The sequence below is a fragment of the Dromaius novaehollandiae genome, chromosome Z (assembly GCF_036370855.1).
Source record: "Dromaius novaehollandiae isolate bDroNov1 chromosome Z, bDroNov1.hap1, whole genome shotgun sequence".
In the NCBI taxonomy this organism is placed as follows: domain Eukaryota; kingdom Metazoa; phylum Chordata; class Aves; order Casuariiformes; family Dromaiidae; genus Dromaius; species Dromaius novaehollandiae.
Window position 1 is genome coordinate 25504449 of NC_088132.1, and position 72089 is coordinate 25576537.

The 72089-nt window shown below is 39.1% G+C and overlaps 1 protein-coding gene and 1 long non-coding RNA gene across 2 annotated transcripts; both read left to right on the plus strand.

Annotated features, from left to right (window-relative positions):
- Positions 1–19780: 19780 nt before the first annotated feature.
- On the plus strand, positions 19781–37487 carry LOC135325106 (annexin A1-like). The gene is made up of 13 exons (XM_064502645.1): positions 19781–19938; positions 23486–23564; positions 25792–25885; positions 26676–26770; positions 28394–28507; positions 29135–29225; positions 30327–30406; positions 31296–31352; positions 32747–32840; positions 33397–33492; positions 34623–34681; positions 35587–35709; positions 37137–37487. Exons 2-13 carry the CDS (start codon positions 23499–23501, stop codon positions 37194–37196), a joined length of 1029 nt encoding a protein of 342 aa, XP_064358715.1. The 5' UTR covers positions 19781–19938; positions 23486–23498; the 3' UTR covers positions 37197–37487.
- Positions 37488–38897: 1410 nt separating this feature from the next.
- Positions 38898–52407, plus strand: LOC112981893 (uncharacterized). Its single transcript, XR_003258846.2, has 3 exons — positions 38898–39360; positions 39447–39548; positions 51529–52407. It is a non-coding gene; the product is annotated as an uncharacterized LOC112981893 (long non-coding RNA).
- The last annotated feature ends 19682 nt before the right edge of the window (positions 52408–72089 follow it).

Here is a 72089-nt window from a genome sequence, read left to right on the forward strand (position 1 = left end):
ATAGTGTTAACTGAGTAGGAGGATTTCATGACGGTTAAATGCAAATACAGTATTGTTTAATAGTACCGTGAACAAGTGAGAGAAAGAAGCAGCAGGAACACTGTGGGAAAAGAAAGATGGAGGCGCTAGCAAAATACTTGTAAATAAGTTTTAAGGTAAGAATAAAGATGAGAGCAGCTTTTGAGTAGAGTATTTACCGGTAAGAGGCTTGTATCTGTAAAGAGAAAGCTGTCACCTGTTTGATTCCTACTGCGGTCAAGATACAAACAGGGCTTTTTCACATTCGTTTTTAATGAAAAGGGTTACACTATAAAATATCTTAATCTATCATCAGTTTCACTTCTGTACCCTAAATAACAGCGATTTAGAAGGAAAGAACTAAACATAATAAGCTTTGATAAGTTCTCATTCTTGCAGTCAGGTTGCTACCAGTTTTGACCGAGGCTAAAAGCCTACTTTGCTTTATGGCTAGGCTAACCAGCCTGCAATCTAGTGGCAGCAATTCGAAGGAAAGCTTATCTCATGATCACAACTTAGTCTGAATGAGAGCACTCTCACAGTTCAAGGTGAGACCTGGCACACTTCTCTCAGGCTGCAAGATCAGCATGGCGAGATCTGTGCATTCCTTGGTGCTTGGAAAGAGCCTCACTTTCTAACCTAAATATAAAAATATACAGTGTTAGTGACAATGGGTTCTCCCTCAACCTTCCCTTTCTAAGTAGGGAATTACATCAAAGACATCTGCAAAGAAATATCCATGCTTGATCTTTTAGAGTGGGAGGTTTAATAGCGGATACTTCTGAAGAACAAGGAGAAAACACTTGATTCATCTGTATAGTACGGGTACACATAGTAATCAATAATAAAATATTGGAAGTAATTTGGAGCTTTACTTAACCTCTAATTGTTTCTATGTAGCATTTTAGATAATAGCATGACTAGCTTTGGGATTTTGGGTGAGGGGATTAGTTTATCCTACAAAACTACGTTTTGGTATCCTTTCCTTCCTTGAGATGTTATTTATTTCTGCGTACCATTATTTAAGATGCAAAATGAGAGGCCTATAATTTTAGAAATGGAGGCAAACTGATTCCTTGGTGTGCAACCTGAATAGATTTGTTTTCTATTTAAAAGGTTAATTTTCATGTCACCCTCACTCCCAACAGTGAATCTCAACACATTATTTCTTTTCAGGTTTAGGTCCCTGATAGTATTGTTTCCATTTCTAAGACTATTTTGGAACTTTACAGGGGGTAACAATTTTAGATAAAAGCTTTAATTTTCATGTAGAGTCCTAATTCCTCTGTCAGTGCAGGAACTTTCTGTACATCTTCCAAGGAAATGTAGCATGCAGCATTATTTTGTCACTCTTTCCCCTGAGTATTAGCTGGTGGTTGTCCTGTACATACATACAACTGCCAACTGCTTGTTGAGGAATGTAAAAGGTCCTCATGTTAATAATTCGCACACTGAAAAGTAAAGATGCAGCTTGTGCAGGCTGCATAGAAAACAAAATGCAGGAAAATATATGCATTTGCAGGAAAGGGTTACTTATCTTTTTCTGTTTCATTAAAAAAAAATAGAACTGATGATTAAAAAACGGTATGAGCATATAGTTATGCATACTGGTTTCCTTTGCGTTTATTTACTAGCCATCCATCTGCTAATTCAGTCTTTCTTGTATTGTCTACAGCTTGTCTGCTGCAGGAATCAAGCTTTTAGGCCCTTAAATCAATAAATCCTGGAAACTTTTTTTAAGTCAGCTTGCTTCCCTCCAGTCCTGAGATAACATGGAAATCTGAAGCAAGAGGTTAAGTTTCTTTGGATGGCGCCAGGGGACAGAACTTCTCTCCCCAAGAGCAGGAGAGGGTTAAAGCCTGTGAGGCCTAATAAAGCTTCATGGGGCCAGGCTTATCAACCCAGCCAGAACGAAAGGATAAACAGCTATTGGAAGGCAGGGAAATACCGGTCAGTCAGCTTTTTAGGGAACAGGTAGGGCATTTATAGCTGTTGTTTGAAAGTAATAAGTTGTCGTTAAAAGGAACAGGAAACATTCCAGAGAATTAATCATCTTCTTACAGAATGAAAGAAATAGGGAGACTTGTGATTCCAATTCATCTCTTATAAAGATATATGGTCAAGGGATGAGACAGGAGCTGTGCTAGCCTGTATCTTCGCGATGAGGAAACCAAACTAACTTCCCGTGAAGCATCAGTCTTCAGTGCTGCCCTGGGGACAGGGCTGCCACACGTCTCGCAGTGACTCTGCGAGGCTGTGTCTGAAATCGGCGTGCTCCGTGCGTCTCTTTTACACAGGTGCGAGCACATCTGAGTGCCGACTCTGGCATGGGAGGGGGTCTGCTGTCCTTAATGCAAGTTTTCAGTGCATAACCAGTTATCATAGCAAGGAGAGGGAACAACAACTCTCTGCAGCTACACCCCCAGCTGTGATGGTTCAGGGATCTGGACCACAGGCTATGCTGAGGAACCTGCTTGGTCTAGATGAAACCTTATTTTATATTAAAAACTGATGCCTGTGAAGCATAGAGTTTTTTTTCTTTTTCATTAAAAGTCATAATTTAAAATAGGAGCAGTCAGTCTTTGCATGCTCATTTTACAGCTAAGCCATTCCCCGCTGATATTTTGTGTGGAGAAAGAACTGCTTAAGAACGCACAGTGCGCTCCAGATGTAGCAGCCGCTGAAAACGGCTGTTTCCCTATCACGTGGTACTTCTGTGCTGTTTCATGCCAACTGCAATAAAATGTAGCACTCTAATGTCCAGGGGTTATGCAGCATATGTTCTGAGGTCTGCCTTGCAGCTTTATCACATGCCACACGTTTCTCTATTTTGACACTTTTTTTTTCTATAATTAATTCTTTCTGATGCATTGCACCAACATAAACTGCTCCATGGGAAGAGGTTATTTTCTTTTTGTAGGAGAGGCCAGTGGCAATTTTGAAAGAAGGACAGGAATACAAGTGCTGCTTGGAATACACAGTACTGCTTGAAGAAGGTAAACAGATGGAAGAGGATCACTCAGTCCGGGGGATGAAATTCCAAAATCTCTTAGTCTTAATTTTTTGCTTCCTGGTACCAGAGAAGTTATTCTTAAAAAAAATCAAGACACCAAAGTATGCCAACATGGAAAAGCATTGTATTATCATATCATTATGTTACATTATCATTATAATTAATACTATTATCATATTGCAATTTTAAGGAAACATTTTCCTGGTGAGGTAAAAATATTTGCATATTTGAATGTGCATTTTTAAGTGATCAAAACAGTAAAACAGAAAAATTTTATTGCACTGCACTCTCAATTTCCTCCTTCCTCATAACAAATCCCTCCCGAAAGCAGATAAGAGAAAAGAAGCAGCAGATGTGCCATGTTATATGTTGTTATATAAAGGGAATTTTTCAGAGGATCTCAGAGCAAAGGCAAATGGTTTGGCATGGCACTTGTTTTCTTTGCAAACATAAAATACTCAGCTTTTTTTTTCGCCAATAGCAACAATGCAATAATACTCAGCCATTAGAGAAAACATACAGGTTTAAGACTCCAAAGCGTGTTCTCAAATAAGAGCCACTGGTCCAAATGAAATACAAAATTGCAACCCTTTTCTTGTAGCAAAAATACATCTTGGGCAAGGCATGCATGTGCACATTAAATCTATTTTCTTTTATTATAAGGCCAAAATTTTAAACTTAGCAATGACTGGTATTCTGAGGAGGAGACCCGTATGGTCTGTATCCCTTCTCGCAACCAATTGCTTTTGTGAGATGGAAAAAGGGCTTGGTTTTGCAGTCAGCAAAGCCAGTGGAATAGCTCAGTTTTGCTGGCATTAGAAGTGATGTCAAACCTTCATCGACTTTAATGGGAATGTTATTAATCCAATCACTATCCTAAAGCAGTGTAACATAAATAGGAAGTTATTTGCTCAGACTGAATCTGATCACTTGCAGCTATGGACTGAGGGAAGACAAAGGGCTCTGTAAGGAAATTCACATATCTCCAGAAAAGGCTAATTTCTATTAAAGGTAGTTATTTTATGAAGTTCCTTTTTTTTCTGTACAATAAATATCGAAATTAAGGATTTAGTACAGGTTGGTCAAAATGTCCAGATAGAATAATTAATATGATTTTATTTGTCCATATTAGCATCATCTGTAAGATAAAATTGTTATTTTTGAAAAAAAAATCATTGTCACTACCAAATTAAATATTTCAGAGTGCATCTGTCTTTATTATTGTCTGTTTCATTTATTAGGAAGCTCTTTCCTTTCCAACCAGGAGAAATTAGTCTGTGACAAAAACTCTCATTCTCTGAGGGGAAGCTATTTCCACTGCTTGTTGAACTGTGTCTATATTTAGAGAGTTAAAGAATAGAGGTGGATGGAATCCAGCCTGTACATTTGCCTGCAGGTTTATCAGCGAGTTTACAGAACAGAAAAGGGCTGGAAGGAGTCTACCAATTCTGATATAATTATAAATTTACTAGAGCAACTTGCTCAAAATGGTATTACGCTCAGGATCTCGATGGCAGTGGGGGTTTCACAGGATTAGGCCTTGTGAAATGGGAGCCACATGCCCAGAAGTACTGCACGCCAGCTTTACCACTGGTAGAAGCTCTGCTATAAAAGCACGGATGCCTGGGTTAGATAGTGTGCACAGAGCTAGGGAGGTCTGCAGTTTCCTTGAGGTATGAGTATTTGTAATTCCAGCCAAAATGCACCCAGGTAGGCTTCATGTGGTTACAGACAATGTTTATCTTTTTGTATTTTTAATGATCACAAGCAATCACAAAGCACTGGCAAGCCACACATCATCTGGCATGGTTGCCCACAATAAACATCTGAGGAGCAGCCATGAGAACATGCCTCAGGCCTGTCGATGTCTTGCATTATTGAATTGTGCTTCAGACAAATTCACAGAAAGGTCTGTGCTGCGGGTGCTAAGGAAACCGGCTAAAGGCTCATGCCAGACTGCCTGAGCAGCACGGCACGGCTTGGAAACCTTTAAACTCTTCAATTTTCTGCAGTGTGGAAAGGGGTGCCACAAGGCTGGGCTGTTCTAAGTGTGTGCTAATGCACTGAAACATGACCTGAGGTTCAACTTCCTCATCTTCAGTGGAGCAAGAACGTAAGTGCTTGCCTTAACTATTTCAGTACTGGACATTTTGGAGTGTATCTCTCTCTGGTGCCAATATGAATTTCCATTCTAGGTCCATATTGAAGGCTATTCTGTCTATAATGTCCTGGTATCCTCATGAAAAGTTTTAATTTTGAAAAGGTGACATTCTCCTTGGAAAACTTCCAGTGGAATATCAGTTCCACTTTCATATTTTTTCTTCCTTATTTCACTGCAGATCAGCTATCAGGAGTAACGAGAATAACAAGAATCACAGCTCCAACAGTCTAATGTGATTGTATCTTAATGGGGGAAAACTCACAAGCAGAACAATAGCAAAAAATTCTTTCGTGCCTGAGTTTGGATCATTGGACCTTTTTACTTATATTTCCTATAGAATTTCAAGTTTAGCAGCCAATATCCTGAATAAATTCAATCTTCATTGACTTCAGCAGGAGTTGAATTAACTCGATTCTCTCCTGGCATCTCATCTCTGACATTTTTATGCAGTTGACCTTATTAAGTTTATGGTTTGACTTCACAGAGTTCCAAAAAGGAAAAGCCCCATGGAAATTTCTCTCTACCCCCAAACTGTAGCATGACTCTTCAACAGAGCTCCAATACTCTTTAACCTAATCTGATCCCTAACAGATCAGTCAGTCCTCTGCAGCTGAAATCTCTGAATCGTTAGGTCTCAGGCTAACTTCAGGGGAAGGTGAGGCCCGGTGTGTTATTTACGGTTGTAGGGCTACTGCAATGTTATTACCGATGTTCTCGTAGATGGCAGGTATATTCATGTTTTGCTCCAAAGCCACTTCGGGACCCGCCTAGGTTGCAGCAATTAGAGCATTGGGGAATACAGACTTAGTCACTGCAGCGGATCCTATTTCATCCAGCACCGTAACTGTCCACTTAAGTGGTGCTGTGACTGCTAACACGCAATGGTCTGCCCATGACGTACAAGGGTGGTGCCAGCACACTGAGCCAACTCGGCCGAGGGCTATTGTAATACAAGCTAAAGTGCTGGATATGACAACAGTAAGTTACCTCATTAGTCTTTCAACCTCACAGATACTTGGTTATCACAAATGCCAGTGTGCCAGTTAATGTAGCTGTAGGGTCATATCTGAAACTAGCAATTAGTATGACTAAGCTGTATTCTGCTTTTCCAAATGTGCTCTTCTGCTTCCGTCTCCCCCACAAACTGAAATATAGAGGGAAAGTGGTTGAGACCGGACCTTGGGCTTACAACTGGACAGAACAGATTAGCTTTATAAACAGCTAGACTAGATCAGTAACATTGAAAAAATCACAAATGTGGTCAGTCACACCACCTTCGGTCTGGGATGAGAGACCCCAAGCCTGCAGTCCCACCTGTGTGGCCTGTCAAAGGTTTCCAGCCAGGCCTAAGACAGACATCTCCTCAGCACATGTGATACCTGCGATTAGAGTAAACACACTATACCTGTGATTAGAGTAAACACTCTATTAAAAAAAAAAAAAAAAAAAAAAAGCCAAATCTCTATTATAATGGTAACTTTTTTTTTTTGATAATTTCTAACCATTTGGTGTGTGCCACTGTTTGCAAATAAAAGAAGCTAACATCACCTGTTTTGCTTTGGCTTTTAGCAGCAGGAGAAATGAAATTCCTCTTCTTCCAGAGCCAGGATCGTGATGATAGGGGGATATTTTCCTCAGAAGTGAAATATTGCTCTAAGCAAAAGCAAAAGCAAAAAAAAAAAAAAAAAAAAAAAAAAAAAAAAAAAGAAATAGAAAGAAACAGAAAAAAACCCTCACCAAACTGCATATTCTGAAAATTTTCTTTTCTTCTTTTTTAATGAGATAATATGCACAGAACAAATAGCAATGCATCTTTTTTTCAGAAAGATCATCATGCTCTCCTACTTATCACATCCTATAATAAAAAGAGCAAGGCAAACTCTGTAGTATTTAGACTAGTTTATTTAAGGAAAATCTCCACATAGAGAGATTAAAATCAGTCATTTGATTCTGATAGAGCGTAATCATGATCTCCAATGTCAAGAAAAAATCAGTGTTGCAACCTGAAACACAGCTTTTATATTCTTGGACCACTTTTTAATATATTGCCTCAATGTTTAGTTTAGAATGTAGGATGTTTTACCCATGATATTGTCAGCAGTGGCATTAATTCATTTAATACCTTCTAGATAAAGAAAAAGCACTGCAGAAATTATTAGGCATTAGTGACCGAGAGTTATCTCATTGGTTGCTCCTCCAGAGGCCCCTTGCACAGGGGTTATTATATGTTAATACATATTATTTTTTAATATTTTAATTTTAACGCTAATTGCTAAGTGTCATATAAGCTAAAGGCTAGCAGCTAAAACAACGCTACGGTCAGAGAGTCAGATGGAGCTTTCCTTGACTTCAGGTTATTGTCACAGACCATTAAGACCAGCACCTAATGGGGTTCTAACAGTTTCTGCAAATCATCAAATATGTAATTAATTCAAATTGCAATTCATGCAAGTGTGCTACATGGCTGGGAACTGTTGGAACACGAGGCACAGCTTAACCTACGGTGAGCTGCTCCTGACATCTGAAAAAGGATGCTGTAAAGGGTAGTCCAGGATTATATGGTATCTTTCCTTGATTCTGCAAATTCAATATTTAAATTGATAATGCACAGATCTAAATATTCATACATCTTGATATGTTAATAAAATAAACATCCTTCAGATTAATTTTTCTGTGCAATAAACTGGCATTTCAAGGCTATGCCAGAAAAAGACTTAAACCAATAATACCTTTGCATCTGTTTCTTGTTGGTTTTTTTATTATTTAAGATTATACTGATTGCATGTTAAAGCACAAAACGCTGTGATTTTCATCAAAATGACAAAATTGCAAAGTGACTTAGCATTCAAAGCAATTTCTCAAACCTATCCAGGGCAGGAATTTGCTGAAGTTTGTGATTTGTGGGGTGTGGTTGGGGTAAATAAACCTGGAGCTCGGTCTGGGCCCCACCCTAATTTTACCCACTCATCTTTAGGGAGGTAGCACTAGACCACAAAAAAGTTGCCTGCCGTGACAGAAGAATATATAATATATATAAAGTAGATGTTCTGATAACATTGTATAGAGGTCTGTCTGTGAGCAAGCTTTGTGCTAGCTCCTTGTTACAGGACCATTCCAGGGATGCACAGGCTCTCTGCTCTTGAATGTTATCCAGAACACAGGTGCACACACGAGCCTTCCTCATAAACACATCAAGAAGTTGCATGGGGTCTATCCTGCCCCCTGTGCTTGGATGCAGGATGGGGAAGGACAGGGAGAGAGGAGTTTCAGGGATCACTTTTAAGTATGGCTCAAAAGAGGAGCCATAGTGAGAGAGAACAAGGCAAGACTGCTCCCTTGGCTTGGACGGGTGGACAGACTGTCTCCCCCTTTTTACTTAAAAAATGAGGTGTGAAACTTGATGCAGATAAAAATCAGCAGAGGCTTCTTAAAATGTCCTGACCAAATGGGTGCTGATCATCAAGACCACATTGTTTCCATCACACGAAGAACTGGGAATTGTCATTTCTATTGATGATCAGGATCGCTCTGCAACTAGTCAAGTGCTGGAATGTAGCTGCAATATTCAGCATAGTTTGGTGGCTAGAAAGGGGCCGTTCAGGGCCTCTTCTCTTGTCTCTGGATGTAATAGTGGCTGCTATCCTATTACCTATGGATTGGATGGTCTTGCACACTAGTCTGGTCCTTGCTTCGAATTGAGCATTGCACCAGAGTAACAGCAGGTTGCTCTGTGATCCTTATGCCTGCAGTTATAGTATAGTTATAGGCAAGTCATTCTTTATGCAATGAATTCAGCCTTGGTATTGTTAAGCTGAAGATTTGTGCGTCACTAGGTATTCATTTTTGGAGAAGGGTATCTCTTATAACCCCATCTCATCTCTTGAAAGTAATTTAACAATAAATTTCTGATGATACTTTACATGTAGAAATTTGTTTGTATTGTCGCAAACTACTCCTCAGGTTAATCCAGACAAAAATACACTATGCAAAATGTTTTGCAGAAAACCCTCACCTTTTTCCACTTACTCACTCTAGTCAAACCGCATTTCTTCCCCTATCATTCTCAGCTTACACTGCCTTAAGCAACAGCCTTGCCCAATGGCATTGCCTAACAGATTTGACAATCAACAGTGTTGTTTAACTTGTTAGTCTTAACTTTCAGTTTATTGTGTGAGAAAAGGGCACACAAATAGGTCAATTGACTTGTCCTTTTAACACTAAAATCCTTTAATTATCCTATAAAAATACACTGTCATAAGGAAGAGGGTATATAGAGTAGACAACTAATAAATTGTTGATTTGGAACAAAACTTTGACATCAGCAGTTAATACTATGGCTTGTTATCCATGACAACTTGCATCACGGATAACATTTTCTTTCTTTTTTTTTCTTCTTGTCTTTTGGCAGTTATGAGTATTTTCCTCTTGGGAATCAAAGTGAAGGAATGTATTTCAGCCTATAAGCAGCAGTTACTGAAGCAAAGATGAGAATCTAGTCTTAGCTTTCCTTGGAAATTGATAATCTATTGTAGGTTTATCTGTAGACTTATCTATTTTATTCTTGTTGGTTAGAATTCATGTTTCCGTGTTCTCAGACTTTGCCCATTTATTAGTTAGCTGCCTAAGAATTCAAACAGAGTGCAACGCCTCACTAACAGAGCACTATTTGTCTCTAAATCAGCCATGGCAATCTTTCCTTTTAAATCTTCAGTGAAGTATTTAAATTCTAAGCATAATGCTTGAGAAGTATATTTGATACCCGAGAATAAAAATAATTATACTAATATGGGTAGGAAGGGTTCAAGTATATTCATTAATATTAGGTCAGAGCAGACTGTTCCCTCATGACTTACAGACCAGATCTGCTGGTTGCACAGAAAGAGCCACAAATTTTCCTTCTCCTTCCTCACCCAGGGGTTCAGCAGCCTGTTCCCTAAAGGTGGGGCAAGGCAGTCTTGCTGTTATTATAGGTTTGCATAGCCATACATTTATTCTTCAGTTACACACCCCTGAAAAGCACTCACAGAATCTGGCCTTCTCCTTCCACTTACGTATTCCCCTAAATCCATTTGCAATAAAAGCCCCAGACTGAAAAATGACTGACTACTGATTCTGGATACTTTCATTTTGGAGGCCCCTTAGTGACCTGAAATGTGGCCATTGAGGACGTGTGTCAAAAAAACTGACGGTCCAAAGTCACTAATCATGTTGAACACTTAGAGTAGTATCTTGTAAGAGTTGTGTTCTGTGAACCAAAAAATGATTTCAAGAGTACAGGTGGTATTTGATGTGAATTTTAATATGTCACACTTAGGATACACGTGATCCCTGTGGTATATTCTGTATGATAAAATTAGGATAGTAGATATTCTAAAAAAGAAAGGAAAATCTAGTAGGAGAAACTTTTAATAAAATTTGTCAATGGGCTTTTTTTTTTTCATTTTGTTGCTGCTTTATGTTTTCTTCTTTGAGGCACAATCCCCTGGTAAAAGTATTTGCCTTGCCAATGATTTTTTTAGTCAAACATGGAATTAAAATTTCAGGTAAGAAATAAGCAGCAGGAACAGGAAAATTTGAGCAAAGATCTAAGTTTACAAGAAAATATTCATAACAAAATGCATCACAGCAAACAAAGGACAACTATCTGTACCTAAAACATTTTTTTAATCAGATATTTGTCTAATCTCCTATTAAAGCTCCTTTTGGTTAGTGTGAGGTTTTTTACTTTATGTTCACCTGAAATGGTTTTCCCTCAAATTTAAACTCATTGCTTTTTGTCCTACAACCAAGTTACAGTTTTCTGAAGACTTCTGAATAAACTCTTTTGAGGAAGGGCTTAAAGGTTTTTGCGTTATTAGACTAACAAACCCACTTTTCAATCTTTCACTGGAAGGTACATTCATTAGCCTTAAGATCATTCCATTTTCTGTTTACTCTCTAACATGCTTCACGTATTTATTGAAATGACATGCCTAAAGTGAAAGACTGTAAATAAGCATTGCAATACAGTCACTTGCTGTGGCTGAAGGTGAAGCTTGCTGAGCTGTGGAAACACAATCCGGTTTTTCTAAAAATTCACAAAATACTTGTAAATCAAGGAGTGGCTTTACTTAGGAGAATTTCAATTATGCCACCATCCCCAATTTTTATGAAGACATGTACAGACTTCCCAAGTAGTCACTAGAATTAGAACATACATATTCCTAGGTTAGCAAAAAGCTTTTGAAAAATTATTAGGTGTATTCAAAACTATACTCGCCCACTTGTGGAAACAATATATATTCCATATTTTTGCTACATGCACAGCTTAGCTTTTTGGTATGCCTTTCATATCAGTGAGATCTTTTTTCCTTGACTTTTATTTATAGATAAGAAGCTGAAAAATAGATAATTATCTTTTCCAAACTCAGACTGTCAATACAGTATTTGCCTGGCTCCACCCTTCCACTCTCAACGACTGTGTTCTATAACATAACATAAACAAACACTTTGGGCTTTTTAAAATACACATTATGTCCTAAAAAGTTACCTTCATCCATTGCAATATTTCTGTTTCTCAGGGCCAGCGATTTCCACAGAGGTGAGAATTAAAGCCTGCTATTTTCTGTCAGCCTCCCACACTCTGTATATCAATATTTATCTTTAAAAATGCAAGAGCTTTGCTAGGCAACAAGATACCTGTAGATAGTAAAATGGGAGATAAGGATCAGGTTTCTTCTTCTACTGTTTCCTGTGGCTAGCAACTTCTGCTTTGTCAGGAAACTAAATCTTATTAGATGAAACTCAAAATTGTAGAAGGCTTAGCTATAATTGAAAAGAAAACAGGCATATGCTATATACCTGAAAGCACAAATGATCACAAGAGTACAAGTATTTCATTAAAATATTTACAAATGTCCACGCTTCCTTGTTTCAGCTGCAGGAATGTGAAATCTGACACTCTTGCTGCATTTCCAGTAGTGATGAAACTGGTGAAGATCTCAGGAGTGTTTCAGGCAGTTTCAGCCCCAATTTCACATAAACGGGGTTATTAAATGCTTCCAGATGTGAAGCTAGTATTCCACTGGAACACAGTCTGTCCTGTTTGGGAGGACTGCTTTGTACAAGTGCATTGTACAAAATCCCCTCTCTGCTTTATGCAGGTAAAAACATATTTATCACTGCCAGTAGCCTTATGCTGAGATTAGTCTCAGCTAATGAAGCCGGCAGGTTGTTTTGAACTATAGGGCAAACACTGTGTTCTCTTGGAATAACCCAGGCATGTGCCTTATGATATGCCTATATAATCCTCTCGTGATATGAACAAGCCAGTAGCAGGAACTGGGAGAAGCAAGTCCTAGTCAGCAATTGCAAAAGCAAATAGAGAATAAACTGTTCCCAAGCTGATGTCATCCAGCTTCCCCGGGTGGGACCAGCAGCTCTGGATTTCTCCTTTGCTGCCATTGTTCTGGACCTCACCTTATGTCAAAAAGGATTAAAAATAGGAGCTTGCCTGTAGAAGGTAGCCCAAAAGTGAGCCTTTTGGTATCACTAACCCCACAAGCAGTTTCGCCATCAGTTTATAGGCGACAGCTTTGCGGGGAATCTCCTTCCAACTAATACTAACTCTTTTGCCTCTTGCTGCAGGGAAAAATACAGGAGGAGAAAATCGAAGAAGGGCAAAGGAGAAAAGGCAACAGAAAAGTAAACCTTTGAACAGTTGAAAATGTTTCAAAAATTGCAAACTTATAAAAATGCAAACTTATATTTGACAAATCATGTTTCCAGATTTTTTTGATAGCAATAAAATGATATATGACATAGAATTAGCACTACAAATAATGCTAAACCCAGAAATTGTTAGGTTTATGTCAGGTTTCAACTTCCATTTTTCAACATTCACTGTCATGTTTTTTGTTTCACTTCATCATTTTAGCAGTGAATAATAGCCCCAGTCCTGAACTAGCTCCAGACTGTGCTAGCTCCTAAACAAAAATAATAAAACAGATTGACAGTGCCATACATATCTTAAGCCCACTCCTTTCAGTATTCTTTTCTGACTCATATGTTCTTGCTAATACTATGCTAAAAAGAGTATCTGCAAACCTTCTTTACATTTAAATCACCCTTCATAAAATGTCATTAATAATCAATGACAACATAGGCTTTTCTTTTTAAAACCACCACCATCTTGGGACTCAATATTTCACTCTTGCCTATGATGTTGTGTTAGTGATAATAATATTTTGTGTATAATTTTGAGAAGGTAAATTTCCAGGGCTGAGAACTGCTTCTTCCTCCATGTACATTGCCAATCACTATGATTCTTCAAACTTAGTAGCAGTTCCAGGGATAAATAATTTGAGAGGGTTGGTTTAGTTTAGAATTGGGCCACCTATGAAATATTACATCTGCATCTTTCCCCTTTGAGGAAATTCAGATGCAAATCAAGGTCTGAGTTATATACCTTTGGGCACTTCTATAATGGGACAAATTGCAACAAATACAAACATGCCTTGAAGTGTCTTCTCTTCCAAATAGAAGCAGGCCAAAGTCCTTTAAGGTTTCTCATGAATAGCTATGACTAAACTGTGTTGTCATCCATTGTGCTCCATGCAGTATTTTTCCCCGAGCAGCAATAGCTATGAAGCGATCCTCTCTAGAGTAAAACTGAAACATAACAACAGGAGATTTCTATTTTCTTAGCTGGAAACTCAACAAGCAATTGCCTTTCAACAATGTAGAATGTATGAATGTAGAAGTCTGGAACAAATATCCCTCATGCAAATTCTTTTGTTGAAGGTCAACAAAGGTCTTATATTTATGTTGAGGAGAAAACACATAAAAAGGAGGAGGCCTGGAAAAGTACATCTTCACATGAATTATATATATTTTTTTTATTTTTATTTTTTTTGTAGCTATACCCTTTTTCTGTGAAGGTTTGAGGGAAAGCCCCATAAAGACCTACCTTTGTCTGAGATGAAACTATTTTAATCTTCTCTAGAATATAATCAGTTTTGCAGTCACTGACTAATTGTGAAGATAGTTCTGTCTCCTCTGCACAGAACTAATTTTGGCAGGCCTATTACTCAGTGAAATAATAATACCCAAGATAACTTTTCCTAACGTTAACAGTCTCCTGTTAATAATAGTAACAGCTAGGATCATATATTTCCAGAGAAAATTGAATGTCTAGTTTTCTCAGTCTTCTCTGACTGTTCTTATCACACCCTGAATGTAGACAATAAGCAAAACATAATTTACTATTATTCATTGATCATGTCATTCCTGTTTCTCTAATGGTAGCAGGAGCCAAGCCAGGGCTGTGCCACTCCAAACAGGTCTCAGCCTGACTGAAGTGATTCTGAAGCTTCAGCATGTGATACTTGTTCCTCACTGTATTTAGGGAGTAAGATATGTTTTATTATTTTAACCTGGATGGTTACCATCAATGTAAGCAATTAGTGATACATGTTTCAACACAGAGAAACAATCAAAGCAGAACAATTTGCTTACAAGATGTTTGGAAATGTTTTATACGTTAATTTTCCTTAAAGGAAAGAAGAGAACCTAGAAATAGCAATAGAGCTGTGCAGCTAACTTGGAAGACAAAACCATTATGGTAACGCCAAGTAAGCTTTAAAATCCTAGATCGCTAAATTTAAGCTACATATTGCAGCATCATAGACTGTTCATCTGCTCATTAACTTTTTGCTAGTTAGTGTTGTCTTTAATTTCTCTGAGGTTACAACACTGTTTTTCAGCTAGGTTACCCCCCTGGTGAGATGTGGTGCACTATTCTCCTGTCTCCCTGGGCCCGGGGGAAGACATTGCCCAGCTACGCTCCTCCAAAGACCAGTTGTGGCAGGCCAGCAGCTTACCTTTTTTGTCCACAAAAGCAGGTTTTTCTCCATGAAGGCTCTAAGCTCTTCAGGGCAGTTGTTTATTGTTCTGTTGCTTAAAATGCCATTTGTGTTCCCTTTTTTTGAATGCCACTTCTGATGTGCCCCTCTGATTAGCATTGTAGGTACCCAGTGCAGGCCAGTAAAGGGCTCATGCTCTCACACTTCCTTCTCTCGTCCATTCGGTATTCAGTTCTTCCCACTGCACGTGTACTGAGTTGTGCCTCCCTCAGCGAAGTACTAGCTTCACCAAAACAAAAGTAGGAAACACAAGAGACCTGGGCCTGGAGTACATCTGCATAAACTATTGAGAGCTTCACCATCATATAGCTTTGTTTTGCTCTACTGCAATTCGGAAGAAGATTTGTGTAACCAGGGTTTCCAAGCCTTTTTTCCTAGAAGCTCCCTAGAAGGCTCAGATTTGTTTCCTATAAATTACTTTGGCACCCAGCCACAGCAGAGTCCAGGCTTCTGCCTGGAAGGCAGTCTGACAAGTCAAGAAAGCTTCTGGAAACGTTCCTCAATCTGCATCCCTAAAATGAGTTCCTGGGTCCACTGGAATCAGCAGCAATGATCCAGTTTGTTTAAACAGAATGGGATTTCTAGTTCCACAGGTGATGCTGAGATGTCATCGCTTCACATATAGCTAAGCTGCCCATTCCTACTACAGCATGGGCTAATATTTCTTTACTATGTATGGGACAGTTTACTAACATTTCATGTTTTCTGAAAAGCCAAGCTATGGTTTACAATGAGACTCAGAAAATCCGTTTATACTTCCAGAAATCTCTTCAGCTACAGAAAGGTATTTACTGCAGCTAAGTGAACAGTAAGTATTAGAGCTAGTTATGGACAGAAGGTACATGTTTGATTAAAGTATAGAATTCCTCTTGCCAGAGGATCAATGCCAATTCATTATTTCATGAGGCACTAACAAAATATTGGCTAATCCAAGATGAAAGAGGGAGATGAATGATAAATATTTTGTGCAGTGCTAAAACAAATACAGCTAGAATTCCAGCTAGAAATAGTCCTCAAAAATATTTATTAAATAATTTGAAATACTATCAATATACAAGTGCATGTTTTGCCTATTTTTCCCATACTTTCCCTCTTTGTAAATTGGCAGAGGCCAACAGCTGAAACTTGAACTAAATGAGATGCATTAATGCATCAATGAAAGCAAATCCTTTAACACAGAAGCTACAGTTTTAATTGCCTGTCTTACACATAACTTTTTTTTTTTTTTTTTTTTTTTGGTGCATGGAAGTAAAAAGGAAAATCTGGATTTGAAGCTCTGTACTACCCAGGCAAATAGTTAGTAAAGTTGTATATTTTCGTGATCACAGCCCAGCTATATATGGACCTATCTAGAATCACATAGATTAGATGCAAATGAACAGATACTGTAGCTGTTTTTTCTAAAACTGAAATTTAATCTGCTGTAATGTCAAAGGAAGCGATGAAGATCTGAGAAGGCACCATACTTTAGTAAGCAGAAAAGATTTTTTTCTGAATACCCTAACAGAGACATGCTTCCTAAACCAGGAATTTGTACCTTGCTAAATATGCAGTAGTGGAGGAAGTCTTGGATTTGCCCTAGAAAGTCTTGCTGGAAGCATTACTGTCTTTGTTAGTACTGGTATTACTCATACAGTGGTGACATCATGTGTGTCTGTATCATCTATATCACTGTGTCTGTTACTTGAAACCTGAGTATAGCTGGTTGCCCTGCAGGCTCTCGCTACCTCAGGAAATGGAGTAATGCATTTCTCCTCAGTTTCATGAGGTGTGTATAAAAGCTAGTGAGGATGAATGAAGTGACAGGGTGCAAAAGACAAGAGAGGCAGCTTCCAGCTAGTTCTGGCTTGGTATCAGCTGGCTCTAAATGGATGGCTGACCTGGTGGGAAACAGGCAGAGCTCTATTTTATGCCTCTCTTTATTATCCAACTCAGTTCACTCAGGTGCTCCTGCAGGGCTATGCTACTTCAGAACAATGCAGTGTGTTAGCATCAATCTTCACTTAACATTTATCTCATGGGTAATCTAGGGTGATTAGTACCATGCGCTTCCTCAGCTGAAGGTAGGTGGAAGGACCTATTCCCAAACACAGGGCCTCTTTAAGGTATCCCTACTAAAATGCAAACAGAAGGGCATTTCTAGGGTAGGGGAGGTATCAGCCTTTGAAATAGATGCAAGGGCTCCCATCTTTCTCCCGAACTCCAAGAAGTTCCTGGGTTACTTTGCTTTCACCAGTGCTCTGTAGGATAAATGGCTTGGGGAAACTCCATCTGCCCATTTGAGCTGTTATCACCAGCCTCAAGAGAAGTATTTGTAAGGGCAAATTTGGCAGTCTACCAAGAGGTGCTATTTTTCTCTTGCTCTATTTTTACTCTGAGTGAGTACTTTTCCATTTCTCACAGCAACAATTGCATCCTACACTAGGTGACTTGTATCAAAATACTGATACTAGCAGTATCTGAGGCATATGGTTTTGAATGTAAAAGTAAAAGAAAAAACTTCTCTTTCATTTATATTATGACAGTAGCTCCATGCTTTGCAACTTTTTAATAAACAATACCAGATCCTGAAGCTCTGCACAAGCTGTTACAACTTTGTGAAACAAACGATGGAATTACTGTTAAACAGTTAACAACGCTTAGGTTCCCAATTAAACTGCAATTTTAAAGTGGGAGAGTACTATACAAATAAGGCCCTCTGACGATGACTCACTCCGATTTCAGGAAGACATGAGTCAACATCTCCACCCATGAAAAGGGAGAAAAAGCAATTGCAAACAGCTCCTGAAAAGAATTGTAGCAAAATGGTTTCATGTCAGATCACTTTGAAAGTTGAAACACAGGCCTGAAAGATGAAATAAATAAAACAAGTAAATAAAATAAAGGTGGAAAAAATATAATGATGAAAACAGCATAATAATCCCACTGTTGAGAAAGCAAATTAAAAAAGAGTTGACCAGGAAGAATGTCTAAGTACTTCTAACATGCTGTTTCCTGCCCTTACAGGCCTGTAGTAAATGCTGTTGTATTATTTTCATTACTCAGAAAGCACCAGCAATTTATAAGGAAGCTCTGAGTCTGCATAACTTATCTTTCTAGGTTATTTCAGGACTTCAAAAGACTGAGCTGGGAACACCAGGATGCACACATGTTCCCAGCTTTTCATTGTAAATGGATTGTAATTAGCCATGTTCATTAATAGGCAAGGGAAACAGTGCCAGAAAAAGTGCAAACGAAGTTTTTGGCCAACACCGGAAACCACTAAAATAAGAATGTTAACCTCATACTGACATGGAGAAGGTCAGGAGTAATCCAATTTTCACACAGAATAATTAAACAAACAAAACCCAGTGCACCCTGACAGCTTGCTGACAACATCACTATTAACTGGCAGACCCCTTGAATTATTCAGCTGACTGAAAGCACCTGAAATACCTTTGCTAAATAACATGTGTAGTGTGCAGGAGAGAAGGAAAGCACTTCCAAGCAGGGGAAAGCAGTTGTCCTGGTGCAGTGGGGGCTCCCTGGGGTCGGAGGCTCCTGCTGGCACCCATCTCCCCACCCCAAGGAGTAGGGCACAGGGTATGGCTTTCTTGCTGTACCACATGCTCAGTTAAAGGGGGGGGGGGGGGGGGGGAAGAGGAAGCCTATTTCCAAAGTTGTAACAGCCCTTTTGTGAAGCAAATTGCACATAGAGGTGCTGCAATGAAAGCATGTGCAGGTGTCCCCTTGAACACTGCCCTGCAGCCTCTGCCCTCCCGCCTCATTTTAGTAATTGCTAAATGGGGGGCTGCAGGAGATGCGGTATTTCATGCAGGTTTATCAGAGGGAGATCAGCCCTGCTTCCTCTTTCTACAGCTGCCAGCATTGTGCAGCAGGTCTGTATCAGCAGCAAACAAGACTGATGCTGGGCAGATAGGCCAAGCCATTAGATGCAAATTGTTTGCTTCCCGTTCTGGGACCAGTATTTCTTCACTGGGCACCACGCGCTGTGCCCGCCCGAGATGCGTGTGCTTGGCGCTGTGCTGGACATGCTCTGGAAGGGGCACTTGGCTGGCATGACAAGGGAGCGCTCCCTGATCACCCCTTCTGCAAGGTGGGCTGGTGTCCTCTTGTCCTGCGCACCCTGCACACTTTGGGATTTAATCCAAATGGCTCAGCCTGTTTTTAATTATAGATCTATCTAATTCTTCTTCCTACTTCTGTTAAGCTTAGCAGGCTCCGAGCCTTTCTAAAAACATCAATGCCCTTTTGACATAGCATATGGAGACTCATTTTTGGAAGTGTCTCTCATTCCTGCTGTGAATTCATATGCAGAAGCAGAGATAATAGTTGCCAGAGCTCTATAAAGCCAAGAACCTGTGATAACTCTTTTTCACTCTATTTTTCTTTTAATTTTCAGTGGAGAATGAGATGTCTTAATATGTTCACTTTTAACTTGTATAAGAGGTGTCAAAATATCAAGGGAGTAATTAAACCTTAGCTTTTGTCTCATTAGCATTTTAATCCTATGACCCCAAAAGATTAATGGCAATTTACTGCAGCAAGGGCTCTGATCGCAGAGGGTGGTAACCACCAAGGCATGCTCATGAGTTGTCTTTTCCCTTCTGAAATCTGCTCCTGCTTCCTTCCAGTGCCTGGTTTTGCAATGACCTTTTTGTGCGTTTCTGTGTTTGGACACTACCCAAATTTGGCCTCTAGCAAAGAGCAGCCAGTTGCTGGGGCTGAGGAAACACTGGTTGCTAGGTGGGGCCTCCTGCATGGGGCTATAAAACCATCGCAAGCGCACAGCTCTCTTCTTCCAGGCTGTACCGTCCTGAAAAGTAACGTTTGTGAGGCAGAAGGTAGGTTTTTGTAGTTCTTTACTGCTCTCTGTAGATCTGACAAACTTTAAGAGTTGTGCACTATATTTTTTTCAAGTGACCTGGTGCAATTTTCTGCAGGCTGGATTTGTTGGCACCAGAAAAGATGGGTGTGGGCAGAAGAAATTCTTTCCATTTTAAAATATTTCATGTACATGGAAGGGCTCAGTTAATCACTCCTTTTATTTAATGCACATAAGGAATTGAAAAAATAGCTTAAATGATTGAAAGTAAACTTACTGGAGTTGACTGTTTCCTATGCTTTCTTTTTTCCCTTTGTAGTAGGCTGCTGTAAAATTCTGTTTGCAGCAAAACTGGAGTCACTGGGAAACATGTGCCTTATATGTGAACTTAAAATTTTTTACAAAGCAGTTGCTTTGACTTCAAAAACAGTTCCCTGCTTTGGGACAGTAGATCAGTCTTTCTTCCTGAGAATGATGAAAGTGAGTCAAAAGAACCTTTAGGGAACATAACAGCAAGAATCTCCTTTATAGCTGAGAACTTGTGCAAAGCCACAGAAGTAAGGGCTGTATAGTCTGAGGTTTGTTCTGCTAACACTTTCCACTGATTTTTCCAAGGGTGAGGCTGTTTTCCTCTCTGGTGTTTCATTTTTATCCACTGAACTTTCCTGCTGTAAAAGAAATCGTTGTGTGCCTGCAGCTACCTCCTGCTTTTCTGATAGGTTTTTATGATCGTAATTTTAATCAAGATTCTGGTAACTAGCATGGGACTGTAGTCAGAGATGATGTATCTGACGTGATTAAATGCTGATAGAGAAATGGTGAGGATGAACTTGATTTTCTTCAAACTCCTATAGCTGAGGAAATAGTGTACAAGTTTGAGTCTTTAAGTATTTTCAGTAAATATTTAGTATTTATTTTCTGAAAGCTTTTTAGAATTTAAACATGCCCAGTTCAAGGGGGCTTGTTACAGGGAGTAGCATCCAGACTGAACCAAACTTTGCAGTAACTCTTGCAAAGGAACAGTTATGACTTTCAGTCCAAATCTCCCTTCGGTTTGTCATTCCAGCTGCAATACTGATAATTCCGATTTGGAATGATAAAATGCATGATAATCATAGTATTTTTTCAAACTGAAAAACTTTAAATTCCTACTTCCTTTTAACTGGGATGTCTAAAGATTCCCATATGGGTAGTAGTACACACCTTCTGAACAATATTTTATTAAACAGAGTAACTTTGAAATAGCTATGTGGTGCAGAATAACCAGAAAGCAACATCACCGTCTTTGGTGGTGCCTTCTGTTTGCACCACTCTGTAGATTTTTTTTTTACCTCCCTGTTTTTTTTTCCTCCCATAGACTTTGAAGGAAAAATATGGTAGAAAGCCAGTAATTCTTTCTCTCCCCTCTTCATAATAAATTATTTTTCTTGTCTGAATTTACCTCTTTTAAATCTAGGGCTTGGTTACAGAAGCTGTTTGCATTCTGGAGTGGCAAGGGTCAAAGTATGGGGAAAGGCCTCTACCCTGCTAGGGGGCTGGCTCTTTCTCCCCAGATTCCTGCAATCTTTCTGTATTAGTCACAGTTTCTTACAAAGCAAGCAAACAACAATTTTACATCTAAGCTGGTCTCTTAACTTTCCAAGCCAGCATAAGCAAAGTCTTTAACCCTTCTCAAGAGCATTTGTCTACTTCAGCTTCATTTTAAATTATAATGTTACTTGTTTACTAGACAGAAGTAGATGGATCTACGTGCCAAGGTGTCTTTATTTAAAAAGCAGAAGAAATAAGAGTTTTGTTTTTAAGACACACAGTTCTTTCACTGTATCCCAAATTTGAATGGGCATAAAGGCTCGATGAACCCCGCTTAGTGTAGGTTAGCAGCCCTCTGCTCCCGTCATCCCCGTGAGCAGCGAAGTCCCCGGAGCTGGGTGAAGGTGTGGGTGGGGAGAGGCGGGAGGGCTGGGGTCGCCATCGGCTCTCCCTGGGGCCAGCCCTGCCAGCTTCCTTCCCCACGAGCCAACGTTACGCTGCCAACCCAAATGCAATTTTGGCTCCCCCTCTCCGCAGATCCGGTGCTGTGAAACGGGATCTTGCTTATGAACTTTGGGTTGTAACCAAGGGTATGGTCTGCGACGGCTTCCGGTGGCAGCAGGGACAGAGCTGAACTTTGTCCCTCGGCCGCGGGAAGGGCAGGGCGGCGGGAGCTTTCTGGGCGAGGGAGTGGAGCTGGGCCCTGCCTTGCGGAGGGGGGAAAGGTGGAGCTGGGATGGAGAGCTGGCTGTGGGAGGTAGCCGCCTCTTTGCTGGCACCCGGACCTGGAAACGTGCTTTACAGCTTTGCTACGGCCACGTTGCTTGGCCCTCGGAGTGAGTTGCTTTGGATGACTGGTCTTTTCCCAGGGCCACTCAGCACCGCATGGATCACAGGGCATAAATAAAGCAAGGGTGTTTGCAGCGTAGTCAGCGTCAGTTTTAATACTTCTGCATAAGGTCTGCATTATGTGATCTGCAACCCAGGACCTCCATTAGGCTGATATACACCTAGCTGCAAACAGCATTTGGTCTCGTTATGCTGGATATGCGAGGTACTCTTCAAAGACATCCCAGATTAACAGGCAGCATTATCTTTAGTTTATTGTTTATATGTGTGCTTAAAACCAAGCTTCTCCAAGAGTCTTCTAGGGAAAAATGTGTTTTGATGAAAAATCCTTTTCGAGCAGACAACAAATACTTATCTGATAAAACATATTTTTTTCCTCTCTATTCTCTCACTGTTTCTATTAGGAAACAGAATTTTCTCCACTCCAAGTCTGTTGCAAAGCAACCCATTCATCATTGAGTGCTTGGTTTCAAGTCACTTCCCCATTGCTCTTTTTCCCTATTCTGCATGACATCTTGTGGATAAGCTGGCCTGATTTGCTTTTTTAATGGTGAAGAGCAAAAATTATGTTTTCTTTCCTGCATGGATATTGCTCTACTTTTCAGTAGAAATTGGAGAATGTATATGAGAAATAGGGAATGATATAGGTGAAGCTCTCTTCTACTTATCTTTCTTAAAAAGGGGCTATTCAAAGAAATTAAATGAGAGTATATTTAAGAGGGGAATATCTTTTGTCTTAACCCAACACATGAGCTCAGAACTTAGTAAACGATCATATGTGAATACTTATTTATCACCAACTTTGAACAGAATCAAATATTCAGTAAGGTATATGGACCTTTGATGATGGAGAAAGACAATTAATTTGTTTCTTATAACTTTCCTTTGAAAGCTGATGCTACCACTTAGGTACTACCCTACTAAGTAAGTAAATGGTCCAACTAGTTTAGTGTTCTATTTCCAATCTAAAACTCGTGGAAATAGCTACGGGTGTGTGTATGAGCAGGCAATTGCAGAGCATTACATCATCTGCTAAATATCGTAATCAAAAGTTACCACTTTCCAATAGCACAAGCTGATTAATGCATGGGAGGTTAGCTTCTGTGTTTCATGGTTCAAGAGAAAAGACTTTGCAGTGGGAAAGCTTGAGGAAAAAATGTTTTGTAATTTGATGCATCTCTTCCCAGAGAGTCCATCAACATGGCTATGGTAGCAGAATTTCTGAAGCAGGCATGGTTCATGGACAATCAGGAGCAGGAATGTATTGTAAGTATTATAACCTTTTCAGAGCATCATGCTTATTTTCAAGTACTTTTAGAAGTGATTTAAAGGCATGGACCAACAAACATCTTTCATAGACTCAAAGGGGAGGAAAGATGATGGCAAAATTCTGCTGATTAGAATCAGAACAGGATTTTATTACGACATATAATCTAAAAAGACTCTGATAGCACTCTGGTATCAGATGAAAAAATACTTTTATGTGCACATTTCAGTGCCTAGTTATTAGTTTCTAGGCAGAGCCAGTTACTGTAATAGAAGTGCTGTTCCCACCAGCCAGTCACTGACTGACTCAAGTTAAAGTAGTAGTCTGCTGCACAGGAGTATGAATGTGTAAAAACATGTTCAGATGACGTACGTGGGGGAAGATGGAGATGCTTAGATTGAGGTACAGGAAGCCATGAGCTGGAGCCCAGGAATGCAAAGAAGGAACTAATGCTACCAGTATAAATAGTTTTCTCACCATATGGCATGCTTAGGGTGGGAAGAGTCACTGTATGTGATAAAACATCTCAAATGATCAGTGCTGATACTGATTGGAAGGGATTTCAAAGAAAGGCTGATGGTGATGAGAAATTACGAGTTAGTGCACTGGGAGGATCCAGAGTGTCTTTGTGATAAGGAAGCTGATTAGGATACTGAAATGTCTGTCAGCACGGGAAAAGCGGCACACTGTGAAGTCACAGGAGATTCTGAAAGCAACTTTCATCTTGAAAAAATAGATTAGAGGAGGGATTTTCAGTAAACAAACTTTTCTGCTGTCTTTCTTTATGGATTTCGTAATTTTTGTCCAGCAGCATTTTATGCATAATCCCTTGGCTCTACATCCCATCCCCCTTGCACTCCCAGGGTCCTGAGTCATTCTGGTTACAGCGGTTACAGGCAGTTTTTTATTTAGCTAGTAGATAAATTTGTGATGGAAACTAGCACACAAATACTGATTTGGCTAGCCTGGGATCCAGGCACTGAATGAGACCCATTCCTCTGTTGGCTTAAATGAGTCACAGTGATGTTGTGTGTTTTTTTTTTTTTTTTTTTTTTAAGTATGCAAGACACTTCAAGTATGCAGGCTCTCTGCTCTCTTCAATACAACTCCTAGTGAGAAAATTGTGGAGGGCATTGACTATGTAACTATTGGATATTACAAGTGTACAAAAAATCAGTACAGAATGCTGTATGTGAAACATGTATCCCTAAGACCTAACCATTTGTCTTGGTCTAATTAACTTTAGAGGCAAAGGATTAAAACAAAATTCTAATAGTGGGTTGTTGGATATGAGACAAAGAGTGCAGCTGATTTGAAGAAAATTTAGCTAAACTACTGTTGTGTTATAAAAGGTCTTACCACATTTCACACCAAGCAAGATTTTCTTTAAATATTTCATCCAAGAATCTCAGAGCACTTTTTAGCTGCTGTCAAAGACGGTAATGAGGAGAACATTGGTTAGATAGTTCTGCTGGGTTGTAGGCTCTACCGGTAACTTGTTTTGTCATGTTGACTTAGGTCAAGGCATGTAATCTGTCATGTAGTGGAAATCATCATCCCCCAGTTATCCCGAGGTTCCTTTAAACGTTGCCTGGGGACTGTCCAACACCTGAGGCTGGATTCACCAAAGGCAGCCAGTAGGCAATCTTTATGAAGAAAGTGTTGCTTATGTCTCATGTTTCAAAGAAGTTGGGTAACCAGTTCTCCATTGCTTCTTCCAAGGATCAGGCCTGAACTCTTCTCTGAGATCCAGATTGTGCATACAGGAGATGTTTGTAGTCTTAGTGGCTTCTCAGCTGACTCACATCTTAATGTGATGCACACTCAATTTGCGTAAGATGAACGGGGATATTAGTAGCACTTTACTGGCAGTGCTTGCAGGATTTAATTGTGGTTTTAGAGTCTTTAAAATTTGGACATAATTGCCTAAAGTGGCAGTTAGGAAGTAGTTTCCTGTGGAAGCTGACTTACTCTGAAAAATAAGCCCTCTGGGACTCAAAACAATATATGAGCTACTTTCTTTTTAATAGAAGAGATGTGAAAGGAGGTAAAACCAATACGTATATCATACTGGGACTGTTAAGCTATATGTAGTTGCTAAACTCAGAGTTTGTTTCTTCATAGTGGTATAATAGGCAATCCTGAATACAGGGTTTATTTAGGCATGTAAAACTACTTCTTTGCATAAATTTTCTTTGGAATGAGCATTTTTTTTTTCCTCTGCAGAAGAGTTCAAAAGGCGGCTCACCAGTCCATTCGTACCCTAACTTCAATCCATCAGCTGATGCTGCTGCTTTGGACAAAGCTATTACCGTAAAGGGTAAAAGGAGTTAAATATTTAACCCACCACATTCAGATTCTTCCTTAGGAAAATTTGAGAATAGCCCTGAATAAAATATCATACTCAGATGCAATGGCAAGCAGGAGAGGTGCAACTGCTTTTGAAAACCTAGCAAGGCATCAAAATTTTGCCACCTGGCAAAGAATCTGAACTCTTTGATAACCTGACATTATTTTACAATTTCAGACCTTAATACTGTAATAAGGTTCTTGCATTTGTTGAAGGATGTGTAGTAATAATTTAATTTCTAGAGAACCAAAAGAATATTATGACACATCAAGCTAATGCTTTTTGATTTGATTTCTGTAAAAAAAAAACCCCTGCAAGTAGTTGTGGATATGCTGATACTCTAGTAGGTGCTTCTATTACGCTTCTCTCTTAAAATCACACTGGGCACTTTGGCTGTGATTTGAGACCTTTTTCGATTTGACTTGCTGAGGTTAAATGAGTATGCCATCTAATGCTGTTTATTTTATTTAGTTATGCTGTAGTGTAGGTTCAGCCTTCAGAACACTTTAAGGCTTTCTTATATAAAATTGTGGCAAATACAGGTTTCTGTTCTATGGAAACCTATTTATCAGCTTTCTCCCTACATCACTAAGTTGGTAGATGATTGCAGTCTTTCCTTTGGTTAAACTTCAGTGTGTCAAACAATCAAAATGAAACACATTCCGGATAATATACAAATGATGATTTGGTTAAATAACACATTAGAGACTGTGATAACATTTGCAATTGCATTGCATGCATTATGTTTGGTTACTCATAGGTGTGGATGAAGCCACCATCATTGATATCTTGACTAAAAGATCAAATGCCCAGCGCCAGCAGATCAAAGATGCCTATCAGCAGCTGAAAGGAAAGGTAAAGTATTTCCAAGTCCACCTCAAATGTATACCTGAAATGTCAATGTTTTCCATGGATCTGGTGGTGCATACAGCTTTAGCTTCCCAGAACAAAAGGCTACAGCAATTAATTTCTGTAGTTTATGAAAACTGTGACAGGGGTGATAGTACCCTAAAAGTACATTTCCAGTTATGAGTCTTTGGACATGGTGGCTATTATCTTTTTTGGGAAAAAAAAATAATCCCACATTCTCAGCCTCCAGGTTTTTGAATGCTCTAAAGGTCCTTAAAGTCATTCGATCACTGGGAATACAGAAAGCTCACTACCACCTGGCAGGCAGTCTGCTGGGAGAAAGGGAGGGAGAGAGAAGGGGACTTTGCAGCATCTCTCTGCAGATACTTAGCTGTTGATAGAATACAGAATGAGACAGGAAAGATGCAGGACCATAGTCCTGTTTTACACCCACAGATGCACAGGGAGCAGTTTGCTTATTTGTTCTAGTGGCAAAACTGCTAGTTCCTGGACCTGAGGAGCTTGGAAATTACTGGATATTTCTAAAGAAGAGTTTAATTGCTCTGCACAAAGATCTCCGTAACAATTTTTTCCAGTTAAACTTGTAGCTCTAAATTGAAATTATAATTGTGCAGTTGGCATAGCAGAGTTACCAAGCCTTTGCTCATAGGACTCCCTGGAGTTCTTTGCTTTGTAACTCTAAGTGACTTCTAAGGGCCAGTTTAGGAAACAAGTCTAATAATCTCATTTTACCCTAGATTTCCTGTATTTCTGTTCAGAAAACCTCACTTGCGATTTAACAGCTCTTTTCTCCCACAGAGGAAGCTCCAGCCTTGCAATTATATTTTATCGAGGCCTAAATTAAAATATAACTTCAAAGGCACAGGGAGCCTAATGCTGTTAGATTATTAGATACCCTTGTGCCTGGCACACCATCAAAAGCAGAACAGAAATGACTATGGGTACAGTGCTTGCTTCTGAAGTAACCTCATTGGCTTAGGTACCCTGACAAAGTTATTATTGACCTTCTCACTCATTTAGTCACTGTCTACAAACACATTTGGTAGGGAAAAGAGCTGCAACTTCATCTAACAAAAAACAGTTTTGGGTGTTCACTGATTGCAGGCAGAATAAAACAGATTTTTCTTTTTCTTTCTTTTTTTTTTTTAAACTTAGATTTAGGTCAGATTGGAGTACAGTCCCAATCTCTTCTTAACTTTAGGACTCTTGGTTTTGGATAGGATGAGATTATGCACCAGTATTTTCACTACAATTTCCATATCCTTTAGGCAATAAACAGATGAACTAAAATATTCTCCAGATATGTGCATTTAAGCAACTCAATCACTATCATAACAGCAATGTAGTAGTACCTTCTCTTAAGAAACAAACTTCTAGTGCTGTAAATTGGTGAATGAAAACATGCTGAATATGTACTGGAAAAAACCCAACACTTTGAACAGAAAGATGACAATATAATTCTCACGTAGGTTTTTGCAATTCTGTCTAGTAGCTACAGGAATGATGTAGACTGATTTTTCAGATGTTAAACTCGTTTTTATATTGTAGCTGAACAGCAGCTTTTAACCATTTGCTAGCTTAGTATGTTTTTCATTCTTCCTTTCACAGAGTCTGGAAGAAGCCTTGAAAAAAGTTCTGAAAAGTCACCTGGAAGATGTTGTTGTGGCTTTGCTGAAAACTCCAGCTCAGTTTGATGCTGAAGAATTAAGGGCCTCTATGAAGGTTGGACAAAGATATTTTTAGAAAAACTTCCCTAAAGAAAAGTAAATAATTTTCAGGGCCTGTAAATGATACTGGACTTGCACTTGGAAGATTGCATGTTGTCTTCATTTTCCTCCCATTTTGTAAAATAAATCTGTACTGGTAATGCATGTTCTAAGAATGAGACATAGCAGTCTCTGCTGAATTTCAGAGTTGGAGGAGATTGACTGCAAATGCTGTTCTCTTACGAGAATGAACTCTTTGCCTTCTGAAAACTGGTTGCTACTGTGGTGGCAGAAAGCCATGGCATTTACTTAGGGGTTTTCTTAAAAGTAAAAGAAAACAAAAAGGGAATGGAGGGAGGTATTTTTCCTTCATAGATTACAAATTCCTATCTTCTATGTACACTGCTCAGTCATTTTAGCGCTTCTGTTGGGTACCAGTGATGTTCGATGTGATAAAAAATGAATTCCAGGGGAGTTGAAATAAGACTATTATATGAAAGCAGGAATGTTTTTCATTTTTCTGTCTTCCTGAATGTGGGATCTTCAGATCCTTCTGCCTCATTTTCATGTTCTTTCTGTTCTTCTACATTTTAATTTTACTGTATTAAATAACATTGTTAAAAATTCAACCATTTTTCAACAGGGGCTTGGAACTGATGAGGATACCTTAATTGAGATTATGGCCTCAAGAAGCAACAAAGAGATCAGAGAAGCCAGCAGATACTACAAAGAAGGTAATTCAGAGAAGGAAAAAGTATTAATGGTAGGCAGCATTGGGAGAAAATGGACAGGCTCTGCTCTGCCAGGTCACATTCTTTTTATCAATAACTTTTTTTTTAAGCAGCCATAACCAACAGATCCATGCAACTTTAATACCTGGCATTAAAAAATCTAGTGTGGGTCATGCAAGTCTTCTCACAACATTGTGGCAGACATATTACGCTCACAGCCTTACCCTCTCAATAGGAGAAACTGAGAAGACATTTTAGGTGGTAAGTAAAGCTGCAAGTAAGGTTGGGGGCAGGAGAGGCCATACTGACTTTTTCTGATCCAAAGAGATCGCACTACAAAAGGAAAAGTCTCATGATCCCAGCCAGAAGTGTTGATGTTTCATGGAACAGGATGTGCATTAAATATTTTCTAGAATGCAAGCAAAACCCAGCTGCTTTCTTCTCCCTAACTAAGCCCTGGCTGACCTCGTAGGCGCTCACTAGCCTTGAAAATATGCTTATTGGGTTACTAACACAGACCACATTAGTTGCAGGAACTAGAAGAGGAAATTCTTTGGAGAAGTAACTAAAACATAATCTGGCATCTCTCATTTATGTAGAGCTTAATATAGTCAGTTTGTGTTGTCTAATTAAATCTCATGTTTTTGGACATTATGGACTAATGCTTCCAAGACATGTCCATTCCATGTGTTTCAGTTAGAAACCCAAATTTATAGCTCAATTTTTCAGAAGTGTTTTGAGTCCCATTGGATATAGTTCAGTGCTATTTAGAATAGTCAGAAATAAGAATGAAAGACAAATGGGATGCAAAAAATTTCAAGCTTTTCTTGAAAAGACTTGTCTTGAAAAGACTGGCCTACCCCCAAGACCCTTCAGAATGACTGTTTCAGCAGATTGTGGGTCTAACCTCCAGTTTCACAGCACATCTCAGAAATGAGAGGTCATGATACAAAAAATACTCATTCTCTCAAAACTAAAGGAGAGAAAAAAGGAAAAGTGCAGTTCCAACAGGCATATTTAAGTAAGAAACTAGAAAAAGAAGGGAAAAATTATAGGGATGAGAACTTTAAAACAAACTGTGGATCCATTTTCATTTGATTTCAGTGCTGAAGAGAGATCTGACACAAGACATTATCTCTGACACATCTGGAGACTTTCAGAAGGCTTTGGTTACTCTAGCCAAGGTATGCTGTGTTTAAATGTTTGCACTGACATTACCAATACTAACAATTAATGTTGTGAAGTCTATGTTAAGGAAAGACATGTAATAAATAAGAACTTATTTATTAAGTAATTTATTTATTAAGTAATGTTTATTTCCTTGCATTATTTTTTACTTACACATGTTAGACCATATAAAATTGTTGTTAAAAAAAGTTAAGGAGATTTTATTCAAGAACATTAAAAAATTGTGGTATTTGTTACTATTTATCAAATCTGCTTTTAATTCTTTTTTTGTGGTAACTGTAAGCACTTGAAAAAATAATAGAAATAATGTCACATTGAGTGACTAGAAGTAGAAAAAAAGTGATGCTTATAAGTGGAGAAATAAACCTTTGATTAGCTGTTAAGATATATTTCTAGTAGTAAGTATAGTGGGATGGTAGGAGCAAACAAGTGGAAAAAGTGTTCTGTGAATTGATGCTCAAAAGCAGTTCCGTTTAAACGCTAGAGCTGCTATAAAAAGCCTCTTTGGAAATGCAATGAATATTGGATTCCCTGATTGTCGAGTACGTGTGTGAAGCTTGTATGTGCGTGCCAGATTGTTGATATGCTCATATGTGTAGTTCTGATCGGCAGTTTTGCTTTTAAACGACTTTGAAAGAAGCTCATTGTAGAAGTTCATCAGGGAGCAAGTTGTAGCTTCTGAGACCTGTAACTTGACACTGAATAACACTATGGGTTTTAATGAAATGCTTCAGCTTAATCATAGAATCGACAAAATAGTGCCTGTTAAATTTGTGCAGTATTAAAGCATGTACCAGAATAGCAGGCCAGAACTCTAGAACACTGGTTTTTGGTTAACTGAATGATAATGAGAAATGGTGAATTGTCATTTATTTATTTACTTAGGCTGACCGAAGTGAAGATCCTCATGTGAATGATGAGCTTGCTGACAACGATGCCAGGGTAAGATCATACTTGGGGCTCTGCAGTTTCTCTGTTCCCCTTACTTGCAATTACCAGCTGTGCCTGGCTGTGAATGTTCCCTTTCACCTACCTGCATCTGTTGCACTGCAGACTCTTAGAGAATTGTACATTATGTAGTATTTTTTTTTTTTCTGAGGGGATACCATTTTCCAAGGTTTGCATAGGCTTCACCAGCTAAAGGAAATCTTTAACCCTCAAAATACCTAGCTTCAGAAAGGTTTCTGCAAGGTATCTTCTAGTTCATGTAAAGGATGTAGATCATAGGAAGCAGAGGTTGGTAGTGGGAGAAGTTAGACACATTTTTTCTTATGTATAACATAGAAACAGTTCTCCAGTTGAGGGACAAAGTTGTACTCATAGGTGTGAAGAACCAGGTACTATACCTTGGCCAGTCTGAACTCTGCAGTATGTCAGCTGTAGCTATTGCTTTTCAGTGATGTACTTTTCAAGACTATCGGGGGCACATCACAGTAATGTTTTTAATGATTCTAAAATAAACAACTGTTTTTCCTGTTGTTGACATCTTGGTAAAACTTAGCAGTCTATCCTAAGTTTTCACTTTAAAATCTTGGATCACTTTTACAATTCAAATCTATGTTGGCTTTAAATCAATTTTTTAAAATCCAACCACAAAAATTGAACAATATTGTTCTTGTTCCTGCTACATAAGAGGTTTAGTTTTTGTCATCAGTCCTAGGTTTGAGAGACAGTAAATTAATGCCCTGTACAGGCACTAAAGTTCAATAAAGTTTCTGTTGGTCCAAAGGACTTCATTGCTGGTACTTATAGTGTTGTTAAGTCTTCTTTGCTTCAGTGTGGAGGTCTTTAATTATGACTTCTAGAGAGGTTTGAGGCAGTGGGGAAATGAAGGAGTTTGATTTGTTTTTTCTCACTTTTCATTAAAGTCACTCCTGGAAGGACGAGGAGTACTTGGTGCATAGGCTTCTCCTTCACATTTGTCCAGTTAATATCAGAGCTAATTTTGTTTGTCTGCAGAAAGGCTGCCAGTCCTACACACCCACACAGAGCATGGCATATCATGATGCATGAAAAATATCTTCACTCAAGGAAGTAATATACCCAAGAAAGCTGGATGGTGATTCTAAAAAAGTCTGAAAATATGATTTGTAGGTGTATGGTGCTCTCTAGGTACTATTATGCCATAAGTGAAGTATGAAGTATTACTTGATAGAGCTAGAGTTAGTCTGAAGCTGTGTAGAGTTTTGTATCTTGTTACAGGTTGTATCAAGGACTATAGTTCACTGCAGACAGGCAATTGCCTACCTTCAACTGGTAGCCTCAGAAGTACAGTATTTCTGTTTAGTTTTCCCTGTATTAACGTTAATTTTACTACCTTCTTTTCTTTATGACAGGCCTTATATGAAGCTGGAGAGAAAAGAAAGGGAACTGATGTTAATGTGTTTGTTACTGTTCTCACGGCAAGAAGCTACCCCCATCTTCGAAGGGGTAGGTTGGATGAAACTTTATGCCTAAGGAATTGTATTTTGAATGTGGCCTGCTCATTCAATGAGAGATTATATAGATTCCCAAGATGCAACTCCGACTGCTGCAAAGCTCTGTGTAGTTGGAAATGTGCTTGCTGATCTAAGGATACGGTTGGCAGCTTGGCTGTCCTCTCCATACCAGCGATGAGCAACATCACTTAAGTTGTTAACAAATCTATTCCTGCAAACTATCACAAGGCCGAGGATCCGGGTTCTTCACGCTAGAATCATGAATGCTCCCCAGACAGTTCGCCCTGTGTGGGGGGATACCACCTTATGACACAGGCTCCAGTGGAGTCACTGGACCGTCGCCCCTTCCGCTACCAATGAGAATATGAATCCCACCATCCTTCCACGGTCCCATTTCTCATGCTGATTCCAAGTGTACAGTAACACTGCTCTTAACATTCTGCTTGCTGAGGAGAATGAGAAATACGGACTACAACCAATCCTCTGTGGGCAGAGCCGCAGCAGTGAGGGCAGAAAGAGGTGGAGGCAAACTTTCTTCCTTTATTTAGTCTTTCAGAAGTACAGAAAATACAGCCAGCATGACATGAACAAGGTACTGGACTTGGAGCTGAAGGGTGATATTGAGAACTGCCTTACTGCCCTCGGTAAGTGGTTCTGCAGATAGTAACCCAGAATATATATTGACCATACACTTCTTGTATGCTCTGTCTAATAGGAAGCCATCCTGGTTTTATCCAGCTTCATTGAGAAGCTTGTTAGATAAAATCTAGTCTGGGAAAATCTGGTCTGAACACAGTGATTTAACTTAAAGTTAGTTAAAGTGGATGAATGAATAGCATTATCTCTCCTGACATGTAAAAGGTCTTACAAGGAGAACAGGCATGTCATGGGCAAAGGAAGACTTCTGCAGGACGTGACCATGTGAAAAAGACCTGCCAGAACAGGGACCGTTTGCATTGAATCTATAGTTTTGGACATGTCCCCAAGAAATTAAACCAAAACAAGTCTTTCTCTAAATCTTGTTTTTCAAAAACACTAATGATGCATGATGAATAAAAGTATGATAGTTTCCCTTCTGAGGTTTTGTTCAAGAAGATATTCTTGTAAAGGTTCATGATAAACCTATATACTAAGATCTTTAACATTACCGTTGCCCATGAACAATATAAATAATGATAAAGTGAGATACATGGTATTATTTAGGGGAAGGACAAGGGGCAGAGGGCAAGGATAATACCTTGATCTAGCCCAGTGACAGGTGATGTAGCCCTCCTCTGAGGTATTATGAACTTGGTCTGTTGCCTGAACACTGTTGACACCTGGAAGCATTGGTATTTATGTATGATGCTCTCCAGCTAAACTTCGGTAGGCATACTTTGGATACAAAAATGAGTCCTATAGGATCTCTTTTAATATAGGTAGATGAGAAGTAGTTAATATAATCTGGTTTACAAAATACCAGATCATAACCCCCAGCTCTGCTGTAGAGAAAACAAATGCTTTCACATTCTTATCCTTGCAGCATCTTTCTTAAGTTTGTGGCTGTGGAGTACAGTCCTGTCTTTACTGTAACAAGAGTATTGCTCTCTGAATGAACAGAGCGGGCAAAGGAACTGTCGCTTCTCTCATATTTTGAAGATAGGTAAAAAGAAGTAAAAAAATAGGAGGTGCTGGTAGGTGCACAGAGACTGCTTTTAAAGGGTTCTCTTTCCAGACTTTTTCTTACTTGTTGCATATGTGTCAGATGTAACCTTATCTCACTGTTCCATTACAGTGAAGTGTGCCACGAGCAAGCCAGCTTTCTTTGCTGAAAAACTCCACTTGGCAATGAAGGTAACCTAGACCAAGAACTTTTGTTTGTGGGCAAGGGGTGCTTTGTAAACTGAAAAATAACAACCTGGGAGAGAACTCTCCTGACTACTTTGTGTGAGAAAAAAGGACTACAGAAAGAAATTCAGTATATTTATCTTACTCTTCTTCTTTTCTTTGAAACCTCTGAGTCTTCCTCCATGGGAGTAGCTGTCTGTTTGCGATAGTGTATTCAGGAAGGCCTCTGCGCTTCCATGCATGTACCCGTTACTCTAGACAGTGACTGGAAGCTAATTGAAACTTTTCTTTTTTCTTTATGAAACCACAAAAGTATTAATGATAAATAAACAATGAATTAATTCCAGGACTGGGGTGGGGGAGACCTCAAATGAGCCTAGTCTTTGACTAGAGATTTGAGCTTCCTGTGACAAATTGGGAACACAAATTGAGTGATGCTGTCTGAGCTCATGAAACTGGAGCATCTTCCAATTCTAGTATGTACGAACTTATGTAACTTCACTGACTTGGTTAGAAGCAGGACATGAAAAACTGAACATATCATTATGAAACTGGAGTTCATTGCATTCTTAAAAAAACAAACAAAAAACCCCAAAAAACAAACAAAAAACCCTCAGTTAAGTCTAGGTTGTCTTTGGTGTCAGGCAAGCACAGTGAAGGACTTACTTTTTTCTGGAAGCAGATGTTGTAAAAGGAAATCCTAGGTCCGCAGTTGGTAGAGGTAACTTGTGATCAGTGAATTTGTGTTGGTTGGGTGCAGAAAGGGGGATATGAGAGGAGTAGAGATCGTAAAGGTATAGGGTCTGGACCCTGTACTCCCACAGATAGGGGTGATGGATTAACACATATGAAACCTTGATTTAAGAAGACATTTCAGTCATGTAAGTTGTCTCATTTTTTGCTTTTAACAGGGCTCTGGGACACGGCACAAAGCGCTCATCAGGATCATGGTTTCACGCTCTGAGGTGGACATGAATGAGATCAAAGGCTACTACAAGAGACTGTACGGCATCTCTCTCCGCCAAGCCATTATGGTAGGTTTCCTCTCAGGTGAACTATGAAGGAAAACAGCTGGATAATGCAGGAGGGCCAATAAGCAGCTTGTTACCTCTTCTCCTCCTCAGTCACCAGTTCATACTGAGTACCTCCTTGTAGCTATAATGTTCTCAGTGATCCATGTGATGGTAGAACTAATTCATTCTCTGGGGAGAATGTTTTCATCACAAAACCTATAGCAATTAGCTATTTGTGGTACATGTCTCAGGATGTTGTCTTACAGTAGGAGCCAAGTGTTGTTTGGAGACCATGCTGTGCCCTAATGCCTATGTTTGTATAGGCATAAGGTACATTGGCAGGAGGGTGGCGATCATTGCACCGACAGATCTGTGGGAGATATTTGGTGTCTCTGTCTCTCTGAAGTACTCATGAAAACATCTTTTTAATTTGACACTTATTTGTCCTGCTTTCCAGGTCACTTAAATAAATGAGTTATACCAACAAAAATAACTTCTAAAAGGGTATAGGCCACCCAATGTATTTTCTAGAAAATTTAAACCAGTGATATACAAATAGAAAGCTAAACTTGTAAAGCAGCTTTGTGGAAACTAGTAGACAACACTAAAGAAAAGTCTTGATTGAAGCAGAAACATGCTCCCTATGTGCGCTAAAGCACCCAAGCACCCTACTAATTTTTGGTAATGTTTGCTACTTTTCCAGTTAAGTAGCAAAGGTAATTCATATTCTTCCCTCATGACTGTAGGCAAGCTGTCATTTAGGACGCAATTACATCACCTCATCTTGGTCCAAAGTGATGACTGTGTCCAAATGGCTTGAAGCCTTACTTGGCTATACTATGTAGTTCTTAAGTCTCTGCAAGGTAGATTCAAATTTGAGCAAACATTCAGCTGAATAAGAGACTCTGTGATGAATCCAGTATCATTTGATGGTTCTTAACCTCTGTTTGAGATAATCTCTGATATAATGCGTATTTGTTAACCTGCTTGGGAAGGCGTTTGGACCAGATGATCTCTACAGGTCCCTTCCAACCCCACCTGTCTTTGATTCTGTATAGTGTTTTAATATGAATGAACTTTGGACATCACAGGTCAAGGGAGGCATTTTCATTTTACTGAAGGAGAGCTTAAGCTCCTGGACAGAAGTCTTCTGTGCTTCACTTCTTTATACAATAAGGCCTATCAGTTGTTTTTGTTGGCCTTGTCTACCTTGGCTCCAATCTGGAAATATATGTGTTTATTTCTATGTGGCATGAATAGTTCAACTTTAGTGAAGGTACTTAGTTCAAGGTCAGCCTGTGAATAACGTTTGTGTTATCAAGTGGTTAACTTATTTAGGTAAAGGATTGATGTTTAGCGTATGTTTACTGAATGCTTAGAGAAACTGTTTTCACTTGAGACCATTATCCTAACAGTTGTATTTCTTTTTTTACTTACTTTACTGACAGGATGAACTCAAAGGAGATTATGAAAACATCCTCGTGGCACTATGTGGAAGTGATAACTAACGATGCACTCCAGCCCTATTACTGATGATCTTTATCTTTGCCTCAGCTGTCTATAAATAAAATATGGGCTATACACATTGAGGTTTCTCTGGAGTGGTACTTAGTCCATATGTGTTATCTGGAAAACCCATAACCTGGAATGTATTTTTTTGACATCTTTATTCTGTATGGCATGAATTTCTCTTTTTAGCATTATTTATCCAAAGCCAAAGAATGCTCTCAAGTTTCTGTTTGCTTGATTAATCATGAAAATGCAAAGTTTTCATTTAAATAAAGCAACTGAACTTTTAACCTGTGTGAGACTTAATGTGTCCTTTGTCACTTTTCTGCATTTAATATTGTCGTCTGCATACAGTACATGAGAGAAACATCAGTGAATGATTTAAATAATCAACAAAGACTAACAACTTCATGCAGTATGGCTCAACCTTTCCATTTCATTTCAGCTAAGGTGCATGTAAACCAGATGTTAGAAACATAACTGAAGATGACTTGTTAATAAATACTATCTTTATGAAAAAACTAATGCTACCTCTGGCTTTTTTGTTGTTGTTTAAATTCCAGAATAAAGAGACTTGCTATGCTCTGCACATAGTTATAATATGAATTGAAAAATCTCTTTATAGACCATGTAAGACCTTATCTTTTTTCTGGTGAATTGCATGATTTTTTTTAATAGTATCTCCAAAGTGGAAAAAAACCTATTTTTGCTGCTACTGTTTTGGAGAGGGTTCATGTATGGGGTTACTGTTCCCATTGTGCCAGACTGTGTACAAATGAGCTAAATAAAGCCCCCAAGTGTACTGGTGGGATTCAGCATTTCTCGTCAGCTCTTTATGTGCAAATGTTGCTGGTCTTTATAATGGTGTCCAGCAGCTGCTCGTTTGAGCAATAGCATGCTAAACCATTGGGAAATCAGGGCTTACCATGGTTTATTTGTGTTAAAGTTTGCAGACCCTCTGCATTTCATATTGTCATGGCCAAGCATAATGGAACTATGTCTTTGGAAAAAGTGATGTCCTATTCTAGAAGAAACATGGGATTGTATCTTGGTCTTGCTGCAGCTGGGGGGAAAACTCTCCTTTGTCTTCCACAGGGCCAGGTTTTTATCTACCCCAACTATATACTGAAGAGCTATATGCCCAGGCTGCCATAGTTTACTCTGTTGATAATCCATATTGTCCTCATAGGGTAAGTGGAAGAGAGAGATTCAGGTCAAAGTAGATTTTGGGACAAATACATGATAACCATCAATTAAAAAGGAAAAACAAAACAACGAACATATGCACAAAGATTGTGTGCTGGGAGGTTTATTTGATCAAATGACAAGCTTCAGATAGAACAAAACAAATGAATACCCAGCATGTTTCGAGTGTGGCACTAGCAATAGAAAAAATTTCTCAAAAGCCAGATGGCTGGAGAACTCACTATCCAAATACTCCAGCCCATGATGAGTAGGAAAGTTTCGTTGTGACAGTCAGGTAAATGTTAATTGAAAAGAATGTCTCAAAATGAATACGGAATGAAAATAGCATCTTGGGTTTTTTCCAGAATCCTCTTGCTTCCTTTCTCACTAAACAGCAAAATGTATAGTGGGGGATGATTAATTGCAACTGTGGTTTCCTTTTTATCTCGTACCAATAATCACAAGTATTATGTGTGCATCGCTAACATCTTTGACATGGGTCACAGCCTATTAAAAGTGAAGAAACATTAATCAATGGATTTTGAGGTATCACCTATGTTGCTGGCTGACTCTTGGACAAGTGGAAAAACACAGCAGACCTGTACTCTTTGCATGAGCTATAACTAGTTAACTTGTAACAAGCACTGTATGAGCCTAATAGGGAAATACTTCTTGCTTCAACTTTGTAGTCATGGTGAAATCCAGTGTTGCTGTAGTTACATAAAGGGAAAGAATCTGGTTTCATCAACATAGGAAAGAACTGTATTTCAAATCCACCTTCCCTTCTGCCCCCCAGGAAAAAGCTATTGTAGATCTTTAAAAATGACTTCCAATTAAAGTTTTATGAATGTTAGGAAATTTGTATTTACTCGAAGTGGACTCTTTTCTGACTTTTTTTGCTGATTTCAAGAGGGACTCAGTAGCCTCATGTTCTCTTTGAGAGCCCTCCCTAACTATTTAACTTTGAAATGCAAACAAGTGAGTATCTGGATTTCTCATTTACAGTAAATGAGATGATATGAAGTATAACAGGCTAATAACAGGAATAAATGGTTGTTTTGCAGGACTGAGCAACAGAAGAAAATGACCACAGTACATTACTGCATTCCTAACGGCTCTCCTAATTTTAAGATGTCTTACTAGAATTTCATGTCTCCTTGCTAGAGGTAAGAGTAGCTCCATCTTGACTGTAATGTTTGTCTCTATTTCCGCTTATGACAATCACTGTTCCATTACAAATGTGCTTGCACACAAGAGGAGGGATTGCTGGAGGTCTGTGCAGAGGTGTGCCGATGGAGAGTCACAGGTTTACTGCCACCACAGTCCAGCCAAGTCCTCCTAGGCCTTCACTGCTGTCTGAGAAGCACATGGTGCTGTAAAGAGAGGGTATAACTTTCAGGTAAATGTATGTTCTAGTAAAGACTGATGATTTTCAACGTATTATTTTAAGAGCAAACAAGGTCTGCCCACATGGTCATTTCACAAGTGTTTTCAATGTTATGATGTGTTTATACCTCTCCTTATTTTCAAGGGAGATTTGCAGCCAACTATTATGGTCCAGAAACTTCTTGAAGTACTATGAAAAACAGGACTTAGGACCATCTGTTTCACCTCCAGAGAGCTCCCTGGTGGTGTGGGTGGAAGGGAAGGCTATTTCTAAACTTACAATTTATGGGTTTCAGTTGTAGCAACAGCTACTGGCTGGGTGGTTTCCTGGCACTAAGAAGGACAATCCTTGTCCAAAGGGGCTACGCTGCAGGATCAAGTGGAGAGAGAGAGAGACAGAGAGAAGTAAACAGACAAGCACAAATATGGCAGAGTTTTCTATTCAAATTAATAAGAGCATCAACAGAACAGTGTAAGTGAAGCTCGAAACATAAGCTACTCCAGTCAGAATATTTGTAAGAGCAGCTGAATTACTGCTGATGTCAAGCAAACAAAAGCCATTTGGAGCCTATTTGGTTTTATCTTCCTGCTTAGCAAAGGACAGAACTCACTGCAAGTGATTTTGAGATGTAAGTTTCTAAGGACTCACTTCAACGGGATGCTTTTTTCTGTGTTAAACTTTAGGCATGAGGTTAGTCTCCAGAAGTCTACCAAAGAGATGTATTTACACATTTTGTGCAGCTATTTCCCTAATCAATATTAGGAACTAAGGGCTAGTGCAAGGAAAAATGATAGAAAGAAAAAGATCTTTAAAATCTTTCTAAATTTCTCCCTCTCAAAAAAAAAAAAAAAAAAAAAAAAAGACAAACGAAAAATGAAAAATGCACCACACCAATGCAAATGTATTTAGGCTGTCAATAACTACACAGTATTGAGGATCTCAGGGTGGAGTCTTGCTCAGGCATTGTCAGCATACTGGAATTTTCACCACTATTTTAGTGAAATACAATATATGTATTTCACAATCCCTGTTCTGAGGTGGGGAACAGCCTATAAAACTAATGAAGCCTTTAATCAAGTTGGAACAGGTACAGAAAGAAAGCAGAGGCTGCCATGTTTTGGAGGCAATCAGATATGCTCTCCTGAAAGTACATATATTAGGATTGCAGTATGGTAGTTTATTTTTTATCAGCTAAGTCTGCTGAGGGAGTGATAGCCCAGCTATCTTCCATCTTGGAGGAAGAATTTGGGCCATCCAGCCACTTAAAACTTATGAAAGAGAGGTGAGGGAAGTCAAGAGAAAAGGAGAGTCAGGAAATACGTTACAACAAAGTCTGTAACGAAATTTATCTGAAGGCTTCCTTGCTTCTGTGTAGTTTCAAAGTGTGAGAGAAGGAGGACCAAGGAATGGGAAGAAAAACAAGAGGATTGAAAGGTGGGTTTTTTTTTCATCATTGTAGATTTCTAGCCTATAAGCATGAACGTACTCTGAAGACACAGCTTCAAAGCAACCATGTACATGAGGGAGGGAATCACCCTCCACCTGCAGTGATGCAGGGTGGTAAAAGTTTTGTTAAGGAATTGTGATTTTTGATCCGCTAGAAAACATTGGAAAGCCATTCTTTCGAATAGCACCAATTCTTTCATTATTGCTTGATAAATGGCTCTGGAAATGAAAAATACATCATATTTATGTTATTTCTACTTTCCATTTGGCCATATCCTGCACTGGAGGATATCCACCTGATAGGGACAGGTTCTCCTGTTTCCCAATACTGTGAATGTTCTCATGAGCCTTTTGGCTTTGCCCTGATGAAACAAATGATGGATATACAGGAGGCTACAAAAAGGCCGCTGGAGTTTCCAGATGGTGTTTCCTATCTTTTGAGCTCTGGTGCCACCTCGTGAGTAAGTTAAGAACAAGCACAAGGAAATGGCATATTACAACAGAAATTCAGCCTCAGTCAGACAGAGATCGTATTCATACATTACTTTCCAGGCAGTCTGAGTGAAAAGAACTGAAACAGTTGAGCTTATTATTGAAAATGGAACTTTACTTTTTTGGTATCTCTTTTTTAGAGTTCTAGTTTCAGAAGGAAAGAAGGGGGGAAAAGCAAGCTAGGACTAAGTAATGAATTCTTAATAGAAATACAGACAGAGGTTTCTCAGAGGACCGAGGCAGAGAGCTACTGTGGAAAACACAAAAAGTTGTGCGCCCAGTGTACATCAGTGTCATTCTACTTCTGTACTTGAAAAGTGCTCGCTTCTGTCAAACTCCAGTCTTGAAAGAGAGACTCACCAACCTGATGGTCTGTCTTTCTGTCTCGTGTGATATGAAGGAGTTTCTGAGCAGAGGGGATCAGGAGATTAATTTTCAGCACATTTGGGCAACAGCGGGAATAAGAGAGCCAGAGCAGGCTTCTAATAGTTACCATAACAGAAGGTGTTATGGCAGGGTGATGCAGCTAACCTGCTCTAACCAGCACGGCACATTTGCTGAGGTTAAGGAGAAGAGGGGCCAAGCTGGTTTTGGAAATGAAACTCATTCATTCCATCTTCATTCCAAAGGTGGCTTCAGCTAGATGTTTTCAGCTGGTTTTTTTTTGCCACCATTATATGCTTCTATTTTGGTAATATGATTGGAATAAGGTGCCCTCAAAAGTCTTTGAAAATCTGGGCTTTGATTTTGCAGTTTCTTGCCTCTCCATCTATTAGGGTAATTCCATACCAATGTAGATAGACTAAACACACTCACTGTAAGGAATTCAGATATTACAAAACTGGTTGTCACTCACCACAGCTAGGCAGGTGACCATCTCCATATTTAGTGTTATTTTCAATGCTATTCTTTACACGACGATGAATCAGGATGTTTCTCGATTTGTCTGAATAAATCGGGTCAGGAATTAGAGTTCCTTGGTTCTTTGATCATAGTATGCAGAGATTTTCATTGAATCGTTTGCTGTGATACTAATATAGGTTTCCCGAACAGTTGCAGTTATTTAGTAATGTGCATTTGTGTGACTCTATCAACAGTAACCTGCATCTTCAATTAAATTTGCTGTGTCTATTTCAAACTCCTCTTAGTCCTGCCTTCTTAACTACATTAAATGATTGTGGTTTGCTATCAAAAATGGCCATTTGACTTTTTCAAATTGTTGATGAATGTAAGAAGCAACATTAGAAACAAAAAGTTAGGACTTCTTATTGCTCCATTTTATCTGTTTTGAAAATCCAACACATTTCTTTCTCCATCTTTTACCATATTCTAATCTATGCTAGAACTTCACTTCTCAGCTACTGACAACTTTAATTTCTTATAAGCCTCATGAGAACCTATGCCAGACTTTAGCAAGTCCAACTGAATTGTAAACTTTCTTCTGCTATTTTACAGGTAAAATAAAGCTGGCTGGGTAACTAACTCACATTTTCTTTGTGGTCTCATCCTTGTTTGATGCTGCAGATGATTTTTTTTTTTTAAGGTTTTGGTATATATTTCAATTTGATTTTTAACTAAAATTTCAACTACTATGGAATATTCAACAAACAAATGCTTTTGATTTATGAATTGTCATTGTTTAATTTCCAGATTTCTTTATTCTGAAGGATAAATGGGTATGAATAAACACAATAAATTATTTGTTATTCTTACAAGCACTGTTCTGTTCTTCAGAAAATATTGGGGGGAATATAATTTTTGTGGCCTTATCTGAAATTATCAGTATGTGGCATTACCTGAAATGTATCAGGTTTGCTTCTATCTGATTGAGGGAAATGTCATTAACTTCTGGACTGCCTCAGAAACATCCTACTTGGCCATATAGCAAATGGGAAATCTTGTTAATCTATTGTACATTAACCAGACCTGGGAACAATGTTGTACTTATCTGCCTTTTTTTTTTTTTTTTTTTAATCAAATGCAGATATAAAGACATGTGGAAAATTACTGAAACTTACTAATCTCGCTCCATCAACTCTAAATCTTAGAATTTGGAATTTAGCATTTGAAATTAATTTCATCTATGCATGTTTTTAATGTCTTAGTAATAAGGAAAATACACAAATACAGTCTATGAAACACCAACACAACTCAAAACATACAAAGACAAGGAGACCTGAATCTCCAAGAAGTAGTTTGCACAAGATAAACTGAAACAAAATTGAAGTTGCTACACTGAAGTACCAGTGCTGTTAATTATGTAGGTCCACATATGAGAATATTTTTACCTTTTCCCCTAATGCAGAATACAAAATACTTTTTCTCCTATAGCCTATGTGGCTACTGGAGAAAATATCTGCATTGCCCATAACCACTAGATGTAGCTGTTGATACTTGTGGAAGAAGTTTTTTTTGTTTCCAGAAAGTAGGGGGTTTTGTTGGTGGTGGTGGTGGTTTTTTTGTTTTATTTTGGTTTTTTGTTTTTTTTTTTTTTTTAATAAATCTTCATGTTGTGGCTTTTACTTAAAATATTAGGGAGCCCCTCAGTCAGTCCCTGAATTTGCCAGTGCCTCTCCCATTAAATATGATGCCAAAAGGTAATGTACAAAATTTAAGCATGACACGAGTTCTTGTGAATTACTTATAAACTAGTGATGTTTCAAAATAAATTAGGATATAAGTTTCCAGCTATCAGCCTGACATTGTAACTACAGTGGTGTAGCCCAAGTTTCTCTTGCAGCATCAATGCATTTTACAAGGCTACGATATAGCAGTAATCCGATCAGCTGCAATTGCCACAATACCAGACGGATCCCTAAAAATAGAAGTCCTCTAGTAATCTGTCTAGATTACTGAACTCAGTGAGCACTTGGCGATAAATTAGGGAGTGCTTGCAATATTGAACAAAAAATATCATGAAGTTTTATTTTCAGAGACATCTAGAAATATTCCATATTCTGTTTTACCATTTTCTTGGGAAATGCACTTAAAGGAAAAACACATGATTTTGCTTTATTGCTTTTTAAGTTTTTTTTAGATAGCAGGGTTATGGTAAATTTCAAACCATACTGACAGTGTCACATTTTTTAATATTGTATTAGAATAGTTTAATTAAGAAAGTATAATGTAGAAATATGGCTATCTTTATCAACAGAAATGAGATGAAGTGTAACCATATATACTAGTTTTTGGTATCATTTTCCTCTGTAATGGTTAAGAGAACTATGTCTGCAAGCACATGTATTTGTGTTCACTGCTTTAGTAGTATATAAATCTAAAATGTGCATTTAGAAAGAGAGAGAGGGGCAGACAGGATAAATACGATGGTGGACAGTCATGCATCTTTTTTTTGTTTTCATGCATTTCCTTCATGCCCTGTGAATGAAAAAGACCTGAAGCCAGGGGTCTGATGCACTTTTTCATTTCTAGCAGATAAATGCAAACAAAAAATTAACATAACAAGGTGGCAGTTATATGGCAATGTTAATGACTGAATGTGGACTAGTACACTTATCAGTACATCTATGACTATTATGTTACTGAGAGAGATGTATGAAGATTTGGGTTTAGTTTACTGCTGTCAGTGGAAGTCTTTTGTTTGTTATTAACATGAACTGTGTTATACATGCAGACTACTGGTAGGAGAACGGCATCTACATCCAGACCTGAATGAAGATTAAATTCCCTGAAATTATAAATACTCTATCTCATAACACTCCCTTATACACTCATCCTTTGAGCCTGTCTCCTGTTCTCAGTTGCACTTGTGTGGCTTTATAGCTTTCAGTGGGATTGCTGTGGTATACCTGAGTCTGTACATGCATTTGCAGTTCCATACATGGTGGTCTGACTCCATACTGCCCAGCTGATCTGTACAGAAGCACTTATCATTTGTCCAGACCTCTAGCTTTCTAAGGGTGGTAAATTCTTCCAGGCGTGGGTGTGGTAGATCATCAGTATAAGCAATAGTTTAATGCTCAAAGTGATAGTGTTACGGGCATTTAAACAAAAACAGAACTCTGCTTCAGGATTTTTGCCATGAAGAACTCCAGAATTCAAAATAAAATTAATCCCAGAAACACCAAGTTAATCATAAATTGCATTGATTTCTTAGGCATCTTTCCCTGCTCAGCCAGGAGAAACTTGCTCCAGCCACCAAGCCAGGAGACATGCAGCAGCAGTTTTACTGCCTTTCTCAGGTTTGCCTGTTTTGTCTGGTCTCCTCCAAAGGTGGGATCTGTTGACCACTTGCTTGCCCCCAGTTTCATTCCTTGTCTCCTGCTCCCATATCCCCAGTTCCATGCAGCTGCTGACTTTGACTGGGTATTGCTCTAAATGTGCCGCTCCAAGGCTGTTTCACGAGACATGAAACATTTTGTTCTTGTCACCCTGATAGCCCCACAACTGGCACTTCCTTCACTTGCCTCAGTCCCTAGCTCCATTTTCTTGGTAGGCTACTCTCGATGTGACTGATTTTCCCATTTGTTGATCTACTGTTGAATTGTTTGCAGTCATGTTCATTTTGAGATCTTTTGAGAGTCATTTGAGATCCATTTTTCAGCATTATCAAATTTCCCTCTCTTCCATCAGAACATCCATTCTTCCGCCTGTCATTTTCTTGTACCTCCTTGCTTCTGCTCTATTCTGTTCTCTTCTTTCCCTCTGGTTCTTACCAAACTTAGCTGTGGCTTTTCCACACTTCCATACCCTAGGGATACAGAAGAAAAAGGCAAGGCCTGAAGCTATTGAAGCAGAAATCCAGGACAAATTCAGATCTTTTATCAACATCCTTTTCATCCATGGCAATGTTCATCCTCCTCTAGTTTCTAACATCATGCCTGTCCCAATTTACCTTTTCGTCCACCTATTGATATCTCTAGAACAATCACTGCTCTCTTGGAAATTATGTTGCTGTATGTGCTCAGTTTCTCAGCCTCTGTCCATAGTAGAGACCCATATCTTTTCCTCTAGCAATGTCTCTGAAGCCACTTTCACATGAAGAATCCTTGTCCCTACCTACTTTGCACAAAATAGAGGAACTTTGGTTTTCTCTCCTTTTCCCTTTCCCTTATATTCCTTCTTCCCTTTTACAATCTTTTTCATCTTATGAAAAACATTTCTGCATTTCACTCTTCTTCATCGACATCTTACTGTCATGCATCATCTTCTTGCCCTCTCTGTGTCTGTCAGCTTATCTTTCTCACATTGACTCCTGGATCTCTCTTTATTATCGGAGTGTTCTATCTTACTCTCCGAGGACTTCATCTTCCATGCTGATGACTGTCTTAAGGCCTTGCCCTCATAAATCTTTAGTCTCATCTCTTCAGTTGACTTGCAGCCCTGGCTTCACTCTCTCACTCAACCGAAAGGCCAGTCATTTGTTTTGCTTTTCACGCTGCACAGTTTTCTCTCTGATGTCCCTGTTACTTCTGCGACAGCCACCGGTGTTTCTCACCACTGCTTCTTTGCTCTCCTTTTCTGACGCTATCCACTAGGACTTTCATCAGCAGAGATGCACTTTTTTCTCCCCCTCCCACTTCCTTCCTCTGGTATGGTTTGATTCTTTTCCTCCTCACCTTGCTTTCCCATCTAGACTCCTTTTCTCCTGCCCTACTGCAAGTTCTGCAGTTGTACAGTAAAACCTTGTTTTCCCTTTTGCATCTGCTTTTATAATTTTTCCTCTGGAACTGTGAAGGGTCTGGTGACACATAACCAGCCAACTCTTTCCATTACTAGAGTCCTTCTCTTCTTCTCTCTGCTCCTCCAGTGTTAGTTATCAATGGGAGATTGTTCCTGCCTGATTACATATTTTATAATGAACACTGTACATGAGCCACACTTATGGAACAAATAAAATAGATGAGAGAGAGACAGGAATTATCTGTCATTAATGACTAGAATCCATCAGGTAGTCATTAATCCCTGAGAAAAACATTGTGCTTGGGTTTTTATTCTTCTATCACTGCAACTTGCCTTTCATATTTATTTCATTCTGTTTTTCTGGATCTGTATACTTCTTCTGCCCAGGCAGGTACAGGATGAATGAGCTGTCACATAATAAATCACTAGAGCTGACGTAAGATGTACTGCATTCTGAAAAGTAGTTCTGCATCTCTATTTGGAATTTCGCCTTTTTGTGAGGTACATTTGGCTGTACATTCAGGCTAAGCCCTTCAGCTGATGTTGAGTCATGCAAATCCAAATGGTTTTTTTGAAGGCAGGATTTCTAGCATTCTAAATTCCTTAAGTTATGTATAAAATTGGAGAAATCTCCAGATATTTCTACCTACAAATTTCAGAACAATTGTATTCAAGTGCAATCCTGGGCATGCGCATATGGGGCTAAGTGGAAAATTGTCCTTCAAATTATGGAATTTGCCAAACATGGATCTATTAGAGCTGTCTGGATCCATTCTGGGATGTACATATGCCACAAATATGCCTATTTTTTTCTTTTCAGATGAAGAAAGGAGCTGTTTCTGTAGGTTTTTACCAGTCAAAAATTCTCCTTATGCAAATTCTTAAAGGAAACAGTTAAACTAACAAAGCTACTATCCTGACGGTGAAAATCTGGCTCATTATACTGATATCTAATTAGTAATTGTGTGAAGTGGAGATTAAACACTGGTACTATAGGAGAAACAAGCATATCTGCATCAGAGACTTACCAAGAATGAAAAGCTTGTTCAAATCAAGTACACTTTCACTGCCTGTATACATATCTGTCTGGAATTTGTGGTATCTTTTTGTCGTATTTGTTGTGCTACAGGTGGAAAATATGAAACTGCATTGGGATATTACGGAAAGGTAAATCCTAGTTTGTTTGTTTTTTTAAGGAAATATAACTTAGCAGTATGTAGGAGCTATTTCTAATCCTCAATAGTTGTACATATTTTGGGGTAGACTTTTTTTATCTGCCTCACTTTTGCTTTTTGTAGTAAAAGTATAGGTATTTTGTATTCAGTTTGTATTTTTGTATAGAAAATCTAGGTCCCACAAGACAAGAGTTGTATTATAACACTAATACACAGGCTAAGGAAAGAACAGACAACACTATTTCAGAAATATCTGTCAAGCAAAAGTACTGAAACAGGGTAGGAAAGTAAGATTTTGCTCCTGTTTTCCATGCTACATCTACTTTGTGCTTCTTCAGTAACAGGTATCTGCTTCCCTTGAGCCATGAACTCTATGCTGCACCTCTCAGAGGTACAATGAAAAAATCTTACTCTATATGTTTGTTGTACAGAGGGTGATAAAAGCAAGCGCTCTGTGTACTTACCATTTTTGTATAATCAGCAGGAAGCCTTAAAATCTTAGGTGGCTGATTTGCACATTTTCATCAGATACTTGCAAATGCAATCAAAACAAACCACTACAGTTTAAAAGTTCAAGCAATGACTCAGTCACTTGATATAAAAAAAAAAGAAAAAAAAAGTCATTCATTTTATATTTAATGAACCTTAATTTAAACCAAGGCCATTCAAATGTCTCTTTTTTTTATTGAAGTATCTGCGTTGTGGAATCTAAAATGTATTGTCAGATATTATAAGCTGATTCTGAAACTGAATTACTTGCTGCCACACCAACATACTCACTTGGAAAAGAAATGCAAATACAGCGCATAACTAGCGTTCTTGATCTGTTTAAACTGTCCTCACTCCAACTAAATGTGCCTACATCCTTTTTTTTTGCTGCTATGTAGAGCTAGAACGAACTTGTCGATCCAGTTCAAAACAAGGTTTTGCTTTCCTGCCTGCCTTCTACCACCATCCCAACACAAGTGTTTTTTGCACAGGCAGAGGAAACTGTTTCATACACCTTAAAAAGGGGAACTCTATTTTGAATATGTAAAGAAGCTGTGAAACAACAGGGAATAGGGCTGGAGGTCTGCTCTGCCCCTTGCTTTTCTTCTCGTCTTTGGACCTATTCTTCTGGTCTCTGGACTGGAGTAGGTAGCCCCTTCATACCACTTGCAAGATGTGTTAGGATTCCTGGACGCATATAAATTGCTCACAGCCAATACTTTGGACTGCTGATGGAAACAACTATGATGCAGGTAGTGCAATATACTCTTTACAGCTGCCAGAGCTTAACAGAAGGGCAGCTGAATCCAGCATCAGAGCTTTCAATAGCCTTTTGAGGATATTGTAGAGAGTATTACAGTGATTTGGTCTAAAAGTTACATGTGCCTGACCCACTGTGGTGAGCCTGACCCCTTGTCAGATACAGATCAATATAAATGCTTTCAGTCACAAACACCAAATGGAAATATGAGGTCAGTTCAGGGTTCAAAAAGCAATCCCAAATTATGAAACTCGACTAACCCTTTCAATAACAGGGACAGGAACTATCCTTGTTACAGTCTCAGCTACACTGTTGCCACACACATCCCTTTTGGTTGGACTTAATAAGCCTCAGATAGGTGAAGTGCCTTTTAGACTTTGGAAATTTCTGAATGCCTCACCACAGAAAAAGGAAAAAAAAAAAAAAGATTTACTAAGAGCACAGGCTTGTCAATATTCAGTACAGACTCAGCTGCCCACACACATTTAGGATATGTAGATGACAATCACAAGAAGGCTGAGAGCTTTTAAATAAAATAAAAATGAATGTTTTTAATTATATGTGGATTGTTCACAGGTGAAGACCAATATATCTTATCAAAACTGAAACCACTGTGCTCTGTTAAATCAGTACTATCAAGAATAAATTTTTGCAGTACAGTTAATACTGTGTCTTTGTTGGAATAGGCAAGTCCAATAAGCTAACTGAAATATGAGCACAGCTACACTGTATCAGGATATCTCAATAATACATCTTAGGGTGCATTCATATACAGTATTTATTCCAATGACTGTACAGTACAAATTGCATTGCAGAAGTGGCCACAGGAAGAAGATATTTAGAAGGATGCGTCTGAAAGGGCAGGTTTGGTCGGAACTTCTCAGAGGTCTCAGTGCAAATGTCTAGCCAGCCCATCGACAGCCTTCCTAATAACTGTATTAAAGGCTCTCACTGTTTTAGTGATGAAGCTGTTTAGTGTGTTGCTTGCCTTGTGCTATAACAAAGTGTAGATTATTGCCTTCGTTTGACTGGAAATGTTTATGAAAGCGAGAGAACACACTCAGATCCAGAGAATATACAAGACTGACACTGCATGCTCTTCTTTACAGTGCCAGGGGCTGGCTGAGTTTGAAAGGCCAGTGCCACAGGTAAGTGTGGCTGGTGAGAAGAGGCCAAAATAGCTCTTGAGACATCTTTTACCTTCCTTTTTTGCTTCTTACCCTTTCAAATGCATCGCTTTTTCTTTTGATAGCTTTGGGGCATGTGCTAAAACCACTCCAGACTGCTGGGATACTCTGCAATGTGTTATTTCCAAGATAACGGCTGTGTTCTGACTCTTGTTTCTAGGTTCATGGAAAATCCTCCCTGAATCCTCTTTGGACATTCAGAAGGCCCAGCCTCTACTTTTGAATACGCTCTTTTTCTTGGGAAGCATCTTCTAGAAATCACCTAAGAGTTAAAGAGCTAATTTCTGTTGCACTCATACACTCTGGAGAGCAACAGCTGTCTTAACATTTTTTAAATGGAGCTGTATATTTTGCCGCTGAAGAAATATGACTATTCCCATAACTCATTCAGCAGGTGCTAATGAATAGGGAAGATGTTTCAAATTCATTTTCATTTAATTCTGTCCCTCTAGCTAAGAAGTTTAACTCTATGGTCTTTCTGCAAGAAAAGCAACAAATGAACAAAAACATGATACTGAATGTCATTACTTATGAAATGTATCTGATGAGATTTGATTTTTCTCTTTTCAGAAAAAAAATGACCTTATGAAGACAAGAACTGCCAGGAGGGATCTCTGCCTTTCTACAACTTTCCTGCACATTCTTAAAGACAGTTTTAAGACAAATGGATGCCAATAAAGCCCATAGGAAATTATAGCTAGCCCTCATGAGAAGGGTACACTGGTTTATCTGGCTGCTCTTCCAAATAGGCAATACTCCCCAACAAAGTAAGAGACAGGTGATAACATGTTTTGAAACACTCCTAAGCAGGTCCTTCTCAAGGTCAGACAGATCTTTTTTTGAATTTTGCATTGGGGTGAAAGAGATGACTTAATTGCTTGCAATAAATCTTCAAATATCATATGGTGACATTTTGGTGAACAAATACACGCTCCTGCAAGTTAAAGCAATACTTGATGGTCTAACATCCATTGAAAGGAAAAAAATACATACATAATTATACTGAATTCAAACTTTTCCCATCATGTCAAAATCCATCTGCTCTTTCAAGCCACCTGGTTGTTTCAAATCAAATGGTCAACCATAATGGCAATTAATTTGCAGCTGATAAGCATCAGAAAAATCTCCACTGCAATGTCTACAAAGAGAGAATGACTGACTTTGTCTTTAAAGCTGAAATTCCCACTTTCTCTGAGCTCACTGACATCAAGGGAATTTCATCTGCATAATTCTGCTGTTACCAAAAAAGCCTTAGACCCTATGCTCTATTCTGTGGGGGAGCTTTTAGTTTGGTTATTACCTTCCTAGTCTTCTTAAGGGAACACTGTGCTGCACTGTACGCGGTCATGTCTGTGGTGTTACATTCAAAGTGACAAAACTGAGGGTACTGATAAGCAAACAACATTCCTGAGTCTGCAGAAGCTGTTAATGGTATAATACAGCAGTCAGCATCATGTAAACCTGTCGCTACTGTATTGTTTTCAGATACAGCAACAGAAATGTTTGCAAACCAGGGGAGCAGCGGGTTGCAGTGAAACAATTAGGGTTTTTTTTGTGTGTGTGTGGGGGGGTTTTTAGGCACTTATGTAGGAAGTCCTTGTTAGCATTTTTTGAGTCACGGTTGTCCTTTTTCAGCTTGTAATTGCAGTGGCATAAAGTAAGCAAAAACAGTGGTAGTCAATCAACACCCACAAATCTATTTAAACACCCTGAACATCTTTAATCTATGCTCTTGACATTGGCAAAATGTTAGAAGTCTGCATCAAGTGACAAGAACAACAAAAATTCTCAACAACAAAGAATTACTTTGTTATTCTTTTGTATCAAATCAGGGTCCTGGCTGTAGTAAGAGATGGTCTAATCAGCAAGGAAAAAATGGTCTGAGGTCTGCTTCAGCGAATGACAACCTGGCAGAAAAGACATTTCAGCATCTTCCTACCATTTCATGCAGTTGATTGTAATGACTGTTGATTGTAATGGTAGTTTGAGCCATTTTATATTATGGGAAATGTCAAAATCTGTATTGTCCAAGGTCTCACAGGTTTACAAAAATACTACTTAGGAATTGCAGCTAATGCAATCTATAGCCTTCCTAAATACTAGATGGAAGCAGCCTCTTACTACACTTTTCCCCTCCTTTCTGCATCTCTCTCTCCTTCACTATAGTATTACAGCAATTATTTGCTTTGAACTATTTCATTTTGAGGACCATTGTGCTGGGTCCGGGATTGTCCCAGGGAGGGGTAATGCCTGTTATAACCCAAGAGCAGTGCCTCCTGATGTTAAGTAAATCCTATTTGACAGAGCTTATGCAAGAATCACACTCTTGACCTACAGATGACATATCATTATAAAAGGAGCATTTGAAAATTGCTGCTGCTTGTCTGGCTGCTTCCAGGATGCTGCTTTTTCAGCTGAAATTTTAAATGATTTTATAGTTAAGACAAAATACCACAAAGCAATCTAAACAAACAAACAAACCCAAACCTCAAGCCCTAGCTTAGTTCCATTTTCTCCCATACATCTCCCATCCTCTTTTTCTCAATTTGCAATATTCCCAGTCAAGCTTCCTCCATAAGATTTTTCTCATGCCATGTTTCTCCCTGTCACTACTGCTGGTTGTTCCTTTCTCTGTCGTTCTGTATCTTTTACCTTTGCTTGTCTCTAGTATGCAAGGTTACTGTTCAAACTCTACCAGCATTTCTTGAAGCTTGTTTTCCTGAGTGTGACTGTGCAACTAATTTGAGGGGTCAGGGATGGGGCCACAGCTGCAAATCAATCATACGTGTGTTCAGTTTGTGTCTGCCATGTGCTAAATAAGATGCAATTTGATGACACAGCTCGGACAAGCCAGCAGGGAGCCAATGCTGACCATGGGGATGGAGGAGGGTACCGTTGCTCCTTTATACTTTGGTTGCATCTTCCTCCCTTTTCTTTTGTATTGATGCTGATATGTGTTTGACTTCGCAGTCACTAGACCAGGGAGGGGGCCAAGCAGGCAGAAAACTAATCACTCTTTTTCACAGTTAGTTTTCTGCTGGTTTAACTTCCTGACTTGGCTGACTGCAAGGTCGGGTGAGGACCATTGCTGGCAGAGGAGGCTCAGCGGGAGCTGGGCAGTCCTCTCTACAGGGACTAACCCTGCATTTGACTTCACTGCCTTGTCCAGCAGCATCTGCAAGATCTTGTGAGGATACACACTCTGGGAAGGCACTTTGGTGTCCACCGCACCTGTGGCCCATACAAAAGCTCACTTCACTACTGAACCACAGGTTACTTACTATATTAGCCTTTTCAAATATATTTTTAATAAAAATAGTTGAAAAGTAGTCTAGCTTTGGGTAATAGCCCATAGAATTCCCAGTCAGCCCCTGAATGTGGCTTTTTCAGCTCTTTGAATATCTGTAGATGTGGCTTTGAAGTACATTTTTTAACTTTTGACCACTGCCTTAAACAGTTTGCCTTAGAAAAGGTTAAATGTATAACAATGTGAAGGGAAATATATTGAAATTAAAAATCCTTCAGCCATAAGGGATATATCCGATAGATATAAGCCAGGAGAAAAATGAAAATAATGAAGAAGTTTTGTCTACGAGCCCTAGAAAACTTGTATAACCCTGACTAAGGCTCCAAAGTGAACAGGAAGATGGAAAATGATATGTAAGAAGGCTTTTGTCTCTTAGATGTGTATCATTCATATATTTTTATGTGACTGGTTAAGGTTTAGTGGGGTTGCTGACCGCTTCTATTCTAGTTGCTTCTGCTTTTATTTAAGCAATTTGTAGTTGAGGAGAGTTGGTATGGCCACAGCATGGCTCTAATCAATAAAAAATGTGCAGCTGTTATTGCAAAAATCTGTTTGAAAAATAGGAAAACATGATTTCAATATAAGTTTGAAGATTAATCCTAGTTTGATTATGGTGGGGCTCAAAATGGACCTGGTTTTCATAGTTTGAAACTCTTCTCATATTTTCTTGAAAATGTTTTGAACATTCCCCCCTCCTATTTCTTTCTCTTCACAAAATTAGTCTGTGGAAAAAAATGTAGGTTCAAAGTTTCCTTTTTTAGTAATTTTTGGAATTTTTTTGACATTAGAATTGAAAAAAGAAAATTATAAAGTTCCATACTTTTCCACTGCATTTTTAGTGGGAAAGAGAGAAAGAGGAGAGAAATTCTTAAAAATGCAAAACCCAAAAGCAAAAAAAAAAAAAAAAAAAGGCAAAACCCAAAAGCAAAAAAAAACTTTTTTAAAGAAAAATTTAAAAATCTTAATTGCAAATGATGTTTTCCTTAAAAAAGGGGTTTGATGAAACCCTAATATGAATGTTTCTCAACAGAAGCATTTCTAACTGCTGTTAGTAATAAAGGGTTTAAACAGTGAACAGATTCCTAATCATGCAGTAACAGGCAAGGTATTGTTCATATTCCATCTTAAAGAGCAGTCATTAAATGTTTCCCTAATGGGTTCTTTTCTACAACAATTATTCCAAAAGATGCATATTCATACTGCTTATTTTGGGACAATTTAAAAAAAAGGCAGCTCATTGGCAGTAAAGCAAATCAACAGGACTAATAGAATGACATGTAACTTTAAGAATAAGAATATCTTAGCAGCATGAACTCATTCTAGTTGTTATTTTGATATTGAAAGGTTAAGTCTATTGTACTAATACCCACTGAAAAGAGGAGGGGTGTGAATCCAGAAAAAGGGATGTAAGAAGGAGGGAGTGAATTGTTCTGAAAGCAAGAGGTTGTAACTCTAAACTGCAGCTTGGTCTTTTCATTTTTGTTTCATTGTTTGAGACAGTGAATCACGGCATTCTTATCTACTCCCTCTCACCCATCAGCCTGTATAAGCTTTCCTGGTTTTCCTCCAGCTCCCAGAGCCAGCTTCTTGTCTGCAGGACAACGGAGGTCCTGCAGGTCTCCACGGAGGTCCTGAGAGGTCTGCCTGGATTTTTTTCTACAATTGTCCTTCTACAGCTATTACCTTTGTGATAAAGAGCCAGAGAGCTTTCTAGTGATGTACTTAGTCACCATTTATACTTATCCTTCTTGCATGTATAACTTTGGTGTAATTTTAAGAAGCCAGCTACTGCCTAATTTAAAATTAAAAAAATTCTAAAACCCAAAACCACTCCATGAAGGGACAGTGTGGAGGCTGCAAGAGAGCCTTTTCCTTCCCCTCCACTTCTCCTCCATCTGTGATGCCTGAAGACAACCCATGCTTTGCAGGGTGGGGTTCCACCTATAACAGCAACACATAGTCACAGCTGAAAGCTGAACCCCAAAACAAAATTCTGTCCAAGCCCAGAAGAAACTGGAAAAAAATGCAGATAACACAAAGCCCAAATAAATTTTGTATTATGCCTTCTCACTATTAGAAAAGCAGTTACTGCAAGAGACTCTTGTAAAGGGAATAATGCCAAATAATCTTTTTCAATGTTATTTTCTTTCAAAAAAGTATCTAAAAGAAAGAGGAAGTTCTTCCTTTCTTTTTCTTTTTTTCCTCCCTTTCTTTTGTGGTGGTATACATTTTGATCTGATCTGAAAGTAGTCAAGGGCAAGAACAGAAGAAAAAAGAACTTTTGATTTTAGGTCTACACCAAAGCTCAGTGACTAGGCTAGAAGACAACTCAGGAGCCTAAGAGGAAATCATAGAAAGAGAAAATTGGCCACAACCAACATGTAAAACCCCACACAGACTTCTGTAACATCAAGAAAAACTGAAATAGAATTTGATTCCACTCTGCTTCCTCCTGCTGCTCTGCCTGTTGAACTCAGCGTTACCGAGAAAACTGTCTGTACCAAAATTACAACACCTCCTCCACCCTCACCACTGGGGAAAAAAGAAGGGTTCAGAAGCATTCATGGCTCAGGCAGATTTATCACAGGTTTGTCTAAAACACATTTTGGTTAATGAGTGCAGGCAATTAAAAAGTGAAATCATTTAACTCCCTGAGACGATGGTTAATACCACATGCTGGGTAAGCAATCTCACTGTTATTGGGAGCCTAGGAGGACAGCATAGATCAGAGGTTCTGGATCATTTGGGTTTACAGTTCTCTACAGTTACCTGTTCAGTGCTCAGCTTACAGAAATCCCAGCTAGGAAATGGAGGACAGTCTTTCACAAGTCATTTTTTTCCTCAAGTATATGAAATACAGACATTTTTACGTGCCTCAGGATTTGTTGCTGGTCATTACACAGATGATTATCTTCACGGATTTTCATTTGGGCTTCAACCTTTTACAACAGTTGATAATGAAATCAGTGACAAGTCTACAACACCATTTACTTCTTAAGGCCCTTTGTTTTGACTACTTTACTTCAGTCACTCTAACTAACTGGATTTTCTTTTGGATTAGAAAAATAGAGTGAAGTTTATTCAGGTTTAGCTAATTTTGGCTAATTTTAAATTCTGCCCATTTGGGTAGCTGACCTAGTTAGCTATCGCTGAAAGCAGACCCCATGCTTGCTTGGCCCTTTCTCTGGCTGAGTACTTCTGCAGCTTCCCTCACGCTGACAGCTTGCCAGTACAGCCCGCACAGTGCTGAGAGCTACCCCATCAGCTACCCCAATGGGAAGAAAAGGGGTAGTTTTTCTTCCAGTTTCATCACTAGATGATGAGGCAGTGTCAGTAAAAGGGAAGCAAAGGAAACCCACAAAAGCAGTTACCTCATAGCGTGGCTTTGTTGCACTGTCCTCTAGGAGATGTTCTTTTCTTATATGGTGTAGGCGATTTTCCCAGATTCTTCTAGTACACCCATCTGAGTCTCACAGAAACACATCATAGTTGAGGCAGAGAGGGACCTCTAGAGATCGTCTAGTCCAACCCCCCTGCTCAAGCAGGGTCACCTTGAGCAGGCTGCTTAAGGCCAAGTCTGGTTGAGGATTGACTGTTCCCAAGGATGGAGACACCATAACCTCTCTGGGAAACCTATGTCAGTATTTGACCACCCTCACTGAATAAAAAAGCTTTTTTTAATGTTTAGTGGAATTTCTGTATTTTGGTTTGTGTGCATTGCCTCTTGTCCTGTCAGTGGGCACCACTGAGAAAAATCTGGCTCTGTCTTCTTTACTCCTCCCCCACAATCAGGTATTCATACGCATAGATAAGATCCCCCTGAGCCTTCTAAAGGCTAAACAATCCCAGCCCTCTCAGCCTCTCTCTGTATGAGAGATGCTCCAGTCCCTTCATCATTTCTGTTGCCCTTTGCTGGACTCACTCCAGTAGGCCCATATCTCTCTTGTAATGGGGAGTCCAGAACTGGATCCAGTACTCCAGATATGTCTCACCAGTGCTGAGCAGAGAGGGAGGATCACCTCCCTCAACGTGATGGCAATGCTCTGCCTAATGCAGCCCAGGGTGCTGCTGGCTGCCTTTGTCGCAAGAGTGCATTGTTGGTTCTTGTTCAACTTACTGTCCACCAGAATCCCTTCTCTGCAGAGCTGCTCTCCAGCCCACAATGGTGCATGGGATTACTCCTCCCAAAGTGCAGGACTTGACATTTCTCTTCTCTGAACTTCATGAGATTCCTGTAACCCATTTCTCTAGATTGCCAAGGTGCCTCTGACTGGCAGCACAACCGTCTGGTCTATCAGCGACTCCCCCAGTTTTAAATCACCTGTAAATTTGCTTAGAGTGCACTCTGTCCCATCATCCAGGTCATAAATGAAAATGTCGACCAGTATTAGCCCCAGTATTGACACGTGGGGGACACCACTGGCCTCCAGCTGGACTTTGTGCTGCTAATCACAACCCTCTGAGTCCAGCAGTTTAGCCAGCTTTCAGTCCACCTCATTATCCACTTATCTAGCCCATGCTTCATCAGTTTGTCCATGAGAATGTTATGGGAGACAGTGTTGAAAACCTTGCTGAAGTTGAGATGAACAATATCCACTTCTCACACCTCATGCACAGATCAAGTCATCTCACTGTAGAAGGTTGTTGGGTTGGTGAGGTGTGATTTCCCTTTCACAAATCAATGTTGATGGCTCCCAAACAACCTCTTGTCCTTAATGTGTTTGAAAATGGTTTCCAGGTTCCATCACTTTTCCAGGGTTCAAGGTAAGGCAGACTGGCCTGTTCCCCAGATTATCCTTCTTGTTCTTACTGAAGATAGAAATGACATTTGTTTTCTTTTAGCCCCCAGGAACCTTCCCAGTCACCATGACCTTATAAAGACTATCGAGGCTATGGGATTTGCCCTGGCTGTGAGGCCCTGCCCTGCCACCACCAGGACCAGTTTTGTGTCCAGTTCTGGGCTCCCAAGCACAAGAGAGACATGAAGCTACTGGAGTGAGTATGACGAAAGGCTGAGAGAGCTGGGACTGGAGAATGGTAGACTTAGGGGGAATCTTATCAATATGTATAAATATCTGAAGGGAGGGTGTAAAGAAGATGGGGTCTGACTCTTCTCTGCGGTGCCCAGCAATAGGATGAGAGGCAACGGGCACAAACTGAAACACAGGAAGGTCCATCTGAACATGAGGAAAAACTTCTTTACTGTGAGGGTAACAGAGCACTGGAACAAATTGCCCAGAGAGGTTGTATAGTCTCCATCCTTGGAGATATTCAAAAGCTGTATGGATAGGGTTCTGGGCAAGGTGCTCTAGGTGACCCTGCTTGAGCACGGAGTTGGACTAGATGATCTCCGGAGGTTCTTCTAACCTCAACCATTCTGTGATTGTGTGATTCTGTGTCTCTGCTGCTACCAGTCCCCAGCCCAGGGAGCCTCAGATCACAGGGCACTCTGGAAAGGAAGAAAGCATTGAGTCCCTCAGTCTTTCTCATGTCCTTTCCCACTGTATGAAGGAGGACTCATCTACTTCTTCCTGAATAGGCAGCCTGTAGTTGACATCCACCATAATGTCATCCACATAGATTTGCCCATTAATCCTAACCCATAAACTCTCAGTTGGCTCGTCACCTATACCCAGGCAGAGCTTCATGTATGCTGCTTTCGCACATGAAGGGCAACTCACCCTCATTGCCATCCTGGCCTGTCCTTCCTAAAGAGCCTGTATCCATCCACAGCAGAACTCCAGTTGTGTGAACTATTCCAGCAAGTATCTGTGATCCTAATGAGGTCTTGGCACTGGAACTGCATGCAGTTCCTCCAGTTTGTTTCCCATGCTGCATGAGTTAGTATACAGCCACTTCAGAAGGACACACACTTGTGCTCATTTCCCAGAAAAGGCATGAGAACTTTCCCCATCATGTAATCTTCTTGGCGGTCCCCTATTTGTGTGCATGCACCTGAGGTGGGCTCCCTTCAGCTCTTTTTTGTTGATTACAAGGTCTCTCTTGTCCACGTCACCCTTCACCCTCTGCTTGCCAATCCAGTCCACCACTTCATTGTGGGTCATCATCTCCCTTCCCTATTTAAAGCTGTCCTCACCAGGTTGGCTAGCCTGTTGGCAAAGATGCTTTTGCAGTACTTGGTGAGGTGGCTCATATCTCTTTCTAGCAGTTATCAATCTTCCAAAAGGTTCTAAACCCGTGTTGTTGACAACAGCTGCACAAACAGTTATGGATCTGCATGATCTGTCCACTCTTCCTCAAGCCCTTCCTTCTCACCAGCAGGATCAAGGAGACACCACCTGAACCTCCATGCCTCCCTCCCTCTGGGCCTCAACCTCAGAGTCAGGCAGTCACTCTTAATGGCTTCGGACCTCCCCAGCCATGTAGTTGCTGAACAGCAGGGGTAACAGTCTGGGGGCCAGAAAAGACTTGGCAGGCCTCCACGTGGTTCCAGATCTGAGCCCCCAGTAAGCAGCAAACGTGTCCAGGCAGTGGGTCAGGTTGGCAGACTGTAGCCTCTGTCCCCATAGCAGAGAGTCTCCCACTACTTCACCCGCTGCTTCCTCTTGGTGCTGCTGATTGGCTCTGGGCTCAGCTGTCTCAGATGCTTCATTGGGCAGAGTTTCCAGTCCCAGCTGCAAGCAGGGCAGGAGTAGCTGGAGTGTTGGATGTGTATGGCTTGGAGAAGATCCCTAGGAACTCCTAACAATTCCCACTTTGTATCATTGGAAGCCCTACTGACACCCCTTCAGTCCTTGACATTGCTCTCTTCTTCAAATTGAAAATTCCACTAAGGAATTTAGATTTGGTTTGTCTGATCAAAAATTATTTTTGTTAATTTCATTTTAAAATATTTTAGGTTTGTAAAAGTTTATGGATAGGATATAGTATCAGCTTGGGAAGTTTTAGTCTTAAAATGAAAAGACATGAGATGCTGTAACCAGATCCTGTATATATGAGACTACATTTATTCTTGGTCTGTGCTGGTATTCAATAGTGGGACTCCCTAGGGAGCACTAGAAATGGAGTTCTTATGCAGAAGGGTTGCAACAACTCTAGATAAGCATGAATTCCATTTCATAGTGGGGGTCTGCAGGTAGCCAGTATAAGACAGCTGAGTAGGTAAATCATTTTCTGTCCTCCAAAAGAGATTCAATTCCCTTTTCTCCCTTTTCCATGAGGATAAAAGCAACAATTGTCACTGAAGAAACAAAAAAGGAAATCCAGCTAATCGCTTCATTGATTCACATCCAGATCAGGAAACAGACTGTACCCAAGATAATGCATAATACCTGTAAAAACAGATTAAACAAGTTAATGTGTAAAAACCTGCAGCAGCATTAGATGCAGCATAATGTCCACCTGCCACTATGTCCCATGATGATTCTGCCCTAGGCCTTGAACCATCTTCATAACAGCAGAAGAACCTGATTACTAAACATGTAGTTATTCTAGAGGAACAGCGCATACTCTCTTTTCTTGAGAAAACAAGGCCTGAGAAACCTTTCTTGGCATTTTTTTGCTTGTTTTGAAACAATTAATACAAACACTTGGAATCACAGAATAATTTAGTTTGGAAGGGAATTCTGGAAGCGTCTGGTCCAAATCCTGCTCAAAGCAGATCCAGCTAGTTCAGGTTGCTCATGGCATATGTCCCATTGAACTGAGTGTTGAATATACCCGAGAATGGTTATTTCACAGCCTCTTTGGACAACCTGTCCCAGTGTCTGACAACCATCATGGTGAAAAAGTTTTTCCTAGTACCTAGTCAGATATTTGGAAAATGTTCCACCGTGTATGTGTCTGTTGCTTCTTTTCCCTTCCCCATACAGCTTCTGGCTCTGTCTCCGTATGCCCTCCCCATTGCTGCTGAAGACAGCAACAAGCTCTCCCCTTGGCCTTTTCTTCCAGAGGCTGAACAAACACAGTTCTTGGTCTTGGCACGTCCTCTGCTCCATCTGACTGCCCAGCTTGGTGGCCTCTGCTGGCCTCACTCCAGTATATTCACATTTGAACTCCTAAGGGGAGGCCACAACTAAATAAAGTCCTCCAAATAGTTTGTCAAGTGCCAACTAGATGAGTTCAAGAAGGCACTTTTCTTGGCTTGTTGGCTACACTCTTGCTACTACTTGAAGCAATGTGAAGATTTTTAAAGCTGTTGTTTGACAGCTTTTAAACATGCATCTTTTTTAACATATACTTCTCATTTTCTTTTGCTAAGCTTTTGGAAAGGCCAAAGTTCAGTAAAACCAGATATTTGCCCGTTAGAGATTGCTTCTCACTAGTCAGACTTAGTCAGTTCAGTCCTGTTGGTGTTTATTGTTTACTAGTGGCACAAATAAAGATATAGAGTAGAAGCGTAATACACTGAGATCTCAATAATGATGACTCAAATGTACTCTGAGATACACTTTTTTTAATGCTTCAGGAACCAGTACCTCTCTTTCAGCCGAGCACGTCTTGTACGATGAATAAAACTAAACCTGTGCTATGTAGCAGGACTCATTTTAATCAAAATGAAGTGAAGCATATTTTTAAAATTTTTTTCTACTGTTTTTCAATCATGCTACTCCTCAGTCAGATGTGATATGTTTATGCACCACACAGAATCTGCATGCTGGCCTTTGACCTCGCACACACCACTGAAGTTCAGAGTAACTTCAAGGAATACAGCAGTTTTGCTCGATACTTGCTACCATGTAATGAAGCCCGGGGTTGGATTTTTAGCACTAAAAAGGAGGTACGCACTAAAAAGGTGGTATATTCTTTTTTGTATCTCCGATGTACATTAATATTTTCTGCTTTCACAACAATGAGAAAACATGTTGTTTCCTCTTAAACAGTGAGACAGAACAGCATATAGAGAACTATTTAATCTTCCTTGAGATGGTATGAATTACTCCTGTCCAGTTTCACATGCATGATAATGTTTACTTGAAACCCTGTGCATTCAGTTTTACTTCCCCACTGCCTAAGATTGAGTTTCCTATTCATTTGTTAAGTTGCTTAAGTTTCACACTGCTAAAAGCAAATTTGGACATGGACCCAGCACAATTTGATATACCTGTCTGTCAACAACTGACCCCCTCACGGGGCTCTTCCATCAAAATTAAATAATTTAAATCTTGAATAGCTTTCTGGTGAAAGGCCTGCTTAGAGTTGGATTTTCCTCCCATTTCTCACAATAGTTCTAACTGTACCATTTGGAAATACATCTGTATTTCCAAATACAGCAAACAGTCAATCAGTCAAAACAAAGCATGCTCACTGTGAGAGTACAGATCGCCTGTACAGAACACTCTCCCCAGCATTTAAAATAGAAAGGGAGAGAGATACTTCAAGCATCCATTTTTCAGCTAATCATTTCCGGTTTAAATTATTTGAAGTATTATTGTGCCAGGCAGCTGCCACATGAAGCATCAGTGAGACCAAGATATTACTGGTGAGACTAAGATGATACTGGAGTTACTGGTCAGTAATGTTTTACCTCTTATCCCTCTATCAGTGAGGATGTGATCTTGGAACATAACATTTTCTGTAAAAAGATATATTATTTATTTATAGAGTTTTGAGTCTTAAATATCTGAGTTTAAAATTCATTCTACAGAATCTTCTATTTAATTAAGTGTTGGAAAGTAAATATTTGTCATATAACCATACTTGTTTGGCATCCTACAGTAGATTAAATGAAGTTGCTTTTGCTGCAATACAGAGGGCAAAGGCTGGGCATTGTAAAGGAGATTTAAATAGTCTGTGCTGCAGCAGTTGCAGCAGGACTGTCATTTTAAGCAGCTATAATGGCTGCTATTGACCATTTAGTTCTGAGAAAATAGGGCCTTGGCTGTCTGGGAAAAAGTGACTTTGTCCTTGCTCATCCTTCTGCTGAGAATTTGGCAGAAGGAGTAGTCCTTACATTTCTCTGATATCTTACCCCATGCTAAGGGATTCATGGGGAACCAATGAGATGAGTTTGAAATGAACAATTTCACTACAACTGCAGTCTTTACGAGAGAATCCCCTTCCACATTATTCATTTGTATTTTTGAGAAATGCTCCAGGTGTACTTGTCCTTTCATTTTTTCCCTGTAGAGTTTCGGATTTCCTCTGTTTCCAAGGTACCTGCTTTTCCTGCTATCCAGTGACTGTCTGTCACATTAAAGGTGTGATTATGATTTTCTTGGCAACTCTGGTTTGAGATAACCCTTCATTTACTGTGCAGATATAGAAAGCACACCCAAATTTTCAGTCATTGCAAGCAGGCTCTTCAAACATAGCTCTACTGTTCACATAACCAGTGTCCAAGCATCAAGACTCCAGAGCTTGTTTTGTCAGGTTTCCCAGTCCAGCAATATGTGTGGTCTTGAAACCTGAGGAATGTCTTTTTTTTTCTTTTTCTTTTTTTTTTTTTGTGTGAGGTTTCTGGTGGTACAACTCCTCAGAGACAAACGTTTTCAAATGGCATTTTTCAAAGCTTATGGTCAAATCCTTAACCAGAGCCTCTTCTATTTCAGCAAGGTGTTAGAATTACAGACTAAAATGTTATCAGAAGCACTGTCTTGGGGAGGGTGGGGAAGATATTCTTTGGATAAGAGAAGGCTGCGTCAGGTTGACAGGTTGATTCACCCAGTCCCTTAAGCAGCTGCTCTAGGAAATATGGTTGAGACTGTTGGATTTTGGCCTTGTTTTGAGATTTGCTTTTATTTGCCTTTTTCTGAACCTCCATATTCCTACTCCTACACTCAAGTTGTATTTACTTGCTCCCATTGCATCAAGTGTAAAAGCACTGCATCTCTGTCATCCAACAAGTTGAGTTCAAACTCACATTATACCTGCAAAGTTGAGACAGTGCAACAAAAATACCAGACATTTTACCATGAATCTTTTCTAATTCCACACTGGGAGGCGTACGACCCTCTCGACTTAGAAAGCATTACGGAGAACAATTTCACACACGAAATACAGAACATTATACCATAAATCTCTCAAGGCATTAAAAATGCTAATGCTTGCTTTCCTTTTTTTGTCCCCCTTTCTCTTCATAAAATGAATCCTCTTCCCTTTCACTTTTTCATTTTTATTAATGCAAAAATATTCTTGCACTTCTGAAATTTTTCAAATCTCCAAAAATAGTGGAAAAGCATTATGAGGCAACAGACCACCTGCATGACTATGTAGCTTTCTAAAATTAAAAAAATACACCTTAATAAAATTGTCTTTCTTTCTTTTTTTTTTTTTTTTTTTTTTTTTGCTATTTTGCTACTTTTACAAAGTTGAGAAAATGGTGCTTTTGTCAAACTCTCCCAATTCTTCTGTACTAAAAGACAGATTCCAGGATACCTCTGCTAGGTAACTGGACAAGATATTATCAAAGCCCTTTAAAAATTAACAGTACTTGCAGATAATTTATTTAGAAACAAGAGAAAAAGGTTATTGTTTTAAATGTGTTTGAAAATTAGCCAGTTCATAGGTTATTTTCCCCTTTTCCTTTGTTGCACTTAATCATTGGGAGCTATCTTCTGTTATAGCTGAGTTGTAATGAATTAGATTAAATAATAAAAGATGATTCAGAAAGTGTTAGGGATACTGTAGATGAGAGGATCAAGCACACCCCGTCTGCTCATTTTGTCTGGGAAGGTGAGGCTATAAATAGCCCTCTTCTGCCCTCCAGTACACACATTCAACTCCCATTTAAGTCAGCTGCATGGAAATCAATGGGAACCCTACGTGTATATATCAGAGTAGATGTTTTTGTCCCACCAAATTCTTTGTACTTAGTATAGCAAAATCCAGAGATTATAAGAAATCTAAAGTGTTCAGAATAATATAATCTACTAATCCATCTAATCCTGCTGTGTACATTGATTGTACTATCACACTCATAACACAAGTATATAATACTCATTGGGACACATTTAAAATAGACATATCTATAAATATGTACAGCTAATTTCACCTATATTGTATCTGTTATACTTCACAGCACAAAACAGAGTATGAGATATCTTTTAAAGTTCCCACTATTTCTCTCTGTTGTGATTATTCTTTGTATTCTGAAATGTTGCACTTGTATTAGAGAGTATTATTTCTCTCACTTGGCCTCTATTCTTAGTCCCTCAGACTTTGATGGGGAATTTTGCTTGCACAGTGACACAAGATTCAGCCTTATTTAGATATGTTAGAGTGCCTGGAAAATAACCCTGAGTATGAGACACAGCACTAGCAAACATATTAAAACATACTTGCTGTATTTTTGTCTACCTTCTTCATGTCAATCTTCAGAGCAGAGAAAGGTTTCATTTGAGGCTCCTTTTGGGAAAGAATGAGTTGTACCAGAATAGACTGGTGCCAAAAAGGTGGATTTTGGACAAACACATAATTTAAATTGGAATAGATCCCTAGGCAATTTGGGAATCTCTGTATTTTCCATTTTTGCACTCTGTTTGTGATCATGAATGATGTCTATGAATATACTGCTGACTCTATTTACTGCTAAAGCCACAGGCTGCTCTTGGCCTTCATTTGGCCTTTTTACCCCTTTTTACCCCTTTTCACCCCCTGACTGAGAGGCCTGCTGGCCAGGCTACCAATAGATGGTCCTTATACGGAGGTGATCCTCTCTCCAGACACAAGCATCTATCTAGACTGGTTACTGTCCCCAACCATGGAAAGAAGAATTATGCTCTTTCATGTCTTGATAAAGGCAATGAAAATGCCCATCAGTATATTCAAGTACCTGTTTCCTTGTACCTCCCCCTTCACTCCTCACCATTTATACTGTCAGTGATATTTTGCGGGAGGAAGTGTGTTTCCAGCTCAAGAAACCTCTAGAGTCTCTAGACTGTATTCTGAATCTGATAGGCAGAGTGATTTCAGGATGAATTTTAGAAGAGACATTTGGCAGAAGGTGCACTGTGCAAGATAAGGACACAGAAAAAAAAGAAAAAAAGATTTTGGCTCCAGAAACTTCAAATATCCAAGAAATCCAGTAACCAAGTTCTCTTACAGACATCTCGTGCAAGGCCAAATTCTGCCCTAGGAATAGCATTCAGGTAAATGTTCTGCAAAGGCATCTGAGCTGAGAAGAGAAAGTACCTACCGCTAAAATAATGGTTCTAGGGTTACTGCTATCTCAGTGCTTCTTGAGTTACATACACATGACTGGAGGTGACAACTGAAGGAAAACATTGAACAAAAAATCCAGATGAGCAACATATGATAAGGGATGGTGACTGTAGCTTCTGTAGCTGCTTGAAGAAGTCTAATAATGGAGAAAGAAGGAAAGCAGCTGTGAAGAAGGCTTCCTTTTCTGTGGGCTGCTTCCAATTTTGCATGCTGTTGGACAAGGGGAGAATCACTCAGGAACTTTTCTATAGCAGAGATCTTTCCCTGTGTTAGTCTGGATGGAGCAGCATTACTATCTATTGTTATAAAGCTAGCAAGTGTAATATATTCAAGGTGCACAAAATAAATATAGGCATGGCAGGGTTTATAGGAGCAAGGAATATTTTTACTCAGATCTGCTTATTTAGTGAGAAATAACTGATCACAAGTTTTTGTGCCCAAAATTTTGCCTGTTTTTTTTTTCCAACTTTATTGGTGGATATGAAAGATTTTACATTTCCTTATGGGTCTTACATCACTTGTATGAGAACTGAAACACTGCTGCTGAAAGGAAAACTACAAATGTTCACTGTAACCAACTTAACTCCTTTGGTTTGGACTGAAGCACCTCCTTTTTCATGTAACAGCCAAATCTTCAGGACAGTGCCAGCTCAGTGTTTCTCTTAGGGTGGAAGACCAGGACATTTGTGTGTATGACATGCTATACCTAAATGCTGCACAAAACAGTGAAGAATTCAGAAATAATACTTAGCCTGTTAGAAAAGACAGCCCATATTTATTCCTTTCTTCACAGTCTTATTTATGGTACACTGGGACTTTTGAGTGAAGGAATGGCAAACAGTTAATAAAACATTTGATGGGTATTAATTACTTTCCACTTAATTACCTGCCATGTGGATCTTGTTGAGCTATTGATTACTGGCAAACATACATCCCACTGGGGATAGTGTGATTTAACTTCATCCAAGGAGTCAATTAGCCCAAGTAACACTGGGAGAGCTGGTGCTCTGCCTCAGTAGCAGGGGTTTCTTGCCAAGAATGGTAGATAAGCCATTTATTTGTTCATTAAAACACAGTACTACTGTCAACAGGAGGCACTTACCAGGTGTTATTGAGATTGGTAAAATGTCACTCTGTTTCATCAAAGATTAGCTGCAGCTTATAGCTGCGAAGTGGGCAGAAAGACCCTCTGGTTTGAGAGCACAGGTGAATGGATGAGGTCGAGATGTTAAACCCTGTTTGTGCAGCTATGAGAACTTCAGTTACAAATTTTTGTCAGCTCTGTCATGTGCAAAATGTCTTTCAGAGCATGATTTATTTGGATAGTGTAGGACAACATTCATTCCCTGAACTATGGCATGTGGTATTCAGTTAGTATCACCAGGAGTGAAACACCTGATAGGAACTCCAACTCCCCAGAGCTAAATAATTCTCTGTTCTTCAGTGAGGATGATTTTCCTGGGTGACAAGAATGACCTGTTGTCTTCCCTTGAAATAATCTGAGAATGAAAAGATCTTTTTTATTTTTTCCTTTCCTGTCTTGAGATTTAAATTGTAGAAACAACAAACTGCTATTCTTATTGATTGTTTCCCTAGTAAGTAACTAAAGAAATAATAAACCCTCCTGGCTGGAAACCGAAGTCCTACTAAAAAAAAAAAAAAAAAAAAAAAAAAAAAAAAGCTAAAGAGAATATATGTAGAGAGTCAAGCTTATTTAAGGACTTCTTAGACCTTATATAGATTTGTCTAAATAAAAAAAAGCTTGGATACTGTAAGCAGAAGATGTCCAGAAAAAATCCTTTTATTTTAAATTTGAAAGCTTGATTAAAATTCACTTCAGAGATGTGATGTGATTTATCTATGCTATGCTTCATGTTACCTTAAAAATATTACGTTCATTTCCCTTTTACAGTTCCTTTTATAAAAGAGCAGAAACAAACTTTTAAATAGCAATTCAATGATTTTTAAATAACACTTAAATAACTTTCAAATAACAGTTCAAGTAAAACTGGAAAAATGTTAGAGGTGTGCTTGGAATTCACCTTCACAAACTCAGTTTTTCATGTGTGTTCTATAAGAGAGGGTCACCTGTTTTGAAATGATAACAATACTATTGTTGCAATGTAAAGAAACTAGGTAGCTACTACAGATTTTTGACTTGCCACCTAAACTGAATTTTATTTTAAGGCTGGAGCAAGAAAAAATTGAAAAATAATTTAAAAAAAAAACCTTAACAACTTTTCCAATGGTTTTGGTTCCTTAAAACGTAAGTACATTTTATGAAGACATACCACACTGTTAAACAACCTGGTTCATTAAAATTATACTTAAATTGCAATTGTGGAAAATAGCTTTATCATAATAGAAAGAGAGGGGGAAATGTATGAATGCCATTGAAATTACCACTTAGATCTGAGTTTCCACATTCTAACCTTATGAATCAAAACCCAAAAGTTTTTTTTTAAGTTTGTTTCCCAAGTTATGTTTATAGAACTTTGCAGTACAGTGTTAGGGTTCTATAAAACTAGCTATAACTAATTTCATTCCAGGAAAATGTATGTTGGATGCTGTGACACAGGGTTTTTAACAGCAGCCTTCTCGGTGTAAAAATGTGATCTGTACAAATCTGATTATTTTTTCCCACAAATGCTCTTTTTCCTTCAAAAATAATGTAATGGATATATGGCCTATGTGCAAAATGGCCTACTTGGTATTTAAGGTTTTGTGCAAAATGGCCTACTTGGTATTTATGGTTTTCTTTAATTCCAAAATGAATCAGCAACTTAAAAGAATGAAAAAATGAGTAAAAAATTCTCCTTCAACATCTAATTAGCGAGTCACAAGACTTTGGCAATATTACAAAAAAATTCAGATACGGTGACTTTCAGGATCAAGACCATCTGCCCAGGTCTAGATGTCTAAGTGGGCATCTTGACACCAAAAGCCTCTGACCAGCTCAAAGATTAGTTTATGATTCGTGAGTATTTGTTAAGAGCTTGTATAAAAACAGTGATTAATTCTATTGTTACTCTATTTACACAAGTACTTTATCTTTCAGAACTTTGCTAATAATATGTTATGGCACTGAAGGGTGTTCTTGTAAAATACCTTATTGTAACGCATTGATGTATAACTTTGTTTATGTCAGTAGTAAAATTTTGGATTGTTACCAGAGGGAGAGGAGGATCAGGCTCCAAATCATTGCTAACGAGAAACATGCTTTACGACACTATTCAACGGTTACAATTGTAATTGGCCTTTGGAGTGTCTGCACACCTACTGTGTGTGCACAGGTATATATTTTTATGCATGCACATCTCATTTTGTGTTTAAAATAATTGGAGTACATTAGGATGACTTAACTTTACACATGACTGTAATGCAATTAGTTGTGGATGATATACTATAAAGATAATGTGACTGTTTGATGCAGGCTAAATGACAAAGGCTCATTTATTGCAAGAAATTCCAGCTCAAAAAAAGCTTATTTTAGAATATCTGTTTGGGCTGTGCTTTCTGCTCCAGTGCACCTACATATATGGGGGGTGGGGGGGTGGTGAGGGTTAGAATATAGGCATTTTAAAAAAAAACAGCTGAAATTTTTTGTTGTTTTCTCATTTTCCACTACATATTTTTAATTCATTCATAGCCTTGACTCCAGCAAATCACACAAAGCACAACTCAGAATAAATATATGACCAATAAAATATCAGATTAATTGCTATAAACATCTCTGGCATATTCAAAGCATGAGGGCAAGGGAGGAAGTACTTAAAATTCTCTTTTTTATGTAACTTTTGTGGAATAGGTGTCACTGTATCGCGCCACAAAGCTCTGGCAAAGTGTACAAGAACATAGGTGAGCAGCAGGAGATGGGGCAGAAATTACTGTAAAACATTCTTGTCTCTCCCCGTATCAGGTTTCTGTGGTGGTAAATTAGCATGCTAAAATGTAAGCAATTGACCCATTTTAGATGGCAGTGGAGTTTGTGTGTATACTGTGGAGGAATTATTTAGTGGAGTGTTGTGCTTTAATGTGGTTAATGGTAGTACAAAAGGGGAAAGGGACCTTGTTTTTCTGCTTATGCTGTAAACAAGGTTTCAGGGGAAATTCTTTGAAGTACTGAGATCTAAGCTGGCCGGTTTTGAATCCCCCCTGAGGTACTACAGAGGAACAGTAGGTATCTGATAATGTTTGCACTTTGAGTAAATCTTTCTGGGCATCAAACACAGTGTTGACAAACAAGATAAAAAGTGGATTATTTAAAAGTGGTGCTTAAGATAAATAGGATATTCATATGATTTGTGGTGCTGAAGTTTTTACTGTCTCTCTCCAGACTTGGAAAAAAAAATGCAAGACAGTTAAGGGCGAGTTTTTCAAAGGAGCTCTGCTCTGCTCGTATGCTGACACCAAAGTCCACGTCTGTGTTTTCAAAGAAACTGGGAGCCAGGCCACAGCGAAACCTGGAGGGTATATCGCTGACATCACGGGGGCAGTGATTTCATCCCGAGTGTGCTGCTCTTTCGGGGAAAACTGCGTATGAGAAGCACAGTGACACCACCTGACTCTAGAGTTTTTCCACAGATGTGGTCTAAATGCTGAATTTTCTGCCAAAAACCCTGACGCCCGCATTTGCTGGGTTGGATCTGTCTGCCTGCTTAAACTCGCAGAGAAATATGTGAGCTACAGTGCTGCTCTACAA

Coding starts and splice junctions, on each gene's coding strand:
- LOC135325106 (XM_064502645.1), top strand. CDS start 23,499: ATGGCTATGGTAGCAGAATTTCTGAAGCAGGCATGGTTCATGGACAAT. Junction 30,407..31,295: donor CTTTGGTTACTCTAGCCAAG/GTATGCTGTGTT, acceptor TTATTTACTTAG/GCTGACCGAAGTGAAGATCC. Junction 32,841..33,396: donor CTACCCCCATCTTCGAAGGG/GTAGGTTGGATG, acceptor TCCTTTATTTAG/TCTTTCAGAAGTACAGAAAA.